The 60948-nt window shown below is 34.0% G+C and overlaps 7 protein-coding genes and 1 non-coding gene across 14 annotated transcripts; 7 read left to right on the forward strand and 1 right to left on the reverse strand.

Moving 5' to 3' along the window:
* Nucleotides 1–4905: 4905 nt before the first annotated feature.
* Nucleotides 4906–5956, reverse strand: LOC133688104 (NAD(P)H-quinone oxidoreductase subunit S, chloroplastic). The gene has a single exon (XM_062107496.1). The coding sequence runs from the start codon at nucleotides 5837–5839 to the stop codon at nucleotides 5162–5164; it is 678 nt and encodes a 225-aa protein (XP_061963480.1). The 5' UTR covers nucleotides 5840–5956; the 3' UTR covers nucleotides 4906–5161.
* A 5088-nt stretch (nucleotides 5957–11044) lies between these two features.
* Nucleotides 11045–14786, forward strand: LOC133678896 (uncharacterized). Of its 4 annotated transcripts, none has more exons than XM_062101418.1 (8): nucleotides 11045–11190; nucleotides 11886–12047; nucleotides 12140–12248; nucleotides 12336–12418; nucleotides 12888–12951; nucleotides 13062–13179; nucleotides 13623–13777; nucleotides 14499–14786. In XM_062101418.1, exons 2-8 carry the CDS (start codon nucleotides 11923–11925, stop codon nucleotides 14574–14576), a joined length of 732 nt encoding a protein of 243 aa, XP_061957402.1. In that variant the 5' UTR covers nucleotides 11045–11190; nucleotides 11886–11922; the 3' UTR covers nucleotides 14577–14786. The 4 variants fall into 4 exon arrangements, 3 of the variants coding, with proteins under 3 accessions (XP_061957402.1, XP_061957394.1, XP_061957408.1); XM_062101410.1 differs by having other exon boundaries at nucleotides 11045–11181; XM_062101424.1 differs by lacking the exon at nucleotides 11045–11190 and adding an exon at nucleotides 11224–11288.
* A 6420-nt stretch (nucleotides 14787–21206) lies between these two features.
* Nucleotides 21207–24084, forward strand: LOC133678919 (nucleoside diphosphate kinase 3-like). Its single transcript, XM_062101440.1, has 7 exons — nucleotides 21207–21379; nucleotides 21828–21965; nucleotides 22919–22956; nucleotides 23065–23115; nucleotides 23317–23484; nucleotides 23568–23680; nucleotides 23788–24084. The coding sequence occupies exons 1-7, from the start codon at nucleotides 21295–21297 to the stop codon at nucleotides 23909–23911; spliced, it is 717 nt and encodes a 238-aa protein (XP_061957424.1). The 5' UTR covers nucleotides 21207–21294; the 3' UTR covers nucleotides 23912–24084.
* A 5734-nt stretch (nucleotides 24085–29818) lies between these two features.
* Nucleotides 29819–33896, forward strand: LOC133678927 (uncharacterized). Its single transcript, XM_062101451.1, has 7 exons — nucleotides 29819–29991; nucleotides 30758–30824; nucleotides 30919–30977; nucleotides 31069–31155; nucleotides 31263–31402; nucleotides 33093–33147; nucleotides 33453–33896. Exons 2-7 carry the CDS (start codon nucleotides 30758–30760, stop codon nucleotides 33642–33644), a joined length of 600 nt encoding a protein of 199 aa, XP_061957435.1. The 5' UTR covers nucleotides 29819–29991; the 3' UTR covers nucleotides 33645–33896.
* Nucleotides 33897–34563: 667 nt separating this feature from the next.
* TRNAA-CGC (transfer RNA alanine (anticodon CGC)) lies at nucleotides 34564–34636 on the forward strand. Its single transcript has one exon. It is a non-coding gene; the product is annotated as a tRNA-Ala (tRNA).
* An 89-nt stretch (nucleotides 34637–34725) lies between these two features.
* On the forward strand, nucleotides 34726–39492 carry LOC133685240 (uncharacterized). 3 transcript variants are annotated; one of them, XM_062106888.1, is made up of 12 exons: nucleotides 34728–35299; nucleotides 35389–35543; nucleotides 35631–35708; nucleotides 35847–35926; nucleotides 36144–36228; nucleotides 36885–37304; nucleotides 37667–37774; nucleotides 37944–38011; nucleotides 38118–38205; nucleotides 38341–38412; nucleotides 38497–38550; nucleotides 38890–39492. In XM_062106888.1, exons 1-12 carry the CDS (start codon nucleotides 34840–34842, stop codon nucleotides 38968–38970), a joined length of 1749 nt encoding a protein of 582 aa, XP_061962872.1. In that variant the 5' UTR covers nucleotides 34728–34839; the 3' UTR covers nucleotides 38971–39492. The 3 variants fall into 3 exon arrangements, 2 of the variants coding, with proteins under 2 accessions (XP_061962872.1, XP_061962873.1); XM_062106889.1 differs by lacking the exon at nucleotides 34728–35299 and having other exon boundaries at nucleotides 35477–35543; nucleotides 36122–36228; XR_009838714.1 differs by lacking the exons at nucleotides 38341–38412; nucleotides 38497–38550; nucleotides 38890–39492 and having other exon boundaries at nucleotides 34726–35299; nucleotides 37667–37798; nucleotides 38118–38191.
* Nucleotides 39493–41930: 2438 nt separating this feature from the next.
* On the forward strand, nucleotides 41931–45825 carry LOC133680949 (UDP-glucose 4-epimerase GEPI48-like). The gene is made up of 9 exons (XM_062104006.1): nucleotides 41931–42359; nucleotides 42672–42721; nucleotides 43017–43152; nucleotides 43250–43351; nucleotides 43497–43724; nucleotides 44311–44389; nucleotides 44564–44646; nucleotides 45144–45235; nucleotides 45440–45825. The coding sequence occupies exons 1-9, from the start codon at nucleotides 42177–42179 to the stop codon at nucleotides 45531–45533; spliced, it is 1047 nt and encodes a 348-aa protein (XP_061959990.1). The 5' UTR covers nucleotides 41931–42176; the 3' UTR covers nucleotides 45534–45825.
* A 6626-nt stretch (nucleotides 45826–52451) lies between these two features.
* On the forward strand, nucleotides 52452–59154 carry LOC133678936 (dynamin-related protein 5A). 2 transcript variants are annotated; one of them, XM_062101460.1, is made up of 16 exons: nucleotides 52454–52812; nucleotides 52908–52971; nucleotides 53071–53178; nucleotides 53335–53436; nucleotides 53622–53672; nucleotides 53977–54038; nucleotides 54290–54380; nucleotides 54506–54570; nucleotides 55613–55807; nucleotides 55926–56045; nucleotides 56163–56233; nucleotides 56356–56581; nucleotides 57324–57374; nucleotides 58195–58423; nucleotides 58541–58680; nucleotides 58794–59154. In XM_062101460.1, the coding sequence occupies exons 1-16, from the start codon at nucleotides 52684–52686 to the stop codon at nucleotides 58920–58922; spliced, it is 1833 nt and encodes a 610-aa protein (XP_061957444.1). In that variant the 5' UTR covers nucleotides 52454–52683; the 3' UTR covers nucleotides 58923–59154. The 2 variants fall into 2 exon arrangements, with proteins under 2 accessions (XP_061957451.1, XP_061957444.1); XM_062101467.1 differs by lacking the exons at nucleotides 58541–58680; nucleotides 58794–59154 and having other exon boundaries at nucleotides 52452–52812; nucleotides 57324–57445; nucleotides 57487–58261.
* Nucleotides 59155–60948: the final 1794 nt, after the last annotated feature.

The following is a 60948-nucleotide window of genomic DNA, read 5'->3' on the forward strand; positions in this document are numbered from 1 at the left end:
GACTTTTTTTTTGTTAATCTTTTTTTTTTAAACTAGTTTAGAGTGAATTTTATACATGATAATATTTTATCTAATTTTATTACACGCTAAAAAATTATGGAAACTATAGTTCTTGTCTAATAAATTTTATATGTAATGGAATTATAGATAGTTTAATAGAACAATAATTTTTTTATATATAAAGTATGATTTATTTCATGATGTTACCGCAATAGTTAAATCCACAATATTTAAATTAAAAACCATCAATATTAATTTATATTTTTTAAAATTATTTTATAACCTCAATTTCAAAAACATTCTTAACCAAACACATTAAACTACTTTTTCTTCAACCTCAATTTCAACCACAGTTTTAACCAAACACCTATTTTTTCAAACCAGCCACAACTAAAAGTATTTTTTATAAAACAACTTTTTTTAAACCACAACCACAACAGCTACAACAATACCAAACACCCTCGAAGAAGGGTTTGTTGGGCTGTGAGTTGGCCTCACTCGACTGAGTCGAGCTGGACCTGTTTCGGCCCAACCTGGATGGTGGGTCGAGTCCAGCCCAAATTATATTTAATAATATAAAATATTATATAAAAAACAAAAAAAAATCCAAAAGTCCTTTTAAAATTTTTTTGATTTTCTCGCATGTTTTTTTTTATTAATTTTGCATAATGTAAAACTGTATATTTATACTATAAGATACAGATCCGATATTAAAATACTTGTTTTATTTTAAACTTTTCTTAAAAAAATTCAAGAAAATTAATTTTCTCTTTTAAAAAAAATATTTTGTTTTCGTGCATACTACCAAATCCTAAAAGTTTTTGCATACATATTTTTTAAAAAAGATAAAATCGCATTTTATCATGTTTTAAAAATGCAAAAATGGATGTCGTAACTAATTTATGATTATCCATTAGAGCTTGACCAAAATACAAAAAATCCATAACAACCATTTCTGTTTGGAATTAGTTATATTTAGGAAATAAATGCGATCTTAAAATTTAAGTCTTGAAATGATAAGAATTTAACCAGGTAAGATAGAGACTTCCTCGTGAAGGAAGATCTACCTTGAACTTTAGATGAAACAATATATAGAAACACGACTTAGAAAAAAAGTCAAACAACACAACTTACCTTAGATAGAGTGCACTTAGGGTGATGCGTCTCTCCATTACACGACCAATCCCTTACCCAAACTTTTGTAGACCATAGGTTTTCTAATAACCATAATACTACGTTGTGACTCCTGAACCTTATAATCATAATTTTATGATTATATGTAAACCCTCTTTTTAACACACATTCTCAGAGGCAGACCTAACACCCCGCGTGCCCCGCGATAGTTAAATCTATCTTATCAAAATCTTTTTCATGGTATTGATAATTTCGTAATCAGAGCTTCAATGTATCTTCAAGGTTTTTTTCTCTCTTTTCTTTGTCTTCTTGTGTAACCCATTTCACAATTTAATTTGTTTTTGAAATATTATGATTTTAAATAGTGACAAGCTTAAATGTCATGTTTTTTAATTTGTAATATGAATAAATTGTGTTATTTTACTTTAATTAAAAAAAACAGTTTTTTAGAAAAGTTGCTAATAAGTAAACATAGCTTAGCATTGTCACGTTGAAAAGTCAATTTCACAGTTAGCAGAATACCAAAATTTGAAAATTCGTGCACTTGGGCGTAGTAAATGTTTTGATGACAAGAGAAGACTATGGCGATGGCCTGAAAGCTCGCGTGTCCTGATTTGCCATTGCGTTTCACGACGCTATTGACCGTTTCATTCAACTCGCCGTGAAGGAGACATTGCCGTAGACAACTGGGCTCAAATCGATGTTCGTCATGGCATCAGCTACTGGCCAGCAACATATCGTAGTCAAGCCCTTGTTACACGTTTGATGGTGCTTTTATTTTGATGCCTAGCTTCAAAAAGACTTGGACAACGTTTCCGAAACACGTTTTCCAAAAACTTTAATTTTTAAATTTTTGATATAAAAATAATAGAAACACATAAAAAAAATTAATTTTAAATAAAATAAAATATGAGACAAATACATGCATTTCGAGTTATATTTTATGGTTATAATTTTACCATATATGTATTTTTCATTCTGTTAAAAATCGATTTTACAGTACAGATGTTTATGACCTCCCCTCTATGCCTTGCAGTAATGATTTATCTGGCATGACGGCCTTTACCCTCTCGAATCAGAATCCACTTCTGAGTCCATTCACTGTCTTGAGATTTCGTGATCAAACTTTTAGTTTGATGAATGCTAGACTGCCATTGTTGTTGTTATAAAATGGGAAAAAACGAGGGTAAAAGCATGGCTACGGCAGAGATTTGACAGTGATGAGCCTGATGCCCCCCGAACTGCCAGGTGGGCTCGGAATCGTTCGGCCTAACGTTTGAAGCTTTGTTAATAAACAAAGAAGGATACAGTGGGCTAATAATTAAACATGGAATGAGTTTAGAACAAGTATAAGACTTTAGAGTCCAGTTTAAGGAGACATATCCTCGATTAATAGCATATCAAGCCCAACCCATGAAGAAAGAGTACAACGCCTCATGCCCATAGAGCTCCCATTGCTTGTAGTACAGTTTAAAAGATTGTTCAAGAAAATCATCACGGTTTTTTTTTAAATAATTTTTTTTGAAATAAAATAAAATATATATATTTTTATTTAAAAAAAATTATTTTTGATATTAATATATCAAAATAATAAAAAATATAAATTTTAAATAAAAAACAAATTTTTAAAAGATGTCGTTCCAAATATGTTTCCAAACCACCTCTAGGTAACTTATACCCTTGTAATCCCATCACAAAATATGAATGCAAGATTTAAAAATAATTAGACATTGAACATTTTTCAGCACTAAATTTCTTTCCGTAAAAATCAGTTTTCTTGTGATTTTTATTTTAATATGGATTTTTCTCAATTTATAAATAATGGGCCTCACAATAAAAATATTACATGTTTATTTAACAGACACAGGAAAATAAAGTAATAAATTATAGTAGAGACACTTGATTAAAAAACAAATACATGAAGGTTGGATATTGATCATGAATAGAATGTTAAGTAATATTTATCTAGTTTTATTTATTAAGGGTAGAATAGTATTTTCAGTTTAACATATATATAATTTCTTTGTATTTAGGTTAACTTAAGCACTCATAATAAACATCTTATTGAGAATTCTAGCCTCCTTTTATGTTTGATCTAAATTACTTTAACATGGTATCAGAGCCTCATTGATCGAACCCTTAGCTTGTTAATTTTATGGAACTCGCTGCCCTTGTAGAAATCATGTTCACCAATGTCAGAGCCACTGCTCGTATCAAAATTGTTATCATCATCCACTTCATTCCCTGGAGGATGTTCCAGCATGCTCAATGCATTCCTTTGAAGCTTAACTTCAGATTTATTTTTCAAAACATCAGACATGAGTTGTTTGACCTATTAAAAGATGGAGGATGAAGATCAAGTTTTGTGCTTGCAGCTGAAGAATTAATATCTGAAACTTTATTTTAGATTTTTCAGCTTCTGCAATTTGGTATTTCTATTCTGCCTCTGCAATTGTTTTGGTATTTCGTCTTCTCATCAGTCTCTGCAATTTGGTATCAGTTTTTGCAATTTGGTATTTCTGTTCTGTCTCTGCAATTGTTTTGGTATTTCGTCTTCTCTTCAGTTTCTGCAATTTGGAATCAGCTTCTGCAATTTGGAATTTCTATCTGTCTCTGCAATTGTTTTGGTATTTCATCTTCTCTTCAGTTTCTGCAATTTGGTATCAGCTTCTGCAATTTAGTATTTCTGTTCTGCAATTTGGTATCAGCTTCTGCAATTTGGTATTTCTGTTCTGTCTCTGCAATTGTTTTGGTATTTCGTCTTCTCTTCAGCTTCTGCAATTTGGTATTTCTATTCTGCAATTTGGTATCAGCTTCTGCAATTTGGTATTTCTGTTCTGTCTCTGCAATTGTTTTGGTATTTCATCTTCTCTTCAGTTTCTGCAATTTGGTATTTGAGTTAAGTTTCTGCAAGAAAAATAAAAAATTTGGAGTGATATTTTGTCTTCCGCTTCTGCAAAATCTGGTATTTCGACTTTCCTTCAGCTTTTGTCATGGCATCTACTACCAAAGAGATTGTTTGGTTACGTTGGTTATTTGCTGATATGAGAGTTTTCTTTTCTCATCCTACTCCTATGAATTGTGACAACCAGAATTCTATTCAGATTACTCACAACTCGGTTTTTATGAGCGAACTAAGCACATTGAGATCGATTGTTATCTTACTCGTCATCATCTCAAGCATGACACTATTACTTTGCCTTTTGTTCATTCTTCCTTACAGATTGCAGATTTCTTTACCAAGACGCATTCCATATCTCGTTTTTGTTTTCTAGTTGGCAAACTCTCTATGCTTGTAGATGCCGCATCGTGAGTTTGAGAGGAGATGTTAAGTAATATTTATCTAGTTTTATTTATTAAGGGTAGAATAGTATTTTTAGTTTAACATATATATAATTTCTTTGTATTTAGGTTAACTTAAGCACTCATAATAAACATCTTATTGAGAATTCTAGCCTCCTTTTATATTTGATCTGAATTACTTTAACATAGAAAATTTGTACATGTCATTCATTACCTTGATTGAACCAATGTTACAAGAAATGGATTAACAAGTTGTGAAATGAGAATAATATTATTTTTATATGTAAAGCGATAAAAAGGAATAGGGAATTCCACGTGGACACGACTGTTTTATCAGGTACGATGTGTTAACATAAGATACTTAATCTAATTCGATTTTATTTCCATTCCTAAAGCATGCAAGGATTAATTCTTTTCTATTTCTGAATTTTTATATGTATATGCAAGGACATGACTGAGTTTCGCAACTATGATCAAGTGGGTGCATGTGTTTTATTTGATTCACGAGGCAGAAAGGGGACAAGACAACAAAAACAGAACAATCACTAATTGAGTTTTCAATGTAATTAAAGTTTTCTTGGCGCACACGTACTTAATTGATCCTTCATGGCGTGGAATTTTTTTTAAAATGGAGTTTATTGCTCTGTCTAAACTGGAACTGGCACATACATAAAGCAGATGAACAAACATTATTTGCAACAGGAAAATGCAACCAGGTGGTCGATTATGATTCGGTTCCATAGAATTCTTCAATTATCGCGGACCTGGGATTTTTGCCTGGAGGGCCCTTCTCCCTACGCTCCAGCTCTTCCAGGCGGAAAGTCACTAACCGATCCCAGTTTCCTCCTTCAAAGATAACCCCAGCTTTTCCATCAGTGATTCGCTGAACAATGCCAGTGTACATGTAAAATGGGTTATTTGGGTTCTTCACAATGGCAATCATACCAGGCAACAACAGTGGCAATTCTGGTGGTTTTGGCTTGTTTGTGATTGTAAGCTTCGCAGCTGATTGTTTCTTTGGAGGTGGGTTTTCCTCGATGAATTTTTCCAATCCCTTCTCTCCACCAGGAAAGCCCCCTGTTAATCCCATCAGCTCCTTTTCGAAACCATCTTCCGGCACACTTGATATTTCCAAGTTACCTGAATACTCCTCTTCACCAGCAGCTGATGGTGCCTCCTCTTCAATGTTTCTCTGTAGCTCTTGTTGCACGCCTTTTTCTCCATTGCAGAGCCCTCTGCCTCCCAAGATCTCAAAAAGGTCGAATTTGGCACATGTTTTTATTTTCAACCTATGTTCTTTGGGGATCAAAGAGTATGGTTTGTGAGGATGATTGGGGAAGTTGTTTTGACCTAGAAAGCTGGACCTAAGTAGAGTACTTTGAAGGGTGATGGAAGAAGCCATAGTTTGGTATTACAGACGCCAGCCTTGAAGAGTGAAAGGAGGAGGGGCCTTCTCCTCTAATCTTAGCCACAAATGCTATATTGATGGATAGTCCTCCTGTCCTGTCACTCAATGCTTGTCACTAATCTATTTATGTTACTATTGTATTGTGTGACTCATCATGGCTCCTGTAAAGAAAAAGAAAAAAAAACTTTTCTTAATTCTTATTGCTATTTTTTACTGGGCCCAACAAGTAGAGGGAACTTATAGGGCAAGCCCATGAGATAATTTAAGCACCATTTTGATCTGCTTGAGGCTGGGCCTAAGGCTTGGAAACTCGAAGGGGCAATGTCTTGCTTTTACTATTATTTTAATTGAAAAGCAAAACAAAATCAATTTCCCTCCATTTCACTTTTACACAACTGTCACTCTCCCCTCCATTCCATATTCATCGATTTCTCTTTGCTAGAAACGAAACAACTATCTCTTCTCGAGACGATAAGGACGTGAAGGCGAGAGAGAAAGACAAGAGATGATGCAGAAACGACGCCTCAAAGGAAGCAGTGATGTGAGGGTAAGTAAGGTAGCTAAAATAATTTTTCATTGCTAATTGTAATTTTTGGAGTGCGATTTTTTTTTTAAATGAACCCTCTTTTTTTACTGATCTTTTAACTTTTATGGAATTGCAAAGATGGGTTTCTTTTTATTTGTTCAAATTCAAGACACAATGATTCTCTTGATGATAATCAGTGAGAGATACTAAGTGGCTAATTGTCTAGTTAATTAATGTGTTTACGAAAAAGAAAGGTGTGCCGTGGTCTTTGTTAATTTTTTATTGACGAAGGGCAGTAAATGTTTAGATGATAGAAGGGGTGATGACTGATGACAATAGGGCGAGTGTTATCGGGGTGTAAACGTGCCAAGGATGGAAATTGTTGGGATAAGTACAGCGACATTGTTGATAGGGGCTTTAGGAACAAGGGTAGGAGGCAAAGAGAGGATGATGGAAGGGAGAAGAGATGTTTGGAAGAAAAATATAAAGAGGGAAATCGGTCAAGTGATTGCTCTGGAAATAAGTGTGGTTTTGAGCGAATGAGGGAAATAACTGAGGAGAAAAAACCCTTTTATGTTCTTGTGGCTTGGAAAAGTCTGTTCTGTTTCTTGACCAAGGTGTGTGGTTTTGAGGTGAAAGGTTTTAGCTTTTTCATATTCTCTTTGTTTCTTTCATTTCCTTACCTTCTTGGATTTCTCCAAGTGGGGTATTTTAGGTACTGTTAAATTTCCAGTGCAAAGTTTGGTTTTTGTGGAAGCCATTGCCTCATTTGAAGAATTTTCTGTTGACAGGCTTGAGAAATGGAGTTAATTTAATGAACCTTGTCTTAATATTTTCGCTCAAAAATGGGTTCTGAGAGCTCCAAAGTAGACAAAATTGAACCTTTAGCTCTACGTCAGGAACAGAGGAAATTCATAGAGCAAGCAATCGATTCGAGGTACCATCTTGCAGCAGCTCATGTCTCTTACATTAACTCTCTTAGAAATATCGGTGTAGCTCTCCGGCGATTCTCGGAAGCAGAGGTTTTGATAGAATCTTCTCTGTCAACAACCTCAGCCACCAAGCTTGACAAGTCTCCATCACATTCTTCATACAATCATACCCCTCTCCCTCTCACAATGCAGAGTTCTCAGATTCACCATTGAACTTCGAGAGTCCAATTTCACTTTTCTGTTTGAACTGTTAACTTAAATAGTTCATCTCATTTTTTTTCCGGAGTTTCATAAAAGCCGGATTGAAGATCTCTAACAATGGTTCTCATGCTTCCTTTTCTACTGCCATAAATAATTCTGTTTTCAAGTTAATCCACATGTCCAGAATGATATATAATTCGTGATTAGTTTGGGATAATGATAATATATGATATTTCACTATGTTTCTGCTTGTATTTCGGTTAGTATTCTTTATGCATCCAAGGGCTCACAGATGATACCTTAGGTAATTTAGCACTTGAGAAACTTCCATTTTGGAATTTTCCATGTTTCTTAATGCTTTTCATGGTGACTTGTAGTCCTGGGTATTGCTTAGATAGTGCTCCAACTTTTTTATCATCTAAAGATGAGTAACCTGTAGAAGGTGATGTTCTTTTACAAGAAATGTGGGCTACCCTCCTTTCCTTATTGGGTAACAAAGAAAAGGCACCGTTGTGTGGTGTGGAGAACCTGGAGTTTGTTCCACTCTCAAATTAAGAGAAAAAGGCAAAAACCTTTTCACTTCCTAACCAGGATAACTCAAGGAAGGCTGTCCCAATTTCTTATGGGCATGACGCACTAGGGGCAGTTCGAAGTTCTCAGGTGAAATCAGTGATACCAATTTCCATGCAGGAAGTGGAAGTTCCTTTTGCTACAGTTTTTAAGAAGGAAGATGAATCCTGCGAGTAGTTTGGAAGTACCAGGGGAACCAAGTACAACCTCCCATGCAGTAGAGATGGATGCTTGTAAAGGTTATAGCCGGTAGATGTATCTGCTGACAAGGTCTCTACTATCAAGAAACTATCTTGGTAAGCAGCTACGTCACTCATCAATTCTAACAAATCCAGTGATGATCATTCTCTTAGTGGTACTGCAGATTTAGAATCGGACGGCACCAAGTGTGCTGACTTACTTTTTTCAGATAAATCTTATGTGGCAAATAAGAGAGTAATGTCTGTGTCAGTTGAGTCTGGTTGTCAAATTTAAGCCAGGTGTGTCTTTCTCTTTCCACATTGAGAATATTGTTATTTTTCACAGTTCGTTCATTTTATTATGGAAATGACACAAGTTGCTCTTCTTTCACTTTAGTTCTATGTTTGTTTGCTGCCCTGCCATGCTTTCTGTTTCCGCACCATGAAGCATGCTTCCCTGGTTTTGATCCGACGACCCAGTTTTATAGTTTAAAGATTTTGACAGTGTCGCAGCCCAATTATCACGCAGAAGCAATTTTCTGCGTGACGAGGATTGAAATGCACAAATTCTTGTGCTCTAGTTATTTTCTCAGTGACCCTTGTTGGGAGCGTCCACTGGTATGGAGGATGGGTGGCCTGCGTCATGTACATGGTTGTCAAGGAACTGCTGTTTCTAAACCTGTATGCTGGATGACTGTATCTATTGATCTTCACTTTGTAAGGATGATTAGTCATGGAAAGAAAAATCCTCTATTTTTGAGGTCTATCAATGTGGAATCGCTCTTTTTTTTCTATGGCAACTGATCCATAATCTTAGAAGTTCCTCGTTAGGCTTTTGCATTCTCTCCTTCGCCAATAATTCTTTTAACATCATCAAATTTCTTTCCACGCGCGTGAAGTTATTGTTCTATGAGTGAAACATCAAATCAATCTTGTTCAAAGCATTGCAGGACTTTTTTAAATCACAAATAAGAGAACAGGATTTTGTTGCAGATTAAAAAGAATGTAAAATATTCATTTTTCCAATCAGAACAAGTCATGTTCTAAAATAACTGCTATTAAATTTATGTCATCCACACAATTTACCCCGTTTGTCTTGAAGTCTTGAATAGCAGTAGCCTCTCTCATTTCATCTTTCATTCAAACTATAACTTCGAAATTGTTGGGTTGGTCTGAGAAACATGCCACCAGATTCTGTGCTTCCTTGTACTCCAGCCTTCAAAGGAAGTGGCCATGGCCGCTCCAGAAATTTCCTGCCTGAACCAATGATCATGCTTGTCAACATATCAGTTGCATTTAAAAGAAGAAGAACTTGAGACATCCCGGCTAGTCCTATCAAAGTCACGATGCACCACTGTACCCAAACCATAGAGCAACTTAAAAATGGGGGAAGGAAAATAGTAATTCAAAGATGAATTAGACACAGCTCCATGATGTCTCTGATCACATTTCTGCTGTAATTCTTCCCTTGTTCCAGCAGATAGAATTGCTGCGTTAGCAATGTCATTGAAACTAAGAGGAGGAATATTAAAGCAACTTATGAAGAAAGGATGTTTTAAAATTTGAAGTAGAAAAAAATGTTCAAAACACCCTTTCAAAGGTAATCTATTTTTTTGTTATATGGGTAAATTAGTAATTTTACTTTGAAAAAAACAAAATGATTAATCTAGGTAAAAGAGTATTTTACTATGTTAAAATTTTTTTAAAAACAGATACACCCTTAAAAAATCTTTTATTGATCACTAAACCAGAGAAAAAAACAAAAAATCCTTAAAGACTTAAATTTAATATACTCAAAAATAATAATTTCATTATAGCAATATACAATAATCTACTTGTAGAATTACTGTAAAACCTCCACACGATTAGCTTTTGTTAATGTGTTGCTTGCATGGTAGTTTCGCCTTCTCCATTAGGTTTTTTAATATTTTAAATCTTAGACTCATGTTAGTGCACAGAATTCTGAAAGCAAACTGAATAGTTTATTCTCTCTACTTTTTGCTGTGTGGAAAAAAAAATAGAGAGAGAGAGAGAGAGAGTAGCGAACAAATATGAAACCTTCATAATTATTATTCTATCGCAGCTGTTTAAATCATGTTTATCCATAGGGTCATCGGATCTTAAATCCTTATTTCAACAAGGAGTCAAGGACAGAAAATAGAAGGTTGTGTCCTTTTTAAGGAAAAAAAACAAGAAGAGGGAAGGACACAGGAACCTTCCACATTCCTGGGCCATGGCCAATAATACCTATAGCATAAATATAGTATTTGGTGTTGTAGTCATTATTAATTTTTAAAATATTTTATATTTATAAATATATTAAAATAATATTATTTTATTTTTTAAATTTATTTTTTTATAACAATTCATCAAAACAATCAAATTAGTTTATCAAATATGTTTTTGTCCTTATATTCATCAATATTAAACTTCTATTCCTACTTTTTGAAATTTATCAATATCACCCTTATAATTTTTAAGAAGTTCCCATTTTGTAACAACAATTATTAAAAAAAGCTCACTTTTTTTCATATTTTTGTTATCTTTTTTTCTCTCTCAAATCCCTTGAAAAAATAAAAACCTCCAAAACCTCATAAAAAGGGGCTTTTTAATGGTTTTGTGTAATATCGAAACTTTCTGGAACACAAAAGGATGATATTGATAAATTTAAAAATATAGAGATTGAAGTGGAATTTTGGTAAATTGCAAGGACAAAAATGAAGTTCACCCAACTAGAAAACCACTATACCCGCCAGTCATGATGCTGCATAAATACTTTGTTGGTGGGTCAAACCACTTTCCGTGAACTCAAGGAAGAAGAAGCACAACACGACACAACAACATCCACTAATCTTTCTCTCTCTATAATAAAGAGAAACCAAAAAAAGTCTCTTTATAGTTTCTACAATAGACATTGACATACATACGGTTAGTAAAGTACGCCACTTTGTCTTTAATCATCTATACTTAAATTATCATCTTATCTGTTTGACAATCAAGAAATTCCTTTCCTTTTTATGTGGCTATGTAACTAAGTTCTGTTTTTGTTTCAAAAGAATTTTTTGTTATGAGATTTGATTAGATTCTTTGAGTTTGACTTGATGGGTGGTGGGTTGGTTGCTTTTTTCATTTTGATCTGATGGTGTGAGTTAGTTGTTGATTTTAGTTTAGAAATTGTTGTGATCTCAATGGAGCTTTGTGCTATCTGGAAAATCCCAACAACTTTTTGATATTGGTGATCTGATGTTAATTAGGCTTCTTTCTAAGCGCTTAATGGAGAAGAATTTATGGGATTGCCTGTTTTTGTGTTTAGTTTGTTTGGATAGCTTTTATTTTATAGATTTCCATTGGAATGCATCCATTGCAAGAATGCTTCATTTAATTTTTAGATTTGCTGAAAATTTAGTCGTTGGTCATAAAACTTGTCTGTCCTTTGAGTTTTTTGGTGGTTTTTTAGTTTCCTATATGATAATTTATGTACTACCCCTTGGCAATATATAGTCTAAGCTTTTAAAGCGTATTCAGTTATGCAATGATTGGAGGGATTGGTTTTTATGTGCTGAATTTTTTATAATTTATTGTCTGCTCAAGTGGGATTATCTCTCATTTTGATCTGTTTTTTCATGCTATAGGGCTTGTACCATCTTCTTCAAGTGAACATATAGCCTCATGGATGATATTCCTGGGAGGTTGAATGTAGTCCCTGATCACTTTCAAGTATCAACTTCTAGTGAGGACACTCCTCAAAACATAACTTCATCTATCCAACGGCCCAGAATTGATAATTCATCCAGGTACTTATTTTTTCCTTGAAGAAAAGGAAACGGCGAAGAGAATGACTGGTGAAATTTGTTTTGATTCTGTTTCTTTTTCTGATTTAGAATAGCTCAAATAGTCGTTTCTGGTCTGGAAGAAAACTAAGTGCTGCATTCATGCTGAATTTGTTTAACCTACAGAGGCTGTCATGGGGTTCTAGCGCTGATGGTCAGGAAAAGGTTTATGGAACAACCCTTTCTAGCATGCTTATCGATTATTTTGAGGTTTATATGGTCCTAATCACCACATTGTATTTTTATTTGCAGGTCAAGTTATCCGTCACAGAGTTAGAATCACTTCGATCAGAACTTGCATATTTAGAAGAGAGGGAAGCTCACTTGAAAGCTCAGTAAGGGAAACTTGATCCTGGAATTTAAAACTAATGAGAGATTTTGCTAGCAAATAACAAATCTTTACTTATATAATTGGCAGTGACCAGCATAATTGAACCCAGACAAGTGATGAAGTCGGGTTCAGCTGTAATTAAAATTTAGTTTTAAGCCTAAATATTGTCCGAGATGTTGTCCTCAATCTTCCACTTTGTTTAAGAATTTCAGCTTCAAGATTTCACAATAAAAAGAACTTGTACGCATGCTCCTCTCATGATGGACTGCATATTTTGCATGTTTTATTGCTCCAATTTATTATATACTGTCAAGTGCTGAACCATGTTTTATAATTCCACTCTTTAATCTCAATGTAAAGAAACATGAAAGTCAGCATGCTTAGTTTCTAATTTTTGATAAGTTTAGACTGTGCTTTAGGTTATAGCAAAACTAATTTTTGCTTAACAACAGTAACTTCTTTTGTCTGTGCAGGTTGGAACATGTTGATGAAGTTCTGCGCTCTGCTCGGTTCTCTGGTTATTTGTACATCCGAACTGTAGTGGATTTCTCCAAATTGCTTATGTTACTTTCTTTTCAGTTCTTACTGCAATCTTTTGTGCACCTAGCAGTAACAGGTTTTTTCCTCCTGTTCTCCCTCCTTTACAGAGATGGACAGCTCTACCTGGGGAGCCGCCGCCACTTGATGATGCTGATGTGGACGATTGGCTTCCTCGCTTTGTTGTCCTTAATGGACCATGCATCTTCTTCTATTTGTTGTCCACAGGTAACAGATGTTTTACTTATCTCCCTTGTTTCATTTGTAGTGTACCCATGCATTTAGCCATATGTGGTTTTGTAGAGTGCCTGTGAAGATTCATGTCTCAAAATCTGCAATTATGATCGAGAAGGACAGCTATCATAATAATACCCACCCCTACCCTTGCGCTCCCTATGGCCTTAATGCATGTTCTAATTATCCATCCGGTTGTGTTTTCTTTTTTTGCCAATAAATGATGATAAATGAGCACAGGAGACATCCTTCGTCCAGGAATATTATGCTCTATAGAAATTTTGAAGTTCCCAGCTTTTACCTGCTCCACTTGTGTTGGTGATGCCACTGCCACTTTTTATTTATTTGGATTTCAAATCCCATTTAAGTTTGCAATCTGAAATTGTTATTCAAATCCACATTCAAATTTGTTTGCTGATTGAAAGACACTTGTGCAGATTTCAGTCCTCAAGATTCCACTCTACTTGCCGATATTGTTGAAGTAGGCTCTCTGCCAAGCTTTACACGGGAGCATGAAGAGACATTGTATTCCTCATATATCTTAACTCGTCAAGGTCTGAGATATGAGTGCTCAAGTGTTTCCGAAGTACAGGTACTTCAGTATTGTTCATACACTTTACAGTATTCAATGTGGTCAATAGTTGCCAATGTATTATAGTTTCTACTTAATTTAAACCAATACTTTTACAAGCATTTGCAAATGTGGGCGCATAACGCAGACAATCACCAGTGTGTGTGTGAATGGTACAAGTTGTTGCTTGACCTACTGCAACTTTTTGTGCAATATTTTGGTATTGCCCTCTGTTTGATTGATGGGGGGTGATTGCAGTGAACTTGAATCTTTGTCTGCGTACGAACCTTCTATTGATACCACCATGATGGCATTTTATTTGATGTCATGTCATTTCTTATTTGTTTGATGATTAAGTACTAAACAATTTTAGGGAGGCAGTACAGAATATGAATGGCCTGCAGTTGAGTGACCTGCTTCTGTTTGTTGCTGTTACTGTGCTTTGTGTGTCAATCATATGCACGTAGTTGTCATTTAAAGATTGTGCGCCTGAAGGTGCTTTGATATTTCCAGAGCATCAAATGACCCCAAATAGTCTACAGCTTCAAATGAATAACATTTGGATGATTGTTTGTGAGAACTTGTCGAAGTTGTTTTGTTGGGATTATCTTTAGTTTGTGTCTGAAACCATCTCTTTCCCACTCTAATGCCCGACTTTTAAATTTTAAGAGAGCCTTTTTTTTTTCATAATTATCATTAAGTTGTGATTTGATTTTCAAGCCCTTCCCTCCTCCTGCCTCAGGTTGATTCATGGCTAAAGGTATTGCAAACTGACATCAAGTTGGTTTCTGAGACAAAAGTTCCCTCATGGTTCCAGTGATGTGTAAAATCTGCATGTTTTTAACAGTAAGCTGTACATTTGAAAATTTAACTGTAAGCTTTAGATATATGAATATCAGTTTGGTTATGATTTCTCTAACTCATTCATTGTGTTTCTGTACAGAACAATTGATATACTTTATTTGAGTTGTAGTTAATGTTGTACCACTCATTCTTGACAGAATTAAATTTAACATGAAGTTACCATTCTTGCGTGTTGTCATGCCTTTGAGCTCTTCATCCTATATGATGGTAAATGGTCCTTGTTCTATCCATTTCGGCATGTTACAAAATGCCCTTCTTCTTTTGGATGCACTGTTATTGTTAGTTCCCCGCGTAGATCAATTTATTCTTTTGCTTGCACTAGATCAAAGCAGATCAAAGGTGACCTGTTAGGCTGTTGTCTCTCCCAAGAAGTAAAATATACATGGTTACATCATCTTCTCATAGTTTATTTTATTTCGTTACAGTTTGTTTCCCGTTTTAGCATTTTTCGCTAATGGCAAGATGTCATTAATGACTGGCCAAAAGACACAGGTTTTGAGCTTCTTGGCTTGCCAATTACCAAGACTCCGAGCAAGCAGACCTTACAAATTCTCTGCCTTCGATCAAGCATACATATCACATAAATGGATTTTCCCTTACTGAGTTCTGGACTGAATTGTACTTGCAAAACAAGTCTCTAGGGATGCTTCGGTGTTGAAGTTGGTATTAAGTTTCTTATGCTAAAGTGACAAGCATGAAAATCAAAAGGATGAAAGTTGTATTGTTTATATGTAGAGAGATTAGTAGAGTGTCTTTTAGTGTTGTTGAGATGAAACCATTCTCTCTCTCTTCTTCAACTTAAGAATATATAATTTACCTTGAAAAATATCTAGAAAAGATTTGGAGCAACTCATCATGAAAGGTGAAATTGTCCATTGCAGTAACTCTAGTTATAGTCATAACTTGCAGAGCTAGATGTGGTGGTAGCTTGAAAAATAAGAGGAGAGGGGGGGGGGGGGGAGAAAGTGAGGTGAGGCTCGATATAGTACTATTTATAGATGAAGCTGAAAAATATTATTTGTAGATGAGTTTTACAGAAGCTTGAAATAACATTATTCGTGAATGAGCTTCACAAATAAACTCAAAACAATACTATTCAAGGATAAGCCTAAATTAATATTATTCAAAAATAAACCTGAAATAATTTTCACTGACGAGTTTCATGGAAGAGCCTGAAATATTTTATTCATTGAAGATGAAGAAATAAAACTATTTATTGAAATAGTAAAATAGATGAGTCTCACTATAGTTATAGGCTATTGCAAATTGGCTCAAAGTAGCTTGGTTAGGCTGAGAGATTCAACCTGATATAGTTTAAAGGCCCAATTGAGCTACCTTAATTATTATTTTTTTGTATTATCTCACCCAATCCAAATCATTAAATTAAAACCGAATAGGTTTCTTTTAATAGAATGGAAAAAAGTTCAGAATTTAATTAAGATTTCAAATATAATAGTTATATTTTTTTAGAAATATGAGAGAATCCAAGTGGGGTTTACCCATAACATTATTGGATAACCTAAAAGAGGTAATGATTTTCTTGTTTATTATCTTTTTTTTTATTTTTTTATAAAAAAATTATTGTTTTTAATTTTGCTCTCCAATTCAAGTTGATGGTGTATATTTTTTTTATTTTGATCCTTATTCTTTTGATTTTATTTCATTTTGTTATTTTATTCTTTTCAATTTGAGAGTTAGATTGCAAATTTGTTGCTGCCCTTTAATTTTTATTTGATTTTAACCTTTTTTTTAATTATTATTTTTTATTTTGGATTTTTTGTGTAATTTTTTTTATTTCATCTTTCAACGTTTCAGATTATAAGGATTAAGTTTCATGATCTTTTCATGTGCAATGCTTCTGCTATGATGACCGAGGTCACAGGTTTAAAAAATTAATAGGGTTGACATATTTTTCTTGTCTTATTTTCTTTTATGATATCATCGTTTGATATTTTTAAAAAAAATAAAATGACTTTGTGCTTTCTTTAATTTTCTTTTCTATCGAATTATCCTAACCTCGTGACCTAAGACATAAATTTGTCAGAGCTCGCTCCTTAATGTTCAAATTACATGTCTTCTATGTTGGCTCATATCAATTTTGTTTTACCCTATTTCATTATTCCATGTTTAATTGGCTAAAGATTAAACAACATTGTCTTTTTGCTCTTAGATATTTTTTTTCATATTATTGTCATCGCTTTCTTTTCTCAATCAATTAAATATTGAAAAATAAAATTGAAAAAAATAATAAAAAAAAAATACATGAGTCAACTTAAATTAACATGTTAAACTCGTGATCTAGGTAATAAGATCAGGATAATCTCATAGAAAAAAAATCTAATTTCGAATGTGTGTGTGTGTGTGTATAATGAGACCAATATATCTTTATATAAAATAAAACAAAAATAAAAATTATAAAGTCTAATTTTAAATCAACCAAACATTGAAATATAGAATTAAAAAAAATAATAAAAATTAGATAGTTATTTAAACATCATTTAAAACAAATTTATATAAAAAGAACCCAATCATAAAATGCAAAAAGAAAAAATAATGAGATAAAATAAAATTTGAATAGTAAACGCACATGGGCTGGAAAAAACGTACTAACACGTGCTGTGCCACATGCAAACTGAGGGCATATAACGGTTATGTTGTTTTAGAAACATGAGAGAATCCAAATGGGGTTGACCCGTAACATTACTTGTGAATAACAGAGCCGTGATGCATTGCAAATTGGTGGAAACTAAAATGCAAAATTTGATCCCGTTTTAGGGTGGGGGACACCATTCTTTCTTCTTGTCCTTGAGTCGATTCATTCCGCGTTGGATGAGTCTAATTCGATGTCGAAATCGAATGTATAAATTAAAAAGAAATTAGAATACGCAAATTCCTAAACGAAAGAGAGAAAAGAGTTTACGAGCAAGCCAAATCCCTGTTAATGAGTCACCATTACTAATAAGTCAGGAATAATCCAAACCTTCCTCTCCTCTTCCTTTTTCTACCCTTTCTTGATCTAGCTTTCTGACTAAATGAATAGACAAGAGACCTGGATCCCGATCCTCGGCGGTTCCTCTAGGTGAAATATCACCATGAAGAAGGAGCTCTCCCATAGCATAGGGTCTCTTTCGAGAACCTCTGTTCTAGTGAAAGCAAAGCCCATTTCCTCAATGGCTGCTTATATAGAAAAGTATCTCAGCCTATTATGTTGAAGGAGTCCTGATTGGACTCCTCTCTTCAAAAGCCAGAAGGAATCTCAAGGAATAAGCCCTCCGTGGGGCTTACCAATGTAACTGGCTTAGATGGCATTTTAACAGTTCAATGCTTCCCGCGATATTAAAAATGTAAATGAAGGTTTGTATAATTTTAATTTTTTAATTTTTTTAAATTGTTTTCCTGGGCTAATATTAAAAGTGAATTTTAAAAATTAAAAAAGTTATTACAGTATATTTCAAAATAAAAAATATTTTAAAAAACACCCGCTATCTAGTAATTTCCTGAAGTATAACCCATTAATAGCAATAATTTTCAAAATGGGATGTGATTACTGAGAGGAGTATTATAGTTATTGATTGGTTGTGGATGGATAGGCACTCTTCTTCTTCTTCTTCTTCTCCGCCCTTTGCTAGCTAGGCAGGGACAGCTCAACTGGTTAGGCACACCCAGTAATAGCCACCAAGTTTTGAATTGGAGTCGTCTCCATAGCAAATCATGAACCTGAGAAAAATCGCAACCATGCTGTCAGATTCTACATCGGGCGTTCTTTATTGGTACTTATTGTTTGCAGTTTGCACCCATCATCTCATTAATTTTGCAATCTATATATTATGAATTGGGATAATATTTATTTTTTCTTTCTTGATTCTTTAAATATTTTCTATTTTATTCACTGATTTTTTTAAAATTTATTATTTTATTTTATGTTAACTAGAATTTAACTTGATAATTTATTTTAATTAGCTTGCTATGAGATTCTTGAATATTGAAAAAATATCTAGCGTTAAATTAATGTTTGATTTTAAAATTAAAAAAATAAAAAATAAAAATCCTTTTTTCTTTACTTTTGTAATGTTCATGGGGCGTATTTTTAAAAATTCTAGTGCCTGAAGTTTTTTTTTATTCATGTTTATTAAGATTTTAGCGTATCTATCCACTACTTCATTTATTTTATGTGTTAGTCATTCATTGATTTTTTATAGAACAAGAAAGCCATCAAAAAATAACGAAGGAGAAAAAAAGTGATTAATTGGATAAATTTCAAAAATAAAAAAGTTGAATTTAGTATTGACGTGTCCATTTTTGATGTGTTTTTAAGCTTCCATGTCGCCAAAAACAAATAGATAAGGGTTTTCCAGGTTAATTTTATGTGTTTTTTTAATTGATTTGTGAAGTTTTAAGGTGGTTTGATGAGATTAATTATAAATTAATTAATAAAATTATATTTAAGATGTTATTTGTTTAGATATCATTCAATTTGATATTTATTTTCAAATAACATTGTAGTTTTTTTTATAATATCAGCAATAATTTCATTAATTCTTATATGTGAACTCACCATGTAGTCTCTTTTTTTTTTCTTATGTCTATGATCATAGATATTCTATGAAAATGAAGTTCAAATGATTTTAGTTATTGCATATATTTTTTTCTAAATTGTTGTTACATTTTATTCAATGAACTATGTTTGTTATAAAAACATTTTTTTTGTCTAAAAAAATTAAAATTACTTTGATTAGAAAAGAATGTTCTGACAATATATATATATATATATATATGTTCTTTATAATTTTATTCAAACTTGAATGTATTTTTTTATGATATAACTAATTAAAAAATAGATTTCAAAAAGTTCCCTATCTCAATGTGTGAGCATTATATTATCTAGTATCAAAATTATCGAAGTATAATTTTTTCTATACATTTGCTTTTATAATTTTAATAAAATGTTTATTGAAAATTAATTATTCCAGTAAAAAACCATCAAAAAAGGGAACGGGAACTCATTAATAAGATGAAATGGTTTAAATAAAAAAAATACCTTTTATTCTTATTTCAAATCATCTTTTTATATTTATTCTAATGGCTTTTAGTTTTTTTTTTAATAAATAAGATAGCGTGTAAATCTACATATTTTTGTCAACAAGATATATTAATAAGAAAGGAGGGATTGTATTAGAAAATTATTTTGTTTTAATAGAATTTAGATTATTACTCTTTTTACAGAAATAAATTATTGCCGTGTAATTAATAAAAAAATGAAGAGCACCCCATGTAATTAACAATTTTTTCTTTATATTTATTTAGGTATATAATTTTATATTTATTTTATTATATATATTCGAGTTTACTATTAAAGTTTTTTTAATGTTAAAAAACAGGTTGAAAATACGCGCAAATTATCTTTTCACGTTAAAAAAAACTTTTGATTCTATCTGCAGTGGAGTAGTACTGGTCAAACTCTAGCCAAAAAAATCATGATCTGTCAGCGCATTGCACATCCATCTTAGACCCAAAAACAGAAATTAACTTTAGATTAATTGTATTTTATCATAATCTAATTATTTCAAAATTGTAATCATGACCCCCTTTAAGAAATCATTCTCACGTCAATAGTTCCCTTTCTTTCCTGATGGCACCAAAACTCATGTATCACGTTGTCACACGTGCTAAGCTAAGGCCTTCTTTGTCGTTGCGACGCGGTGCAATTAAATATATTTTTAATCTGATTATAATTTCATTTAGTTTTCATTATTTAAACCTGTTTTTCATCTCAATTAATTATAAAAATCTAGGATCAAAAAAATAAAATTTATATATTTTTTAAATTTATTTTTTCAAACTGTAATCCAAAGTACCTTTTTTAAAAAATATTTTTGAAATAATATAATTTAAAATTTTTAATAAAATAACATAGTTTGTATATGTCATGATTGAGAAACATGATATTTATAGCTTGTAATTATTAAAAATAATGATACCTAAAACAAATTATTAAATGGAAAGAGAGAGGAGAAAAAAATGACATAAAAAATACACTAAAATTTTGATTATAACATTATTAGCATAATAAAAAAGATCTTGATGACATGAATTCAACAACACAAAAAAATATTATTAATGAAAACAATACCATGTTACACTTGCTGCTCCAAATGTTAAGTGACTTATTTGTTTTTTTATAATAAATGTGATTTATTCAAGTTATTGTTGATGAATTTTTTTTTTGTATTGATGAACTTAATTTATCAAGATTTTTTTGATGATATCTATGGTGTTATAATTAAAATTTCAATGTTTATAGGTATTTTTTTTCTTTTATTTCTCTTACTTATTTAATATATTTTTTTTAGAAATTGCTATTGTGAATATTAATAATTTATAAATATTGTGTTTCTCAATTGCACGACATGTAAAAACTCTATTATTTTATCATATTTTTAATTTACCGTGTTAATTTAAAAATAAAAATCAATATTCCGAGAATCCTAACCGTTTGTTAATCAAATCAATACATTTCGACGGATCCTCTCCCCCTACAGTTCGGGGAGGGTTTGACCTGTCTTGCATATATAACAGCTCTCTCTTCCTCTCACTCTTTTTAAGTCTTATCTCTTGTCACTCTGTATTAAGCTGAGCTCATATTTCTCTTCGTTAAACTTATCAAAAAAAGAAAAATGAGCTCTCAGATTTGCAGATCTGCTTCTAGAGCTGCCAGGTCTCTTCTCTCTTCAGCTTCTAAAACCTCTCAATTCTACTCTGGTAACTTGTTACTCCTTGCTTCTTGTACTTTTTTTTTTGTAACTGTCTATCTTTCTTAGCTCTGATTTAAATGTGCTCTCGCGTGTCCTCCAAGAGCTTGTGTTATTAATTTGATTGAGCTTTAATTTTGATGTGCATTTGAGGTTTATGAGTTAGATTGCTTCTCCGTTTTTTATATTTCATATTTTTGGTTTTTATATTCAGATTGTTTGATGTGTGTAGTTACTTCTGTTCTATTGTGGTTACGGCTTGAATTTCTGTCTCTTTGTTTGTTACTGATAAATACATCATGATTAGGTACACTTATAAGTTAAAGATGAATCTTTTCTTGCATTTTCCTGTATATTTTTTCTTCCTCCAATACAAATATGTCGCATTTGATCAATTTAAGTTGAGTCACAAAGCTTTCTTATTGACCCTTCAATACTTTGAGTTTTCCTCTTTGTAGAAGGGAGAGCTGCAGCGGCAGTGGTGGCAGTTTCACTTGGTGGAAAGTTGCCTCTCCTATCCTCGGCTTATGGAAGGACTGGTTCTTCAAATCTGGCTAGACAGTGGATTTCTGGGGCTCTTGCAATTCCTGCTGGAGGTTCAAATAAAAATCCTTCCTTATTTATTGTCCATCGTGTCCTTTTTTAAAATCAAACTAGAGTCTTTTTCAATCACTAGACTGCTGATAGGTTAATGGAACTTAAATATTTTGGTTCATCCGTCATGATTGAGAGTCATTTTTCTCCAGGATTTCCTGCTAGAAAAATAGAAGTTTTTCTATCTGTTAGGAATTTAATTCATACTTGTTTCAATACAAGAGGATGCGTAGCTCTTCAACATTACATGAAAGAAAAAGATGGAGTGTTGGCTGGAAAACCTTTTGTTATTGTGGATAGGGAAGAGGGGGCATGTCCCTTGCCCAAGTTTTTGGCACTGTGGCTTCCAGGACCTCTTCTACAACAATAACTTCATGCTTAAGTGTGGTGTTGGGTTAAATCCTAGGCATGGGATATATTCTAGATTTGATTGCTTCCTTAAATTTCCCCTGACATTGTACTTGAATCCATAAATGCAAAAATGTTTTAGTGTTTTTATACTTCTTTGTTGGTCCTTTCAGCGGTTTTTGTTAATGGTCTTTTTCATGCTTTCACCCAGCCACCCACCCTTCTCTGTGTCACATGTATTAAGATCTTTATCTCTCCTGGTTGTCTATGGTGAAAATTGATCACCAACTAATATGGAAATGTGGGTAAAGCAACATATAACTGGAGAGAACTTTTATTTTCGAGATACCTTTGAGCTTCATATCCTTGTCTATCTCACAAACTAAAATTGACATAACATTGCAAGGAACATAGCTACCAGCGTGTATTTGCTGTATTTTTTGCCTATTATCTCTGTATTTCTTGAAGATATTGATAATTGAGGATGAGTGTAACCATATCGTAGTGTAACTCTTTGAATTCTTTGGTTGGTTGATATTGTTAATTAATTTCCCCCTTAAAAAAAATATCTGATTTTAACTTTCCCTTCTTCTCTAAATGTTTACAGTATACATGCTCCAAGAACAGGAGGCACATGCTGCAGAGGTACTCTAGTCAGCATTCCCTCAACATCTTAACTGTCACCGTGCCTCTTTTCTTCCTTTCTTGTCATTCTGTTAAAGGATAAATGATCACTCTATATTCTTTTTTCAGCTGGAGCGAACTTTTATTGCCATCAAGCCTGATGGAGTGCAGCGAGGGCTGGTAAGATAAGCATCTGATTTTTTGTTCCTAAACAACACTGTTCCTTGGCAACTTTCTACAGATGCATTGATGCAAACAACTTTAACTGTATTTTATTATCCTACCTTTCATTCAGACGGCAGCATTTGCTTTCTATCATTTTTTTATGGGTAGCAAGTGCCTTTTTGTGTATAGGAATTCTGACATGCATTTTTATTCCAGATTTCAGAAATCATATCCCGTTTCGAGCGTAAAGGGTTTAAGCTTGTGGCAATTAAGATAGTGGTTCCTTCTAAGGACTTTGCTCAGAAGCATTATCATGATCTGAAGACAAGACCCTTTTTTGATGGTCTTTGTGACTTCCTTAGCTCTGGTCCAGTTGTTGCCATGGTATAAAAATTGAAAACGAGAACTCTCACCTTAAATGTTTGACATCTACTATTGACTTAGATGAACTCATCCAACTCATGCAGGTCTGGGAAGGAGAAGGGGTGATCAAATATGGTCGGAAACTCATTGGAGCCACAGATCCTCAGAAATCAGAGCCTGGAACCATCAGAGGTGATCTAGCCGTTGTTGTTGGAAGGTAACAAATTGAATTTAGTCCAAATATCTGGTTTGCTGGATCTTATAATATGTTTACTTTGTTGTACATGATTGTTGTTCTTAGAATACTATTTTTTTTTCATGTAGAAATATCATTCACGGAAGCGATGGCCCCGAGACTGCCAAGGAGGAGGTTAACTTGTGGTTCAAACCAGAGGAATTGGTTAATTACACTGGCAATGCAGAGAAGTGGATCTATGGGGTCAACTGATGGATATTTTTTGTTTTAGTATCATCTCCAGGGATTTAGATCCCCCGTAAAGCGTGGGATAGCATAACTGTTGGAATAAAATCATTCCTTGTTGAGGTGAGTGACTATATTTCTTCGCTACCAACAACTAGCAATGTGAATTTTGAGCAATAATTTTCCACCTTGTCTCGTCATGGATTCCAATCTTGGAACTTCTTTCTGCCTCCATGTTTACTAGAAGTAGTTAATTCATCAAGGTATACGCTTAGGGTTGCCAAAATGAGTGCTCGTATGGCTCTTTTGTTCATTAACTTGCAACCCGGTAACAAGTTGTGGAGGAAATCTTCTCAAAACTATCGATTTCTTGTAGGATATTAGGATACCGGCCATCCTCTTCCAACTTGCTATTTTATTCGGAAAACGGATTAAGTTACTGTCAAGTAGACTTGGTGGCCCGCCGACTTATGGTTTTGTACTTGTCAAAACCACGGTAACGAAGAATTCAGTGTCTAGACTCTAGTGTCCGTTAGGGGTGTTCAAAACCCGGCTCGGTTCGGTCCGGGCCAAAAAATCCAACCGAGCCAGGTTTTTTAATTTCTGAAAGATCTGACCCGTACCGAACCGAACTGGCTCGGTTCGGTCTGGATCAAATCTTTCAGAAATTAAAAAAAATCCAAAATCGTCTCCACTGTCAACATCAGCAGCCCCACCAGAATCAACCACCGGCCAGACCAGGCTGTTACAGCATCTATTCTCCTTTCACCGTCTCTTACCACCACAGCCCCCATCATCGTTGATCGCTATCAACCCAGCAACTCCCTCATCCTCTCTCCTCCATACTCGAATCAGTCACTCTCGGCCACAACTCCATACCCATAGGAGGAGACATCACAACAGCCGGCCAACATTCCCTCCACCATAGATGCCACCAGAACACCTCACCATGGCCAGCCTTTGGATTTTCTCAACCAAAAAGCTTGTACCAGCCCCCCAGATCACTACCAAAAGCCAACCTACAAATCTAATAAAAAAAAACCTAGATCTGAAAACTAGATCAAGATCTGGAATAAAAAAGAAAGAAAAAACAAGTTAATATTAAGCTTTCTAGAAAGAGGTCAGAGGCTCAGAGCTTCTATCTCTAGAAAGCCATATTTTTAAGTTTTCTTTATCAAGCTTGTTTTTAAATTTTGGAGTTTGGTTTCTTGATGTTTTATAATACGAAGTCTTTTGGACTGCCATCAAATTTTGCCAGTAAGAGATCAGAGATGGGGGAGAACAGGAGAGAGGAGGGCAAGGGAAAGTGGGGCGGGGTGTGGTGTAGCTGCAAGTGAATTAGGGTTAAGGGAAAATTTTGTATTTATACCTGTTGGTTCAATTTTGATTGAACCGGTTTCTAAAACTAAAACTGAACCGAACTGAATGATTTTTCTCTTTTTTAAATTGGTTTTTCTAGGTTTTTATCTTGGTTCAGTTTTTTCTATTTCTTATCCTTCAATTTTCTTGATTGGTCAATTTTTTTTATCCCTTTATCCATGTTTCTGCATATTATAAAATCAAGTGTCTGTACTGCTATTATCTTTCAACCAAAGTGCCTTTACTTATCTTCCCTATTTTAGTGTCTATTAATTGATAGTACCGTGCTTCAAAGTTTTTGAAAACAAAAACATAAAAAAAATATTTAAATATTACAAATATATTTTTTATTTGTAAGTAGAATTTGATTATGAACTAAAAATATAATGTATCTCGAGTAATGTTTTTCATTATAAAAATGACAATATCTTCAATCATCTCAGAGAGATATCCTATCCAACACACTTGCCAAGCACATTACTCAAATCAAATGAAAATATAAACACATAAATCAATAAAAATACTTATTTAATTATGATTAAAAGAATATTATTCATATAATCTTTCTAGAATATATTACTTCATAGTTCATCCAATTCTAATATAATTTGGAAATAAATATATTTTAATTCAATCTCTAAATTATAAACCCAGATTTAATATAATAACTCAAATATGTTCTTAATTATTTTAAAAAATCAATAAACTTATTTTTTATAATATTTTTAATAAATCAATTTTTTAAAAATAATAGGTTTGCCATGAGCACGAGTCTAGCTTGAATTAAAAAACTCATGTCTTAAGCTTGAGAATTTTTTAATCTTTTCCTTATCAGCAGACAATATGTCATCCATTTTTTTTTTAATGAAATGGGTGATAAGTCATCTATAGTGGTACACAACTTCTCGCTTGCTAGATAAGTGTCAATATCCTGGTCATTAGGTCTACTATGGTGACCGGAAAATCAAGGGTTTTTTTTATAAACATCTAAAAAAACCCAGCACATCTCATAAAAAAAAAAACCAATCTCTCAATTCAAAACAACCTTAAATCAATTCAAAAACACAAGATTGAGCCTTGTAAAAAAATCTCTCTCCAGTCCGATCTGTTTTTTTAAGCAATAAGAAGACCTAAAACCATCACCATGAACTCTTTTTGTCGAATGAAATCATTGGACATAAACTTGTATATTTTGGTAGCTTGAATCGTAAAAACTGATAATTTTCTCTCTCCTTGTCTTTTTTAAGTGAGACTATGGCCGTGTTTGTTTCCCGGAAAATAGTTTTCAGAAAATCACTTTCTAAACTTTTGTTTGTTTGTTCGTCATTAGAAAAGTTTGTCAACGAAAAACACTTTCTAGTCATAGAAAAATTTGGCTTGATTTCCAGGAAAGTGTTTTCCTTTTTTTGGGGCAGAAAACACTTTTTGGAAGTTGTGAAAAAATTAGAAATGTCATATTATTTGCTGATTATATCAAATTTGGTCCTCAAACTTTTGATTGTTATATATATTTTATTTTAAATATTTATTTTTCAATTTCATCCCTTAGAATTTAATTTTTATATTAATTTTGGTCCTCATTTTTATAATTATCATTTACTTTTCCCTTATCATTTTTTAATTGAAATTTTTTATCTATCAAATTTGATCCTCATTCTTTTTATTGTTACTTATTTTATTTGAAATAATTTATGAAATGTTAATTATTATTGTTTCAATTTTTTCATCTTTCAATTTTTTTATTTTTTAGATTTGATATCTATTATTTTGATTATTATTTATTTTATTTGAGATAATTTATGAAATTATATTTTTTTCAATTTCATTCTCATTCAACTTTTTAATTTGTAAGATTTGTTCCTTATTATTTTAATAAACTTGAAAAAAATAAAACATTAATAAGTTATTTTCCAGCCCATTTTCCATGACATAACTAAACACTTGAAAGTGTTTTTCAACTTATTCTCTATTACACTACCGAATATTGGAAAATAATTCACTTTTCCTGAATTCACTTTTCTAAAATTCATTTAAAAAAAAACTACTTTCCAGTAAAGTCATTTCTCTAACCTAGTGATTGAAAAATAAACAAAATAAACTTGTATATAAAAATAAAAATTATCATAAATTTAGGGTTAGCCATATATTTTATTCATGTTTTATGTTTTAATCGTTTATTTTGCTACTGTAATCACAATTTCAAGCCTAGTTTTGAAGGTAGTATAGTAGAAAGAGATAAACAGTGAAGCTCCACCAAGTTTCCCAGGTCGTTTAGTTGTAGTAGGTAATATTTTTATTTTTTCAAATAATTTTCTCTCTCTCTCTCTCTCTCTCTCTATATATATATATATATATATATATATATATATATATATATTCCTAATTTCTAATTTCTAATTTTTTATATTTATTTTCCCTATTCCCATCAATAAATGGTCTCGCAACAAGGATAACATATATTTATTTATCAAGCATACGATGACAATTTGACAGTGAAGACACTTCATTAAAAAGAAAATATAGAAATCTAAATACTTACGTAGAAAAAAAATAGATACACTCGACCGAGAAAAGTAAAATATAGATGCATTTGAGTGGAAAATTTATATTACTAAATGCAAAAATTTGTAGTGCCTCCTTGAAATAATGGATATAGAATGTAAATAACTCTGATTTATGCAAATGTCTCGTACTGGCATAGTTATTTACATATCATAGATGGCTAATATATAAGTAACAAGAGAACAAAAGGTTTGCAAGTAATAAAAATAAAATAGATGAGCTTTTACTTTTTTTATTATTTTCATTTGTCATTTCATCTTTATAGTTTTCAATTTTATTATTCAAATTAAATTTATAACTTTTATTTTTTAATAATAATAATGATAGCAATATTAACAACAACAATATAATAATAATAATAATAATAATAATAATAATAATAGTGATGATATTAATATTTTTTATAATAATATCTATAATAATAATAATAAGAAGAAGAAAAAGAAGAAGAATAGTGATGTTAATATTGATGATAATAGTAATTGTAGTAATAATAAGAAGAAGAAAAATAACAACAGCAACAATGATCATGATAATGATACTTATAATAACAATAATGTTAATGATAATTGTAGTAGCCCGACCTAATCTGCCGTATATTATCCGTTTTGGACATTATCGTCCTCGTGGTTTTGTTCCTGGTGATGTGAGCCTACTTTCGAGTTTGACGCCCCAAAACACGTACAACAGGTCAACGACCAATACCACCCATAAAGCCCTGACTCTGAACATTTGCTTTTGATGTGGGATATCACAACAATAGCCGTGATAATAATAATAGTTTGTTATAATGATAATATTTTATGGTGGTAATGATAACGATAATAATAATAAAAACAATGGTTATGATATTAGTAATAATGGAATTATTACTACTAATAATAATATCATCGACGATGATGTTGATAATGATAATAATAATTATTACTAATAAAAGTAATAATATTAATAATTGTGATAACAACAAGTTAACAACAACAACAAAAACAATAATATAAGGGAGAAGAAAAATAAAAATAATGATTCTAATAAAAATACTAATAATAGTAGTGATGATAATAGTGATAATGATAATAGTAATAGCAATAGTAGCATCAATGCCACCAACAACAATAATAATAACGATGATAATAGTTGCAATTGTTGTTAAAATAATAATAATAATAATAATACTAGAAGTAATAATATTATTATTATGAACGATAATGCTTATAGTAACAACAACACTAACAATATTAATAAAAATGATGGTAATGATAATAATAACAATAATGATGATTTTAATAATGATTGAAATAATAATAGTTATGATAATGATAATAAGAATGATCATATTAATTATTAATATTAGTATTAATAATGATTTTAATCTCCATTATTTCAATTACTATGTTTTAAATTTTTTTAATAATTTTTTTAAATTTTATCATTTAATATTTAATTTATTGGAAATTGAACTTCATGATTTTTTTAAATTTTGGTTTAATAACTCCAGTTACAAGTTTAAAAAATTAATACATTTTTTTTAAAAGCCTTATAACTTTTTATTTTTATTTTTTAATCAAATTATTCTAGTCATATAATATAGATAGGATATTTAACACTGTATTAACTTAGCTTTAATTAACATTATTACATATTTACCGGTTTTTATTTTTTGGCACGTTATTTCAATGTATAAACACTATATTTTATATAAAAAAATGGTTCAGTCTCATAGTAAAATACGCACACCAAGGCTAGTACCACTACTATAATCCAACACATCCCAATCTCCTTGCATGTGTTCCATTCCTTCAATTTTAGGTAATTAATTAAAGTAATAACTACTTTTCTACTTCCTTAATTGGCCTCGGTTGACCTGGATGGCAACCAACCAAATACGGCCACATAAAGCCCCTTGGGTTCCATCCCTTTGGTACCACACCTGATCTTTAACGAACCCCACCTGAGGTGACGTGATAATTACGCCCTTGCTTCCATGTAAAAATATCCTCCTTTACAGCCCCACACGTTTTCAAATTTTACTTTCTTTCCTGTCCTTTATCTCCTCCTCCCCTCGCAAAAAAAATTAAAATAAAATCCCCAATCTCTTTCCTCTCCTTTTACAAAACCCTAACCCTAATTATCCGTTGATTTCCGCTTTTCCATCAACAATACCGTCTAAGATTTCTTCTGCTAATTTGGTAACCTTCTCGCCTTGACTTAATACAGCAATTGGTCGTTTTTGTATCTCTCTGTTCACATCTTCATTTTACCTGTATAGTTTTTGTCAACGAATGGCGAAACTCTATGTGGTTGGTGATTTTGTGATAATCATGTGTAAAGTGCTCTCAGTCTCCTTTGCCAAGGAGTTGCATATTTTTTGTTTTTGCTTTTACGTGGAGTTTTTTGGTGCATGAATTGAAAAACACGATTTTGACAAGCTACAGGCACGAGTTTGATGATTAGTCACCTTATTAAGACCGGTTTGGATTGGTTTTTTGGTTTCTAGGGTTTTCGAGCTTTTAGAAAACCAAACCTTAACGCTTTGCGTTTCGAGAAGAGTTATATGATAAGCTTTAGCTACTGTCTAATTTACTAAAAATCAATTCAGTCTGCTCAAGTTGGTGACTGTTATTTGGCTAATTAAAATATGTGTTTCAAGGTAATTGCAACTGTGGGGGAATTGAATGGTATGTGTAGGTGGTCTGTACCTTTCTCTTTCGGTAACTGCATATCAAGACTGGAAACAGTGCCTCTTTGAGCTCAAAGTTTGATTTTGCTTTCTGGTTTTCCCCTTTGTTGGGACTCTTGGGTTTATTTATTTATTTATTTAACTTTTGTTTCTCAATCTGTAGACTTGTCTTTGCTTTGTGCTGTCAGACATTTATTTGTTTTTAACCTTTCAAAATCTTTAAATAGTTGTATTTACATGCTTACACAGTTGACTAATTTTGTTTCTCCATGCAGATGGCTACTAAACCACTCTCTCGTGAAGAAATTGCTAATACAGAAAAGAAATTGGACATGCCATTAGGTATCCCAATTTGCTGCTCCAAGATTTGATTGTTTCCTTTCTCCTCCTGAATTCAGTACTCATGGATATTGTTCTGTTTTGTGTTATTTTCTAGATGAAATCATCAAAATGTCTAAAAATACAACTAAACCTAAGAAGCAGCAAAGGGCTCCGGTAGGGAACTTTTCTTTTGTTGGAACACTTTTTGTCTCTGTTTTTTAATATTCTTAGATGTTATCGATGACATGTCTTTTAATTTGGACAGATTAAAAATCAGAAAACATTTAACCCTGCCCACGAAAAAGCTTTAAAGGTGCGGCGTTATATGGACATGGGGCCCTTGGTCCGGCAGGTATGAATTTGCAGCTGCTAACACACATTAACTTTTAATACATTTTTCCCTTTTTTATCGACCCATAATTTAGTTATTCTCTACATGATTAAAATTTGGTTAATCAGGGTGCCTTGGCTCAAAGAAGGTCAAATTTCCATGGTAACCAATTTCCTTTAACATCCGAGGCTGCAAGGAAGGCTGCAGTGGCTCCCTTTCACAATAGAAGTTTTGGTCGCAATTTCATAGCCAATTCAAACAATGCAAGGTATAATGCTATGCAATTTTGTATTGCTCCTTTATATAAGAAGCAATGGTTTTGACCAGTTGGTATGATACTGGTGGCGATAGGAATTGTCCATCTTATTTTATTTTACTGTGGACTTATTACAGGTAAATCCGATGAACTCTGCCACATGGCGTTCCATGTAATAGTTTCCTCAATATTGTTGTGGAATTCCTGTATATGAGTGGTTGGGTTACAAGTGGCCCATTTGGAGTGATGCTAATTATTGTTGGCTTCCATTCACATCACCCAGAATTGAATAGCTGTATTTTGGATATGGATTGCCTGTTGATATGGATACTTGTCATTTGTGTAGACTGTAAAAAGTGGTCTGCATGTGATCATAGAGATTTTATTCGCAGATGAGTGATGAAACACAACAAAAACAGATGCATTTGGAGATGGATTATGAAACACGATAAAAAAATGGATGCATTTTAAAACAGCATACAGGCTTAAATAAGACAAAAGATGTCTGATCAGTTGAAGTGATGTTGAACGAGCAATTTTGTAAAGAATTCATCCTTTACATGACTTGCTAGTAGTTTTCTGTGCATTATTTTTTTAGTGGACAGTTCTCTTCCTGTCTTGCAGCAGTTTCAAGTGGTAGTTCTTACCTTATGGGTGTATATCCATCATTTGGAGGGTTCAAAACTTCAAATTATGTTATCATATGTGGTCATTGGCTTCTTCTTGCTGCTGGCCTCTGCTCCCTTTCCTTGTGCATCTAGGCTGATTTTTCAACTGATGCAATTTTCTGTTGCTTATCTCCCATTCCCAATCTTTATTCTCATTATTTTTTACTCTTCTCTGAAAATCGGGGGATACCAAATGAAGGTGCCTATCCTTTGCTGTTAGAAGGTAGTGTCAAGGAGATTTGAACTCTGGAGTTTTCTTTCCTCTTAGTAAATTTTGATTGATTCTTCATTGTTCTCTGTTCCTTGATCTCTCATTTGTGTCATACCTGACTGGGTTTTGATCCAATTCGTGGTGGCTGAGATGGAAGTTAACAGAGCCTTATTGGTTATGAAATATGGGTTGTTTTTGGTCGTAAGAATAAGAGTTTTGTGTTTAAGAAATTTCAAGCTCCAAATGATAAAGAGGGAAGAAGTTTGAGTGAATTACTAGAACATGCCTTCTTGGGAAGTTTGTGAATTCTTTTAAGATATGGCTGGAGAATCATTAGTCTCTTTACCAGCAAATGCATGTATGTGGCTTTTGTGGTTGATGGATGGTGTTCTCGAACCTGGGCTGGAGTCTCCTGCTTTTTGGACAGCATGAGAATTGGTTCTCACAGTTCTTCAGATCTGCTGCCTCCATTGAGGTCCTATCCTCTGTTTTTGCAAATTGCAAAGACTTACGAGTTCTGACAAGCTTCCATTTCTTTAAAGTTTTCTTGAATATTAAAGGAAAAACTGCTGAGAAGGGTCTTCACTTTTTTTATTCGAGCGACTGTTGTCTGCAAAAAGGGGTTTGTTGTAATTCTTAGTTCAATATAATTTGAACACTTACGGTAAGAATCTCAGGTCTCAACCTCAACCAAGTGGAATTTTATCTCATGTAGTTTTTGTAAGATTTGATTGGTTGTGGTAAAAGCAGAGAGTATTATATTGGGTTCAGGTGCTTGAAACATCATCCTACTCGAGTTATTTTTTCTTGTTTCCGGATGCAGGGCTGCAGGTTTTACAGTTAAGAAGAGGGCTGCAAATGGAGGCTTTGCTAGAAAGGTATTTTTTTTCTCTTTTAGCAGTGGGATTTCTTCAATTAAAGATTCTATCTGTCATTGGAAGATGTAAATTTTTTTTTAAATGCTTTTGCTTTCCATATTTGTGAAATTATTAGATTTGTCTGCAGCCTAGATATGTCTGACAAGTTTTTTGGCAAGACACCATTAAACCATGCACCAGATCATTTTAGGGCTGTAGTGCACCAATGGTGATTTGCTAGGGTGTGCAGCAACGACAGTAACAGAGAGCTGCTTCTTTGTTGTGAATGCATCCATATCATACTGACTTTTGTTGTCGTTGTGCAGTCACCCCCGCGCCATAACCAACAACAGCATCAAGGGGATGTGGGTGCCAAGCAGAGGCCTCAAACATTGGATTTATTGTTTGCTAACATGAAGGAGCAGAGGATGAAAGTCTTGTCACGGCAAAACAATGCTATAAAATACAACGGCGGTGGCAGGCGGCCAAGGGTGCCATGGGCAAGAGGCCGATTCTGATGCGAGCTCTTGTAAGAGGTTGATCAGACGGGGTGTTTGCGACTCTGAAGCAGAGTCTTCTATGATCATGTCTTCTCAGCCTCCCTACTGACCCTGTTCATTGGAGTGCCAAGGGTGCTTCAGTTGCAGAACCTAGGCCTCCCTAAAAATTTTCATTTTTGCTTGTCATGTTGAACTATATCCAGCTTGGTATTTTCCCAGTGGCATTTTATCAGTTACAGGATGTTAATGCAATTCATGGTTTCTCAGGAATTTACTGTTGATTGTTTTTCCGTCTTTGTGTGCTTGAGCTCCCCGTAAATTGTGGCTGTTGAACGCATAGTTTTGACATTCACGGGTGAATAGCAGATACCAAGTTTGAAGATGGATAGGTTTGGGTGATTTGTAGAGAATGACTTGTGTTTTCTCTTACCTCTCCTGCTCAGCCAATTGCAATGACAAAAAATTCCTTTCGATCAGCGGCAATGTCTAGTTGGTGCGCATTGTTTTAGTGATTTGTTGGCGAAGATTGACAGTTAATGTCTAGTTGGCCCTGCATTTTGGTCCAGTAGCAAGTATTTACTGTCCAAAGCATGGTGCTATTCTTGATATCTATTAATGCTAACCAGAAGCTATAAAGCAGAATCAGAACGTGGCAGCAAGTAATGCATTTGTAGTCATCTAATGAAGTCAGCCTGTCGCTTCGCATGATTTTGGGCATTTTCTCTCAACAAAACGATGCTTTACAGCAGCAGGGGGTTCGTTTTTTCTACCCATCTGCTTTTAAGCAAAATGTCAAGGGAGAACTAAAAACCCTCCAACAGTGACTCGGCAGCGACAGAGATCCTCGATCTCTCTACACGCCCCTAGAAGCCAGAGAAAAGCAATATTTGGATTATATTAATATTAAGTGATCTAGTGTCCTGGAGATTCAATATATGGGGTTGTAGCTCATATGGTAGAGCGCTCGCTTCGCATGCGAGAGGCACGGGGTTCGATTCCCCGCAGCTCCATCAAAATTGTTTTGCAAAAATTAATATACTTTTTTCTTTTATCCAATAGTAATCAACCACGCCCGACAACCTCTCGTTTCTCATCTCGTCATCCGAAACAAACAGAGAAAGGAATTAAACAGTAACAGCAAACTCCGCCAGCCATTAACAAAACCACCTCCCTTCCCTCTTCAATTTCCTTATCTTAACAATATATATAAAAAATGACACTAAACTTAGGCTTTTGCTCCTCCTCCTCCTACCTCTCCCGCTTCTCACACTCCCCTCCTCTCCTCTCTAAACTCTCTCCAAAACCAAACTACACTACCACAGCCACTCTCCTCTCCCTCTTATTTTCTTTCCATAAAACCGCACCATTTTTTTCCACTTCAAGAACACCATCCTTAAAACCACTCGCTTCTTCACTAAGCCAATCCGCCGCCGCCGACGACGAAAACGACAACAACAACTCTTTTTTATCACTAAATGAAGACTCCCTCTCCAGAGTCTCCGCTGCTAAAGACGCCAATGAAGCCCTGCAAATAATATCTGTAATCACTAATAAAAGTAACGGTTTAGTTAGTGTAACTGATTGTTGTGGTATTATAACAGCCGCCATTGATCGCGGCAATACTGATTTGGCTCTCTCTGTTTTTTACGCTATGCGTTCCAGCTTCGATCAAGGTAGTCGGTTAGTTAGTTAGTTATTAATCAGTATTATTCAATTTGAATTTGTTCTTTTTAAACAAATAAAAAATATATATATATTGCAGGCGTTACTGAGATAGAAAGATGGAAATGGTCGCGGCCGGATATTAGTGTTTACACGTCATTAGTTCAAGGTCTTGCTGCGGCATTGAAGGTTTCTGATGCTCTTAAGATGATCGATTATATTTGCCGCGTTGGTGTGTCGCCTAGCGAGGACGAGGTAAATGGTGATTTGTAGTTAATTAATATTCATTAATGAAAAAAGGGAGTCTAGTAATAATAAAGTTATGGATTGTGGTTTTGGTAGGTGCCATTTGGTAAGGTTGTGAGATGTCCAACTTGTATGATAGCTGTTGCTGTTGCACAACCTCAACATGGCATTCAGGTATTTGGATACAAGGGCTTTCAATATAATGTCTAGCCTGGATGTCTGGCAGCCCTGCAATTCTGGATATTATTGCTCTCGGCACTGTAGTTTAATTGTTTGATATGTTGTAGTGATGATATAATGCTTTTTCTGTAGATTGCATCTTGTTCCAAGTGCCGGTACCAATACGAGCTTGTTTCTGGGGATATCACTAGAATTGACTCAGAAGCAATCAGGTTGGTTTACTTCCATCTGTATTGTTATTGTTACATTCAAGCTACATGCTGTCTGTTCTGCTTGTAAAGTTTAAAATATTTAGTCAAGAGCACATCTACGGTGTTTTTATTTGACAAGGTATAGTTTGAACTGATAAATTCATTTTTTACAATAACTAGTATGGTGTTGATCCTGGGATATTCACTTTTTCTAAGGAAATACTCCTGCCGAACGCAGCATGGATCTTCCTGCTTGGGAAAGGGGGCTAAGATTTTTGCAACTAATGAAGCAAAGTATTCCTGCAGCTGTTCACTCCATTGTGGTATGTTTTTCTTGAATTTGAATGTCAACTGGTTCTTGTACTTTATTCAGATTTTAATCCTTTCTTTGGAAACTCATCATTATTTGATATCGAGCTACCTTCTAAGTTCTAATGCAAAACTAATATTCTGACCAGCCGTTTCAGAAGTGGTATGAAACATATAAATTGTTGTGGTGTTTGTAACTTTTATGGCCATCACTGCTCATGTTCCTTAGGTTTAAAAAGTTCTGCTGTTGCAAGACGAGATTGTTATGGTAGTTCAAAATGGTAAAATCGCTTTCTTTAGTACCAGGAAGTTATTTCACAAGTTGATCCACTGGCCTCATACTAGATAGGATTCGTAGGTTGTATACACCATTAATGCCAAAATTTGCCTTTTGTGCGCTAAAAAAATCATCTTCAATGGCACCCTTCATGTAATCTTCTTCTTCTTCCTTTGGTGGCAAGTTTCGGTGTCCCATATGGCTTAATAGCAAATTTATCCTTATCTGGTTCTCCTGCTACATTCAGGAGACCTGAAATTTGATCTTTATGCTTCTTTTCTCTCTGTCCACTGTTAATGTTTTCACCTCATATTAACGAAGAATCCCTCCCGATTAGATGCCCTCATTCCCTTTAAACACTCATAATAATTTCTATGCATTTCTACTTTTCAGGTACAGACCCCTTCTGGTATGGCAAGGACACAGAGATTTGCTACTGAAACAGTAGACCTTCCAGCACAAAAAAGTGAAAGGGTGACCATTGCTTCAGCAGTTCCATCAAATGTTTACAGAAATGTGGGCCCCTTTAAATTTAGTCCAAAGGCTCCCAATGTCTACCCTGGAGAACCAATGTGCCTGACAAACCATGAAAATGGCCAGGAGTCACTGTTGTTAAGAGCCCCTGTAAAAGATGGAAAGCTATCCTTGCTTAACCCTTCTGTTCTTGTTCCGCTCCTTGCTGTCTTGGTTGCTGGAGATGCTGCATCTGGTATTATTGATCCCAGCTTGCCCCAATTCCTTGTAGTTGCTGCTATTTCTTCTCTTGGTGTTGGAGCTACTCTAAATACACTGGTTTTCCCTGGATTGAACCAGGTGAGCCTGACTCTCCTGTTTTCTTGGATATTTTTCTCTTAACTAGTTTCTGCTTTTGAGATTCCAAATACTTGTTTAAGACATCCATCTAACTCTTAATCTATTCATGTCATAAAAGTTCCAGCATTTAGCTACTAGACTCCTTTTCTTTTCTCGTTTATGTCCATGCTTCATTTGTATCAGAGGATTAATTCTCTGGTTCCTTTGCCTTCGATGCTTTATTTAGACTGTTGCAGTTGTAAGGCTGCTAGTTGTAATTCAATGAGGCTAAATTTGTTCAACTGATTTGGATGTTATTCACCCTTTTAAAGATTCTTCTGAAGAGAACACAGAATGAATAATCATCTCTTTGATGGTGCCAGCTTCCTCAAAAGTCAGTGGATGCAACTGCAATCAAGCAGAAGCTGTTGTCTCAGTATGACTTACTTCAGTCTCGCATTAAGGAACTAAAAGAAGCTGCTGAAAAAGAGGTATTCACATGCGTGCTGTGACTGGTACTATCACAACTTCTGTTACTATTTCTTGATATGTCAGTAATATACTGAGGTTCACATTGTCTGTTGGAACCTCAAGTGCAACAGATGTGTTCAAAAGATTTGGAAGAAATGACTGTAAGATGTCCATATGTTGCATGTGTAGGTTTGGATGTTGGCTCGGATGTGTCAGCTGGAGAACAAGATTTTTGCTGTAGGAGAACCTTCTTATCGGTGAAACCCTCTTGACATTCTAGCAATCTAGTTCATCATGCTTGCTGAATTTATTCTAATCCACATGCAGTCCCTTCTTTGTAGCTCACTCATTTCATTCTTTCAGTGCCCGTAGAACTAGGGTGAAAAGGGTCCGAGAAGGCCTGGAAAATTCACTCGAAGGACGGATCGAACTCATTGATAGCTATGCAAGAGTATGTTTTTGACAATATAGGAGAAAAAAAGGGTTAAATTTTCCCCTTAAATCATTACCATCAACAAATGCACATATATTGTTTTAATTTCTGCTCCAGATTGGGATTGGTCACTAGGTTACTCTTCACTCTCAGATTTCTTCGATGATTGAAATTGAGGTTGAAATGGACTCTGATGTTCTTGCTGCGGAAGCGTTGAGCAATGTGGTGCGTGCTATTTTAGTTGCTTCATATCCTTGATCTCTCGATGCTTAAAACAAAGTTACTGAACTTAGTAATTTTTGTTTACAGGAAAGCATAGCTGAACAGATACAGCAAATCATGGAGCTGGAAAATCTTGAAGAGGCATGTTTTTTTTTAGTTTTTACCATATTTGAAAGAGAATTGGTTAGATTGAGATTCTCGAAGTCAAACTCTGGAATAATTACTGCCTAGAAGAAACTAGAAAGTAAAACTTAAATATATCTGAAATGAGTGTACATACTGTACTTGATCATGAACTCTTGAACTTGACCATACGGAATGCTTGAAAACAAATAGATCAATAGAAAGTGAAGTGAAGCATGTAAACGATCCAAATATCCACTTGTCACGCAGTTTGCTTTACGTTGCCATTTATTCTTTCTGTCTTACCTTTTCCTTTCCTTTTTTTAATTTTTGAAAGAAAAATCTGGTTTGATGCAGAGATGGAGACTACAAGCTGAAGCAAATGACGAGGCTGAAAGACTGCTTAGTTCTCAACCTGTAACTACTGAGTGGATTTAATCATGGTTCTGGTTAGAATTCAGCCACCAACCTCCAGTTTGCATAGTGTTGCATTGATATACCTTATGCTCTACTTTAGAAGATCTGCTCGGTTGAATCATCTAAAAAGCAGGCAGGAAATACGCTTGTGTGAATGCGCTAACTCATGATCAGAACTATCATTGCACATCAGCAATTAAATCTTGACATGTGTTTAAATGGAGGCTCAGAAGCCAGCTGCTTGGTTGTGCCACAGCCGAAAACTGTTCTGGAACCCATTTGACTACTTAAGCTACAAAGGTATTTTTATGTGTTGTTAGCATATGGCAATGGAAATCGTAAAATTGATCACCTCACTTGTGAGTTTTGTAACACAAATGTCTGTACAAATATAGGGACATGTTCTTAGTTTTCCTGCTTGTTACTGTAGATAAATTCTGATCATCTCTGCAGAAAGAAGTTGGAACTATTTCATGTTTCCTTTTGTGGAGCCTGGATTATTTGGTAATGGTCAACAATAAAATGAATGCTAAGTTGTCTCCACCTGATGTCCTGTAGTAGTCCTGTGAGTGGATTTCTTATTTTTCCGACTGTATTTGTTTTTAGTCAAAAGTCGGTTGAAGATAAGATAGGTGGCAAGTATATTTCATGGTTGAATCAACATGGTGACTGCAACCGGTTACCTAATTTAGCAGCAAACACAGTATATGCTAAGTCAATCGGTTAGATCTAATGATTTCTTTTCTTTTTGTCATTTTGTTTTTATTATTGTTTTCTTGTTTCTCTGGGTTTAGGCGTGGCAGTGATTTGAAAGAAGACTAATGCACGTGGCATGGCTTAATTCGCATGCCTCATTATTTCTACTTCTTCTTCTTCTTTTAAGAAAAGAAGATGGAAGGGAGAGGGTGGCGGGGGTTGAAAGGCTGACAGGGACTTACCCTATCGTAGTTTTGTAACAAACAGAGCTCTGGCTTTTACTTTTGAGGGCTGCAAAGCCTGCTAAAACTAAAGGAGAGCATCTCCAGCTATTTTTGCATGTAAAGCATGGGGATTTTTTACAAGATAAAAAGCAAGACGACACGAGCGGAACCTTGTTGAAGGCCAGAAGAGGTGACTACCTTTTTTCCTTTTTGCTTTTGTGTAAAGTCAGGGCGGTGAAGCAACATGCAACACAGTTGAATTCATGAAATTGTTAATTATGTCTAAAAGGTACGCGAGTGGCTTGGATATTGCGACACCCCTTTTAAAAATTATGTTATAAAAAGGTAAATTGGATCTCAAAGCATCTTTTTAGGCCTCTAATGATGCCGATGAAAAGCTAAATCAAATCAATAAAATATCACAATCTCATCACCTACCTTGTAATTCTTTGTTGCCTTAGAGGGACGTGTATTTGAGCTCTGGAGGTTTCTCGGAATGATCTAGTTTATCCTAGGGAGGCTTGCTTTGCAGTTTCGTGTTCTAGGCTTCCACTTGCGGATAGAGAGACAAGCAATATCCAAAGGAGAAAAAAATAAAATTAAAAGGATAGGGGAGTAAGAATAAGGTTCTCTTTCTTTTGGGCATGGAAACGTATAGCTAGCTATAATGTGGAAACTGTATTGATTTTTTATTTTTTTTCATATGATTTACCATAATAATAATTCCTCGCAAAATTAATATTTTAAAAATACCCACAAAACTATTTTTGCTCTCATCTCCTCGTTGCCAGAGGATGAGAGAGGAAGAAATAGCATCACATCAAAGTGATTGTTCCGTCTGAACTTGGGTCTCCGTCTCCATGCATCCTCTGCCTCCTTGTCAAGCTGCGTTCCAATGCCTTACAAGATTAGCTGACCAAGGACCTCGCTCATCATTCAACGTCAAGGCAAAACTGATTGTTTTATGAGCATATAATTAAAGCACTCAGAAAAGCTGCAGAGGCAACAAGACAACAGTTAGAAAACATTTTCCTGCTGTTTTGTAGCGCATTTTTTTTTTTTTGTCTATGTAATTGTGGTAGATAATTTTTTTTAAAGTGTGTTTTTTAAAATATATTAAAATAATATATTTTATATTAATTGGATAAATCCAAGTAGCAACAAGTGCTCTGTTTTTCTGTTTCATTCCCCTCGTTCAAGCTCTGTCCCGTGACTCATTCTGGGCTTGAAAAGTAGCTGCAACTTTTCCAACTAAAGCATTCATCTTGATTGGAAAAGAAAAAAAATAAATAAAGGAGTGAATCCATGCAAACAAACAAATATTCTTTGCAGACAAAGGCAATGGTGATGAACATATATAAAGTCCAAATAACCCTCCGAGGCTTGGCTTTTTATATATATATATATATATAAATTATATGTTGTATATTGAGAAATTTTGATTAAAATTAATATTCTTAACATAACCATTTAGCCTTTTTTTAAAAAAGACTTTGAGTGACATAGAAAATAAAATAAAATAAAATTAATTTTATTTCTTTTAAATATTTGAATTGAACTTATTTATTAATTGAATTTAAATTAAACAATTTAATTATAGTAGAGAATTGATTGTAAATAACCTATTAATTAATGTCTTAGGTTATTGAATAATAATTTCTTACATTATAGTCGTGTAGAACTTTCGTGAGAAGAAAAATTTATAATATATCAGTTTTAAATATACCGGAGGCTTGACTTAGAGTAACAAAAGTACCTCTAGACAATCTCATTAATACCATTAAAATCTAGGTAGAATAGGATCCAAGCTAGTAAAAAAATAAATAATAATAATAATAATAATAAAAAGCCTGATCTCCTTGCGAGCCAGCCGCAACCGCGTTGTTATCTAGGGTTTATTTAACAAGCATCCGAAAATGAACATGAAATTATTTCTTATAAAAAAAAATAAAAAAATACGGGGAGCACTAAAAGAAATACAGAACAAGTAGAAGGGTGTTATCGTAAATCCACAAAACACAACAGATTCTCTGAAAACTCTCAAAAAGAACTTCAATACATTCTGCAAGCGAAGATCCTGTAACAGACAAAACTCCCACCTTTATTTATTTATTTTAATTTTAATTTTTTTTGGTGGCGTTATTTTCACTTTCCCCTTTTCACTTCCTTCCTTAAAGACCACGCTCTTCAATTCAGTTTTCCCGTGATCACTTCCTTCCTGTATTATATAAGCAGGCGAATCCCCCCCCTCCCTCAGAACCCTTCCTGCCCCCCTCCCTCTCGTTTTTTATTACTACCGCTGTTATAATGGCCTATAATATTCTGGTTACCGGCGGTGCTGGTTACATAGGAAGCCACACGGTGCTGCAACTTTTATTAGGTGGCTACAACACTGTGGTTGTTGATAACCTCGACAACGCCTCTGATATTGCTCTTAAAAGAGTTAAAGAACTCGCCGGTGATTTCGGCAAAAACCTCGTCTTTCACCAGGTTCGTTACTGTGATCTACTGCTCTTATTTTTATTTCTTTTAATTCTTTTTTGCTAATGACTTGTTGTTATGGTTTGTTTGGTTAATTAACTAATTGCGCGCTTAATTAGGATTGTCTGTGGTATTTTTTGAGTTAATTAGGTTTTGTTAGATTTGATGATTTTGTGGGAAATAAGATAACAGAAGTGGAGCCAGTGGGCCAGTGGGCCCACTTATATTTCATGTACGATAAGACCCGTAACAACAGGGTGCCATAATTTTTTTTTAATGCTATGATTGGTGAATTATGGTGCTGGTTTTTTGAATTTGCAGGTTGATCTCCGGGACAAGCCGGCTCTGGAAAATGTTTTCGCCGAGACAAAGTATGATTACCATTTTGATTTTGATTTTTTTTTTTTTGCTGATTTAATTTTTTTTTTCTGTGTATGTTATTGGAATTATACTGAAATGATAATATAGGGCTGGTGAATTGCTAAAGAGTGCATGACAGACTAACAAGTGTCACTGAATATTTTGATTAATATGTGTTGTTAGATTAGACTTTACTCTTTTTTTATTTAAAAAAAATTAATAGCAGCTAACACTGCTATTATAGTTACTCTTGATGTGTTTATAATTTTTGTCCTCTCAATTTGGTTGACTGTTTATATGCTGAAGGTTTGATGCTGTCATTCACTTTGCTGGGCTGAAAGCAGTTGGTGAGAGTATGCAGAAACCATTGCTTTATTTCAACAATAATCTCATTGGAACAATTACTCTGCTAGAAGTTATGGCTGCTCATGGATGCAAGCAGGTAATTTTCTCTAGGTTGCTTTGCAGTTATCTGTGATACCTTATATATCGGTGAAAGCATGCTTGAATAATCTTTGGTTTTATTTGCTATTTTTCAGTTGGTGTTTTCATCTTCAGCTACTGTTTATGGTTGGCCGAAGGAGGTTCCATGTACAGAAGAGTTCCCTTTGTCTGCTGCAAACCCGTATGGAAGAACCAAGGTTTGCTTCTAATTTTCATTAAATGCATCCAGGCTATTGATCTCTTAGACTCTTTCTGAAGTTTGTTGCCTTGTGGTCTTCAAGATTTCAGCATAGAAAATATTTATTAGGACATAGTTTTCATCTGACTAGTTTGATCTTTCAGCTTTTCATTGAAGAGATCTGCCGCGATATCTACAGTTCAGATTCTGAATGGAAGATCATATTACTCAGATACTTTAATCCAGTTGGTGCACATCCGAGTGGCTATATTGGTGAGGATCCTCGTGGAATTCCAAACAATCTCATGCCCTATGTGCAGCAAGTTGCTGTTGGCAGGAGGCCTCATCTAACAGTTTTTGGAACTGATTATCCAACAAAAGACGGTACCGGGGTATGTTTTCATTGTCAGCATTCTACCTTTGTTACCTTTTTCACATATGTGCATGGCTGTTTTTGTGTTTGAACCACAAATGGGTTTGATAACAGTGTTTCTATAATTCTCTAGTTGAAAGCATGCATTCTTTTCTTAAGTTATATGGTCTGTTTATACCATCAGGTTATAAATATCTCAACTGGCCAGGCACAGTTGATGCTAAGAAACCTTCAAAGTGTGTGTCAATAATCAGGTTAAGGAGCGCTAAAAAGTATTTGAAAATGGGATGATCTTTTCTTTAGTGAAATACGCATACATGGTTGTGTTCATCTGAATGCTTTGTGTAACTAGGAACTTGGTATAGGGCTGATTTTTTTTCTGGTAGTCAGGCTTCCTCACAATAATATGAGTTTTGTTATCTGTATTTTGCACTTTGCTTGGTGGACCTAGAGTTGTTGGTTTGTGGAATCTCTCTTCTGTGGTTGAAGACTATCAAAGGGTGTTTATGAACTTGATCTCTGTTTTGGTACTAGGCTTAGGAATCCATCTGTTGTTAACTCTTTTCCTTTTACTCAAACCTCTTGACAGCTTTTATGTCTTCCAGGTACGTGATTACATTCATGTTGTCGATTTAGCAGATGGGCACATTGCTGCATTGCGTAAGCTCTCTGAAGCTAATATAGGTATGAACTTATGCGCAATTCCTTTATGGCAACCCAATTTTTTTCTTCTATATAATTTGCAGGTCCACAATTTGGGAACTCTTAATGGTTGACAAGTCAAACTGATTATTTTTATTGCTTTTAGTATATGTCATGAAATCTGATAAAATTGGACCCGGTTGATGCCTCTCATAGGTTGTGAAGTGTACAACTTGGGAACAGGGAAAGGTACATCAGTTCTGGAGATGGTCGCAGCATTTGAAAAGGCATCTGGAAAGGTACTGGATTTTTTTAATGTTTTTATACCTTCTTAAAGTTTCAGCAGTACTTTTCACTACTGGGAAATTGTAACCCTGCCATAGAGTTGTCGATTCTGTTGTTGCATTGAGATATTTCTTGAACACAATATGCTTCTTATATAGTGATCAGGTAATGTGGTTTTTGGTTTCCCTTGATGAATCCATTCACCTATAGTTTGTGGGTGCCTGGAATGTGGCTCTGTTTAGAGCTTTGTAAAAATCACAAGGAAGAGACTGATGTTTCCATGTTAGACTACATAGATAATAATAGAAGGATAGCATGAATCAATTTTGACCGGAGCCTTGTTTTTAATGAATCCAGTTGCGGATCCTTGTGTCAAAATTAATCATCATATAGGTAATGAATTTTTTTTCTCTCTGGATAGGTGAACTGGAAATAGATTAATCCATGTTTTGCCAAAAAAAAAAAAGTATCTGTACTTATTTTTCCTAAGAGTCCCATCTTCTTGTGCCAGAAAATTCCTCTTGTAATGGCTGATCGGCGACCTGGTGATGCTGAAACTGTGTATGCAGCAACAGAGAAGGCAGAACGTGAATTGAGTTGGAAGTAAGTGTGAAGAACCAAACAATTATCTATCTCAATGCAGTTGGTAGTTTAAATAAATTAATTGATGAGATGAAATTCTGAAAATCAAGTATGAGCACTGTATCTGGATAATAAAAGCTGGTCGGGGCTTTGGCACTGTTATCTTATGTAGATTTTGTAAAATTTCCTTTATTTTCCTCATTAAATGTTGTAATTTTCTTGTAGGGCAAACTATGGCGTTGATGAGATGTGTAGGGATCAATGGAACTGGGCCAGCAAGAACCCTTATGGCTATGGATCTCCTGACGGCACAAACTGAAAGTTCATATGTCCATTGTCTCTATTATAGACTAATTATTGTCTCGTGTTCTGTAAAGGCATCCTCCAGTCCAGAGCATTAGGTTATCTAAGTTTTACCGTTAGAGTTTTTAGCTGATAAACATGCTGAAATTACCATCCTAGAATAAGCTGCCCTGGGTTTCTTCTGTTTAAAGGTTCAACTTATTGTCCCTATTGCGGAATACTTTTACCCGTATGGCATTTTACTTTAGCAAAATCTTCAAGATGGAGTGTCAATATTCACTGGTTCTAACGATGAAGCCTTCCACTTATCCGCTGTCCCTTGTTCTCAGTTTCTTAGTCCATTTAGCACGTCGGTTGATGATTCTTTGATCTTCTTTTCCGTGACAGTAGTTTTGGTTAACATTACTCTAGGTGGTTCAGCGCAAGAAACAATCGAATATAGAACTTCTGTTCTTGAAAAAAAATAAATGCACTGCAGGCCCAAGAGTGGTGACTTCTGTGTTTTTTTTACATGACTTTCACTGATTTTAACACCCTTGATTTATATTATTTCAGTCCATGTATACTCGAAACATTAAATTAAATTAATTTTTTTTGAAAAACCTAGTTTTTCCAAGTAAATTACTGTTCATCAAGGCTCACGGCACTATTCTTAATTCTTACTGTATTGTCACGACAAAAATGCTACTTAGCATTTAAACCTTCAGACTATAGGTTAATTTGACCATTTTATTTTTTTTCATAATAAAATTACTAATTCAACTATAGAATAAAATAATATAATGTCTAATACTCAGGTTTTTTTTTACTTTTTAATTTTTTTAGAACAGTGTAATTACTTTGATGCTTTTAAAGATAAAACTCTCTCACAAAGTATTTTTTTTATATCATTTTACATTGATTTATTGTAAATTCTAAGGCTGTTTAGGGGCATTATTGTAAATAATATTAAGTAAATATATTTTTAAAAAAATTGATGGGAGTGCATAGCATGTACCAGCGTGTGGACAATCCTCACACCATTCAGGAGGCGCATGCGGGGTTGTTTACCAGCATAAAAAGCCCCTACACCTTCTAAGATAACGTTCGAAAGGTCTTAGCGCTCCCGGCACAATGGAACGGTGTGTGCCCATAACACGTATCGAGTTTAGTGCCGACAATTTTTTTTTCTTTTTTCTCTCTCCACACCTTGAATTCCGCTTCATCCCCTTCAAGAAATCGGACCAACACCTGAAATTTATTTTCCTTTGCACATTTGGTCCCTATCCTTTTGATTATTATTTTAATTTTGAATAAGCTATGAAACTACAAATGTTTTTCAATTTCATCCCTTATTCTTTTGATTACTATTTTTTTATTTTTAATAAGATATAAAATTACATTTTTTTTCCAATTTCATCCTTTTTTTTAATTTGGTCCTTATTCTTTTGGTTGCTATTTATTTTTTATAGGATCATTTTTTAGGGTTTGTTTTTTTACAATCTCATCTTTCATGGGTTTTTTCCTATTAAATTTGATCCCTGCTCTTTTTACTGCAATCTTTTTTCCTTTGACAAGCTTTTTAAATTGATATTTTTTTCACGATTTTATCCTTCAAAATTCTATTGGTTAGGAATTAAGCTTTTTCATTGAACCCGATTTAAGAATTTCACAAGTTGTGAGTTTTAGAAATTAGACTAGGTTTATGAGGTTTTTCAGTCCCCCCCCTTTTAAAGCTAATGTTTTTTTATCATTTTTTTAGAGTCTTGCTTTATTATTTTTTATGATTTGACTTGTATAGGATTAGTCTCATACTCATAATGAATAGTCACCGGTTTAAGAGGTTAACATTGGTTGACTTTTTTTTATCTTTTTTTTAAAATTGATTGATTTCAATTTCATCCTTTAAAGGATATTAATTTATTGTAATGCAATATGTTTTTTGTTCTAAAGTCACTTGAATGGATGTTTAAGCATGATTCTTTTGGAGTAACATAAAACATTCACACCTCTAGTGTGTAACATCATTGGATTGTGGTTAATGAACCTTTTATAGCAAATAATTTGAAGGTTTGTAACTACTAGGGAATAAATTATAAATCCATTATTAGTTATTGTAGGGAAGTGCTACTTAGTCAATTCTGGATATCCAAAAGAGTATAGATTTTTAAGGCCATATGAAGATGAGAGATATCACATACCAGACTTTTATCGGCAAGGACAACCACGAAGTCAGGAAAAAGTACTCAATTGTGTACACTTTTATGTGATAGAACATATATTTGGAGTGCAGGAAAAAAGATGGAGAATTTTGCAAAATATGTTTGTGTTTCCTTATAAAACACAAGTTTAGATTGCAGTGGTATCAATGATAATACATAACTATATTAGAAGGAAGTCGCAGGAAGATGTGACATTCATAGAATTTGATCGCCCTTTCTATTTTTATTCCTGATGATTTTTTAATCGATATGGTTCATTGTTCGGAAAGCTATGGAAACCAAAGGCATTTTTGAATGAATTATGTTTATGATGAAATTGCAACAAGGTTAATGAGACAATAAAAGTGGGACTGTAATTTGCATTATTGTATTTATAATGTATTAATAATCCAGTGCATATTAATATAACTGCAAACTAAGAAATTAATACATGTTCTTTTTAGTCATTTTATTAGCAAAATCAATTTCAATCATAATTTTAACCAAACACCTGTGATATGCTTTTTATTCAACAACAATTTTCAACCACACATTTGATTATTTGCTACAAAAGATTCATTAACCACAATCCAATGATATTACACACCATGGGCATGAATGTTTTGTGTTACTCCAAGTCACGTGGTCACCTTTTCATCCTAAAAACAGAACTCGCGCAACAGTCTAGCCTCGCTAGACTCAGCCTTTCCCTCACCTCACTCATGCATGCTACACCTTATGTACAACCTATTACATATAATAATGCAACATAACTGCCTCCCAAGAAATGGGCCACGTTCTGGTCAGTTTGGCCTCCTGGAAAACTGCCCGCAACTACTGCTTCTTTTATAGCCTGCCACCCAACAAGCCAGCTGTCCCTTCTGCCAACTTCCACGTTGCTAGAGGAGGTGTCTACATGCTTTGGACTGTCCATCGTCCAAGTTAGGATTCCTGCTGAACATCAACCCATGTCTTGCCAAATCGTTGATTTTAGAACAAAAAAAATTGTGACCGAATATGATTGAATCAATTTACAAATTGAAATCATTTGGTAACATTAATTGGTCCAAACTCATATAAATTAAAGCTTTACCAAATGAGAGAGTGACGCAATGTGTTTGTGGAGCAATAGAAAAAAAAAGTTTAACATATCCTCAACTCAAACAGACCCAAATATATAAGATCTTATTTATTATCAAATCAAACAATAAGAACCCAGGCCAATAGTTATTTGCAAGGAATCATAGTTAAAAAATCTTGCCTTAAAACTTAAAATCTAAAGTAAATGAATCAAGCAAAAAAAAAAAACCTATGTTACAATTCATTAATTTTTAACTATAACTTAATGATTTTTAAAGCTAAGAAATAAATTACCAGCTTATCAACACCTTCTCTACTGTTTCTATGTAATTTTTGGGCTAGTCTTCATCTTCTTGTGCAAAAACAAACAACAGAGAGCTGGTTTTGCTTTTTCCATAATAGAAAATAAAAATTTAAAGATTAAACGGAAAAAGAACTAACACACGTGATGATGTGAGAAATACCAAAAAATATTACAGATCTTTATCTTTGATTTTTAAGACATGGAAGAAAAATGTGGTTGTTTTAGAGAACAAAAAAAAAACATCTAAAATAAAAAAAAAACCAATGTGCTAAATAACCTCATCATGTTTACTTACCAAGATATGTAAGAATATTGCCAATCGAGAGAATGGGTTTGTTTTCACAAACCAAAGATTTGAAGAAAAAAAAGGATAAGGTAACTTGAGAAATGAAAACAAATCTAGTGAGAAAATGAGGATTATTTTGGTTTGATTATTTTTAATGGTTGTTTTTTTTTGTTAGTGAAAGCTTCACACAAGCATACAAACTGAGGTCTAACCTCACTAAAACATTTTCAGCCTGCTTCATATTAAATTGAGGTTAAACCTCAGTTTTGGGTGGAACCTAACTTTCAAATTATAGTAATTTTTTTATGTAACCAAACATGTATAATTTGTGGTTAGGAGTAAAAGTAATAGTTACCACACTCTTAAACACTCTGTTAATAATTTTACTAGCAACATCATGGTTTTAACCAAACACTTTTGATATGATTTTTATTCAAAAACAATTTCAACCATAGTTTTAATTAAACACATATTATAATTAAACCAACCACAACTAAAAGTGATTTTTCTAAACTTGTTTTTTTCACAATCACAAAAGCTACCACAATAAATTGATTTCTAGTCTCTAGCTATTGAATCATGGTTTGCCTTCTTAGTTTTGGGCTCGAATAAGCATTGATTATTTTTTAAAGTAGACCTTGTTTTTCGAACAGATGTAGTTAAAAGGCAACACTTTTTTGTTTTTCTTTTTTCTTTTCCTGAAAAGGAGGTACGATAGTTGTTAATGTTAATGATATAGAGGGACAAATAGCAATGTATGTGTAAGCACAACCATGCATGACAATAGTAACTATAATAGCTCTTTGCTAGTTTCATTGTACGTGCTCTAATGCTAGTATAAATTTTAAGGTATTAGTAACGTCTTTGTGATCTTATTTTTATAACCATTAGGTGTGATCTTATAACATACAAAAAATAACTTGGTTTTAGCCTAATATGAGTAAAAACAAATTAGAAGATGAAAATATTTAATGACTTTGTTTTCTTTGACGTTAAAATATATGACGAGACCGTGTGAAATTCTTTGACAATGTTATTAAAAACGACCTAGCATGTCAACCTTTAAACCTACATGATCTAATTGTTTGCATTGGTTGAACATCAAATTAATCGTGTGGGAGCTGTAGACTCCAAATCGATTCTGTAGGCAATCTGGATGACCGATAAAAATATGGGTCAACTTTTAAAAAATCAGTATGACATTTTATTGCTTTATTTTGGAGCAGAGACATAACCAATCACCCCTGGTCAACCCAAGTTTAATGCAAAAATTATGACGCAGGTCATGGGCATGATTGCAATGAGCTAAATTTGACGATCAACTATCTTTTTAGTTAACCTGTCCTTAATCTGTTCTCGGTTGGGCCTGGGTTAGACGAAATTCGAGCCTAAATTTAAGAGTTTTGGATAGTTAGGGATAAAGGTGAAAGAAAAGGGCTTGGACTCCAGTTGGATGAAATTTAGGACTTAGTTCTTATACAATCAGGGACCAAATTAAAAAAAAAACAAGCAAAGAGAAACAGCCAGTATATGTTTCACATGTGCCAATATGTGGGAGGACACCTTATGTTATGGCAGCGTGTGCAACATCCTTCGACCTAAAAAAACAATCTTTCTTGGTCTTTAAAGACGTATCTTTCATTAGAGGTGGCGCATGACAAATATTTCTCCCTGTGTCAATGACTATTCTCTCTTCTCTTTATTTTCTTCTTGTTTTTTTTTTCTCTCCTCTTCTTGTATTATTCAATTTTTTCTTCCTTTAGGGACTTATTTTTTCTCATTTATCAATTATAGTGCCTTGAATTTTGATCTCTCAAATATGAAAACCGATTCCGAATTAAATGACATAATTTTTTTTTTATACTCCGAGAATCTTACAGCGAGCCTGCCAAAACAAACCATTGACACCAATCTTGGATAGAATAAATATGGAAAGAGCAAATTGAAAAAAAAAGAGAGAAGAAATTGGCACCGTGGACTGCTAACAGGTCTGCATCTGAAACAATGGATTGCCTACCCCAATTAGTTTTTGTAATCATGTACTGTGTTCTTCTCAAATCAAGATCATACTTGGGAAAGTACAATTGACGGTTTGGAATTAAGGGTGCAGTGTTGATCTCATGTTCTTAAAATTCATTCAGTCATTTCAAACATCTAACATGATCACACCCATGAACTGTCAACAACAAAAAGTCGATTAAAGTAATTTTGCCTTTCAATTCTCTTTTGAAAATTTGCCATGGAATGCTATTTTTAGCCGTTGGCGTTTGAGAAGGTTGAAATTGCCTATCTTCAAAAGATGGTGGACCCGTTTTCTCTTTAAAAAAACGGTTCGAATTTAGAGAGAGAAACGGCTCTTTTGGAGTCACATTGACTCGAAAGATCTTATTGATGTATTTTTAGAAGCTGGGTAAAAGTTAATTTTTAAAAATATAATTTCTTTTAAAACATAATTAAATCACAGTCATAAACGCGTCCGTAGTGAGCATAATCTGCAGGGCGGCATTTTTGATAATAAAGGTAGTTTAAATCAGGTCTTCTTTCTGGTGACTTAACACTGATTTTATTTTACTCCGACTCCAACTTAATTCCGTAGGTAATTATGTAAAATAAATAAATGATGCTTAAAGTTAAGCTTTGTCCCCTAAGCTCCCTAATTTGATTTAATTTCTCCTTCTTCTTATTAACTCGACTGAGTTATCCATACTACGTGCAATATATCATCTCCACTAATGGATATTATTTATGTTGAACCAAAAAATAAAAAACAATTACTTTTGATATTAATTAAATTCTAATATCAGATAAATTATTCATCCCATTATACACGCATTATTTTATGTAAAAAATTAATGTAGATAGTATAATATATATAGTTTGTTTGGTATTATAGTAATGATTGTTATTTAAAGTATTTTTTATCAGAAAATATATTAAAATAATATATTTTTTATTTTTTAAAATTTATTTTTGTCTTAAAATAAAAAAATAATTTTTAAAAAATAAAATAAAAATTAAATTTTTCGAAAGCAAAATTAAATCTCGTTGGCACTAGAAAACGTCGTAAAATATATTTTTAACTGGAATCTAGCACAGCAGCAGCAACCTCCCTAGTTCTCAAAGTGTCTTTCCATTTGAAAAACCATTAAATAAATCGTTTCTCCTCCTCCTCTTCTCTACCATCCCAACACACACAAAAAGAAGATCAACTTCAAATCAAGCTCAGATCCCATCCTCTCTCGAACGCCACCTTTTCCTCCAGATCCAGCCTCGATCTACCAAATCACCGTCACCGATCTCCGTCTCTACTTCATTGATGGAGAACTTGATTACTTTAGTAAATAAAATTCAAAGAGCTTGCACTGCTCTTGGTGATCATGGTGAAGCTAGTGCATTACCTACTCTGTGGGACTCCTTACCCTCCATCGCCGTCGTCGGTGGCCAGGTTTTCCTCCAGATCTACTTCTCTCACTTTCGGCTAATCAAATTTTTGTGACCTAGATGTTTGTTGGCTGATAGCTTTTTGTTTCTGTTTTGTAGAGTTCGGGGAAGTCATCGGTGTTGGAGAGTGTAGTAGGGAAGGATTTCTTGCCTCGTGGATCAGGTAATTAGCTTACAATTCTGTGCTTGACTTAATTACCGAATTATTTAGGGTTTTTCTGCAATTGGAGTGTGAGAGTGATGTGATTGTTTGTCCCTATAGGTATCGTTACGCGGCGGCCACTTGTGTTGCAGCTTCATAAGATCGATGAAGGAAGTAGAGAATATGCCGAGTTCCTTCATCTCCCAAGGAAAAGATTTACTGATTTTGGTACATTTCTTTATCTATGCTGTGTTGTTTATGTATAATTAGTATTAGGATTTTTTTTTTGAAGAGTTTGTGTTTGTTTCTTGTTGTTATCGTGTCTGTGTTGATTGGATGGTAATTGTTGAATTATGGTTGTTAATGGTGCTTTTATGTGTGTAGCTGCTGTGAGGAGGGAGATTCAAGATGAGACTGATAGAGAGACTGGTCGATCAAAGCAAATTTCAAGTGTTCCAATTCATCTTAGTATTTACTCTCCTAATGGTAAGTCTGGTTTCACTTTGAAATATCCGTATCTAGCTCCTGCTTTGGTTTTGTATCTCCCGTATGGAAACAAGAGTTTCAGATGCCTTTTATATTTGCGCTTAGCCACATTTTACAATCATTTAAGTTTTTTCTTCCTTTTCATTATTTCTGAATTTGCTTGACTTTTTTTTGGATTTTGGCAGTTGTCAACTTGACATTGGTTGATCTTCCTGGGCTTACTAAAGTAGCAGTTGGTAAGTGCATTTGTGCTTCTATCTTGCGTGTTGGTTACCCGGGGACCTTCTTCTTTACTATTCTTTTCATTGCTGAGAAGAAGGAAAATAAACGCAACAGGGACTTGCAACCTTTGAACTTCAATATTTTTGTTCATATCAACTCAATTTTCACTTAACAGTTTGACCATTTTAAGATTTTCCTGAGAATCAACTAGCCTAAAGTAAAAAAGTATCCTCCTTTATTTGCCGCTGTTTTTATAGATCATTATGAGGTTATATTCTGAACAGTTTATGAATATCCAACATCTATTTTGAAATGCAGAGGGTCAACCAGACAGTATTGTGCAAGATATTGAAAACATGGTTCGCGCTTATATCGAGAAGGTAATGCACATTTCATTACTCAAACTCTTTGCATCCTATGAGAATAGTTGTGTAAATTGGATATTTTCACTTCTATAGATGCTAACTTTTTTGTCAAAATATTTCTCAGCTTAGCCGGCAAATAATTCTTGTAAAATTTCCAGGACCATGTTTTAAATTCTGCCATTTTCTATGCTATTGTATTCTTTTGTGTTCTGATATGATGAAACTTAGCAAAGTCACGCTATTTTGTTTGCTCAAATTTAATGCAGCCCAACTGTATAATTTTAGCAATTTCACCTGCCAATCAAGATCTTGCTACCTCTGATGCTATTAAAATCTCTCGTGAAGTGGACCCTACAGGTAATCTTGTGCAATATTTGTACTTTGACATCAAAACATCAAAATCTATGTTATATCATTGTTTTCACGAACATTTAGTTCATATAACTCCTTAGATGTTCTGGTTCTTATATTTTTTTTTTCAGGAGAGAGGACCTTAGGAGTCTTGACAAAGATCGATCTTATGGATAAGGGTACTGATGCAGTTGATGTAAGTTGGAGTAGTGTTTTTTTTTTTTGTATAGCATTCAAGAGATAAAATGATGCTACTTGTATGCAACCTGGCATGTTTTTAAGTATAAAAATTCATGCTCCTATAGATGCTGACAGTGTTCTCTAGAATTTGGCTAGAAAATGTTTGTCAGTACATTTTTCACAAGTAACAAGTGATCTCGTGTTCAAGAATGTTAATTCATTTGATGAACACTATCCTCTCAACACCTACTTCTCCTTGTTTCCTGGAAATTTTAATTCCTAATCAAGCAATTTCTCTCAGTGGATGACATGCTATCTTATTTGGGTGGTCTGATTTTGTATGCTTTTTGGTGTGTTGTAGCTTGATAAACTTGGAGATTCATGGTCACATTTTACTTGGGGGTTTATAAAGGGAATTGCGGCTGAAAAGGTTCTTTTTTGGGTGTGTTGTAGTGGCAGGAAATTAGGATATAGGCTTCAGGTTTTCTGGGGCAGCTAGCTATCAGATTTGAAGTTGGATTTCATAGTTCATTCAATGGAAGTAAGGATTAGGTTTGGATGGTTTAATTGACGGCAGCGGCCTGTACTGTGAGCTTAACCTGGCTTTCTGTAGCTGCTGTTCTTAGAGAATGAAGAAAGATACTAGATATGCTTGCCTTCAACTAACTAATGCTCTAATCCATCATCGGACGTTTAAGAAACTAGATTACATATATATTATCAGAAAAAAGCCTCGACTTGTAAAAATAATCTTGAGACTTAGAAATCTTAAAAAGAAAAAACTAATCTTATTCTAAACTACCTGGCTATAAAACTGGGTAAGCATTTGGTCATTAAGGATTGCACAGGTGTCCTGCATAACAGAAGCCCCAAGTTCCCATCATTGAAAAGTTGAAAATAGTCAAAATCTCTTATACTTGGCTGTGTAATCCTCAAATTCCCTGCTTCATGTTGCTTTCTACATGTTTTGCAATTTTGATGCATGTTTCTTTTTCTGTTAGAGATGTTACAGGCCTACAGCATCATGACAATCATGAGTTACTGTTTTGCTTTTGTAGATGTTGGAAGGAAAATCTTACCGCCTAAAATTTCCCTGGGTCGGTGTGGTGAACCGCTCACAAGCAGATATTAACAAGAATGTGGACATGATTGCTGCTCGGCGTAGAGAACGCGAGTATTTTTCCAGCACCCCAGAATACAAGCACCTTGCCCACAGAATGGGTTCAGAGCATCTAGCAAAGATGCTGTCAAAGGTGAGTGATGAGCTTTCTGTTCTTTCCCTTTTACTTCACGTGTGTCCAAGTTCCATATATTTTGAAAGACTTTCAACTGTTATTGTAATAACCCAATTATTAATGGTTAATACTGCAGCATTTGGAAGTTGTAATCAAGTCCAAAATTCCAGGCATTCAGTCCCTGGTCAACAAAACAATTGCTGAACTTGAATCGGAATTGAGTCGTCTTGGAAAGCCTATTGCTGCAGATGCTGGAGTAAGTGTGCTTTTAACTTGGACATATTTTAACAACCTTTAGGTATCTTAAGGAATCTTCCTCCTCCCCCTTCTGTGCATGTATGTGAATCACTAATTATCATTGCTTAACTTGCAGGGAAAGATGTACTCAATCATGGAGATTTGCCGCCTTTTTGATCAAATATACAAAGAGCATCTTGATGGCGTGTATGTACTGTGCTTTGTTTGTTTCCTTGCGTCTGACCAGCTTGATTTTGTGGTGCATTTCTATATCTTGTCAATTTATCTTTGCTAGCAATTTGATTTGATATATTCACTGTTGTTTGCAGCCGACCTGGTGGTGATAAAATTTACAATGTTTTCGATAACCAGCTTCCTGCTGCTCTGAAAAGGTTACAGTTTGACAAGCAACTTTCAATGGAAAATATTCGGAAATTGATCACTGAAGCTGATGGATATCAGCCTCACTTGATAGCTCCTGAACAAGGATATCGTCGTCTCATTGAATCTTCTGTAGTTACTATCCGAGGTCCTGCTGAGGCAGCTGTTGATGCGGTATGCATGATATTTAAAAACTATTGGACTTTCCTTGGCATGATTGGAAAGTTAAATTTCTTCTGCTGCTTCCTACTTCATGTGGCTTTAGTTGAGTTGATGTTGTACAGACTTTGCTGCCTTATGTTTCCCCAAAACTTAACTGTTCAGAATCTCTTAATATGAGATTATTATGGGTGAAAAAGTTTGAAGTACCTTTAGGTATCCTACTCAACTGTATCTTGGATATAGCCAATGCAAATGATCTAAATATCTGTTTCAGAACCTGTTTTGTAAGCTGATTTTGTTTGGCCCTAGGAATTAGTTCATGTGCAAAATAGGGATTCCAATCTCCAGAAAGCACTTTCCTCCATAATATGCTGCTGGTCAACCAGGCCCTATGTTCACTATAACAGGCCTGGACTGGCTTGTTTTACCAGGCTGGGATGCAAAAAGTAAGGAGGGGCAAGGGGAGGGGGATGTGGTTCTCCCTATGAAATCAGGGGGCAGAGACAAAATTTGAGAGGGAGGCTGGCTGCACACGGCTTCCAATCAGGGCAGGTCCTCTCTTCTTAGAGAAAGGATGGGAAGAGGGTCCCATATGATTTCTGGAGGGAAAAATTCTAAATGGAGAAAGCAAAGATTTCTCTCTGCAGGAGTGACTGATTTTTCTTTTTTCATTTTCTTCTTTCATTTGCAGTTTCTGAATCTTGGTGGATTGCATGTTTTTCAATTAGCTGATGCTTGTTTGTTTATAATCCAGGTTCATGGCCTTCTGAAGGATTTAGTTCACAAGGCTATCAGTGAGACTATAGTAAGTTTGTATCATTTCCAACTCTAATTGCTTCTACAAAATCCTTGTTCTCGGTGCATTTTGTTAGCAAGGTTTAAAGAGGTTCTTAATATGTCATATGCATGTGAGCAAGGGGCTTACATTCCCTGAATTGAATTTCGTAAAGTTCCTGCATGCTTACGTACACTGGCAGCTTCCCCTTTTCTTTTAAATGCTTGTGTGTGTAAGGCTAAATACATTGCAGCACACTAGAAGTTGCATTACCTTTTGGTAGTTGTATTAAGTGTTGTGTAGTCAGTGAAATAAGGCGTTACTCTCTAGGAAAATAGAAATGAATACATCTTCAAACTCAGTTTGTCATGTATGAGAATTTGTTACCTAGGAGTATTTGAAAAGGTGGGAAAAAGGGATGAAAAGGAGAGAGGCTTGAGAACCTGACATTGCACTTTACAAGTAATAAGCAAAATATTGACTGATGCCTTTGAATGTATGGCGGAAAGTGCCTGCTTCTCTCAGCTTGCAACATGTAATGGACCTCCAGCAAAAATTCTTGTTTTACCGTTGTCCATCAATCGGAAACATCTTTTTTTTTTTTTTTTGTGGATGTGATTTCAAGAATCATTCTCCACCTTATTTTTTGGAGGCATTTGATCTCAAGATATTCAATAAGTTGAAAACTTATGCTGCTAAAAGAAGATCGAGTCAAACTCACTCCTCTTCTAGTGTTTTATCATTTTTTTCCTTAGTATTTGATTACCTCAGATGCTTTATCCTGGTTTTGCACTATATGTCATGGGTCCCCATTGGGCTGTTGGATAATGTTGCTTTTGATGATTCTCAGGAGTTGAAGCAGTATCCTGCTCTTAGAGTAGAGGTCAGTAATGCTGCTATTGAGTCACTTGATAGAATGAAGGATACAAGCAAGAAAGCAACGCTTCAGCTAGTCGACATGGAGTGTAGCTACCTGACAGTGGACTTTTTCCGGAAACTTCCTCAGGATGTTGACAAGGGTGGCAACCCTACCCATTCTATATTTGATAGATATAATGACTCGTATCTTAGACGAATTGGTAAGTTTAATGAGTTCATTTTTGCATTAAAAAAAAGGTGGGTTATGGTATCCTTTCTGCTTGATTCACTAGTCACTATTGCTGATCTTAAGAGTTCTCGGTGGAATATGTGAACAGGATCTACTGTTTTGTCTTATGTCAATATGGTCTGTGCAAGTCTACGTAACTCCATTCCAAAGTCCATTGTTTATTGTCAAGTGCGTGAGGCCAAGCGAAGCCTGCTTGACCATTTCTTCACCGAGTTGGGAAAACTGGAGGTAGGAATGAAAATCTTTCTTTAATTGTTATCTATGTTTATTCCTGGTCAAATTTGATGCTGTTGCTGATATCAGATGATGAATGCAATTGACTTTTGAATTGATCTTTGCAGCAAAAGCAATTGTCATCATTACTGAATGAGGATCCTGCAGTCATGGAGCGCCGTGCTGCCATTGCAAAGAGACTTGAGTTGTACAGGAGTGCACAAGCAGAAATTGATGCAGTTGCTTGGTCTAAGTAGACCAGCAGCATTTGAATCATCCATCTCATTTGTACGAGAAATTGGCTTTATGGCTGTGTCATTCTTTCATTTATGTCTTGTGTTTTGGGAAGATGGGGAGCAATATTTTGTTGTATTTCTACACGCTATAGAAGTAACAAAAAGTTCATTTGTCTTCATAGGGGAGAATATTTGTTGCTTTTGCCGTAACCATTTATCACTATGGATTGAATATATTTTTACAAGTTTCCTATGCTTTCATGCATTGTTGCCAAATTGATTTGTAATTTTTTAAAACATTTATTAGTAAAATTGGACATGATTCGTGCAAAATTGATAAATTCAGTCAAAATTAAGCAAAATTATATTGAGTTTATACGAAGTATAAATGCTTCTAAGATTAGTTTTTCTTTTTCTACTCTAGCCTGTTCCTCTTGACATCAATTTTGGGGTCTCGCAGTTTCCAGGTTAGTGTTTCTATCATAAAAGACCAGATATGAATGATTTATGAATTTCATACGGAACTTGGGTTGCTTTTATAAAAGATGCTATGTTCTGTTGTTGCTAATTTGTACCCTCACCTTAAGCATCTCCCTGTTTTCTTTTTGGTTTGTTCTTAAATGCCTTCTGCACAAACAGGTTGAGAGATTTCACTGATGCTAGAATTATATGTTGTTTTCCCTTTCGTTAATATACATAATGAGCATAGATACACAAATTCTTTTGAAAGACGAATCTCAAGGTGCCGATTTTTATGTGCTGCATGATCTGGAGTGTTTATTATGTTGATGTGATGCTCGATGTCTGATTGAAATCAACCCTGCTTCTAGTTCACATCATTGTGTGTTCCTTCCCAGTTTACTCAATGTCACAACTTCCCGTGCCTTTGTTTTTTTTTTTTTCTACTAGTAGATTTGAGTTAATTTACTAACTATAAAATTTATAAAACTCAAACTAATAATTTTTTTTAAAAAAAATAAATTCAAAACGATCATGATTCTGTGAACTGATCTTTGCTCGTAGATTTGAGGTCATAAATAGTTCAATATGGGAAATACAAGAAAGGACTGTCAGTTTCACCTAGAGAAATGGGTCTAGACAAAAACCCTTTGAAAGTGGTTGGTTTGGGGATAAGTATCTCTTGTATTTTAAGGAAGCAATGGGCTTGCATTTAACCGGTGTTCGGAAAGATGCAACAAAAAAAGTTTGAAGTGATTTCTCTTGCTTGCTGGATTTGATGTGATTGTGGAAGGAGGGGTAAATTTCTCGCTCTGACAGTGATGTTTTTTAGCGACCAAAATCCTCGAGTTTGAGGTGTGGATAAAATGAGAAAAATGAAGATATGTTCATAAGCTCATGTTTGGTGGTCAAATTGTGCCTTAGACCATCCAAAAAAATACCGACACAATTAGAAGAGTTTTAAGTCAAATATTATTGATAAAATTGGTTTTGATGTTGGTATTACTAGCAGTCATAATAATTCTCTAGATATTAATAATTTTAATGAATATTATAGGAATTACAAGGAAAATGAAGATTATTAGTATTTAGTTTATATGATACACTAACAAATTATTTGTTTTAGATTTATTAATTTTTTAGATAATAAAATTTTATAAAAATAATTGTATTGTATTGTTAAGTTAAATCGTGTTTGAAATTTTATTTGAACTATGTATTTTAAGATATTTAAATTTTTATATTATTTATTTTACTCTCGTTTTAATTATGCTATATTGTTATTTATGACTTGACTGTAATATATAATTAGTTAACAAAATTTACTTGTAATTTTACAATTTAAATTTATATTATATTTTTTAAGTCATACATTATATATATATATATATATATATATATATATATATAAAAGCGTTTATGAGATACTTGCTTACATGGCTTCATGATAACCTTTTCATCTTGAACATGCAAGGATGTGTAGATACATACTGCAGAAAAAAGCTTCTCCATGTTAGATGCTGCTGGTGATATTTAGCTTTTAAACTGTCAAAAATATTAATCCAATTAAAATTTCAAGAACTACTAA

Source organism: Populus nigra, chromosome 1 (genome assembly GCF_951802175.1).
Source record: "Populus nigra chromosome 1, ddPopNigr1.1, whole genome shotgun sequence".
Lineage (NCBI taxonomy): Eukaryota > Viridiplantae > Streptophyta > Magnoliopsida > Malpighiales > Salicaceae > Populus > Populus nigra.

What these genes read in the sequence shown, in the direction of transcription:
- LOC133685240 (XM_062106888.1), top strand. Translation starts at nt 34,840, where the DNA reads ATGACACTAAACTTAGGCTTTTGCTCCTCCTCCTCCTACCTCTCCCGC. An exon ending in ATTGACTCAGAAGCAATCAG is followed by an intron (nt 35,927 to 36,143) that starts GTTGGTTTACTT and finishes TGCCGAACGCAG; the next exon opens with CATGGATCTTCCTGCTTGGG. An exon ending in TCATTGATAGCTATGCAAGA is followed by an intron (nt 38,206 to 38,340) that starts GTATGTTTTTGA and finishes CTTCACTCTCAG; the next exon opens with ATTTCTTCGATGATTGAAAT.
- LOC133688104 (XM_062107496.1), bottom strand. Translation starts at nt 5,839, where the DNA reads ATGGCTTCTTCCATCACCCTTCAAAGTACTCTACTTAGGTCCAGCTTT.
- LOC133680949 (XM_062104006.1), top strand. Translation starts at nt 42,177, where the DNA reads ATGGCCTATAATATTCTGGTTACCGGCGGTGCTGGTTACATAGGAAGC. An exon ending in AAAACCTCGTCTTTCACCAG is followed by an intron (nt 42,360 to 42,671) that starts GTTCGTTACTGT and finishes TTGAATTTGCAG; the next exon opens with GTTGATCTCCGGGACAAGCC. An exon ending in ACCCGTATGGAAGAACCAAG is followed by an intron (nt 43,352 to 43,496) that starts GTTTGCTTCTAA and finishes TTGATCTTTCAG; the next exon opens with CTTTTCATTGAAGAGATCTG.
- LOC133678927 (XM_062101451.1), top strand. Translation starts at nt 30,758, where the DNA reads ATGGCTACTAAACCACTCTCTCGTGAAGAAATTGCTAATACAGAAAAG. An exon ending in AGAAGCAGCAAAGGGCTCCG is followed by an intron (nt 30,978 to 31,068) that starts GTAGGGAACTTT and finishes TAATTTGGACAG; the next exon opens with ATTAAAAATCAGAAAACATT. An exon ending in TGGGGCCCTTGGTCCGGCAG is followed by an intron (nt 31,156 to 31,262) that starts GTATGAATTTGC and finishes TTGGTTAATCAG; the next exon opens with GGTGCCTTGGCTCAAAGAAG.
- LOC133678936 (XM_062101460.1), top strand. Translation starts at nt 52,684, where the DNA reads ATGGAGAACTTGATTACTTTAGTAAATAAAATTCAAAGAGCTTGCACT. An exon ending in TTTCTTGCCTCGTGGATCAG is followed by an intron (nt 52,972 to 53,070) that starts GTAATTAGCTTA and finishes TTGTCCCTATAG; the next exon opens with GTATCGTTACGCGGCGGCCA. An exon ending in AGGGTACTGATGCAGTTGAT is followed by an intron (nt 54,571 to 55,612) that starts GTAAGTTGGAGT and finishes TTGCTTTTGTAG; the next exon opens with ATGTTGGAAGGAAAATCTTA.
- LOC133678919 (XM_062101440.1), top strand. Translation starts at nt 21,295, where the DNA reads ATGAGCTCTCAGATTTGCAGATCTGCTTCTAGAGCTGCCAGGTCTCTT. An exon ending in AACCTCTCAATTCTACTCTG is followed by an intron (nt 21,380 to 21,827) that starts GTAACTTGTTAC and finishes TCCTCTTTGTAG; the next exon opens with AAGGGAGAGCTGCAGCGGCA. An exon ending in AGGAGGCACATGCTGCAGAG is followed by an intron (nt 22,957 to 23,064) that starts GTACTCTAGTCA and finishes TTCTTTTTTCAG; the next exon opens with CTGGAGCGAACTTTTATTGC.
- LOC133678896 (XM_062101418.1), top strand. Translation starts at nt 11,923, where the DNA reads ATGGATGATATTCCTGGGAGGTTGAATGTAGTCCCTGATCACTTTCAA. An exon ending in GCGCTGATGGTCAGGAAAAG is followed by an intron (nt 12,249 to 12,335) that starts GTTTATGGAACA and finishes TTTTATTTGCAG; the next exon opens with GTCAAGTTATCCGTCACAGA. An exon ending in CAAGTGTTTCCGAAGTACAG is followed by an intron (nt 13,778 to 14,498) that starts GTACTTCAGTAT and finishes CTCCTGCCTCAG; the next exon opens with GTTGATTCATGGCTAAAGGT.